This window comes from Dryobates pubescens, chromosome 9 (assembly GCF_014839835.1).
Source record: "Dryobates pubescens isolate bDryPub1 chromosome 9, bDryPub1.pri, whole genome shotgun sequence".
Lineage (NCBI taxonomy): Eukaryota > Metazoa > Chordata > Aves > Piciformes > Picidae > Dryobates > Dryobates pubescens.
This window is the reverse complement of record NC_071620.1, coordinates 1,609,986-1,681,319: the sequence shown is the minus strand read 5'-3', so window position 1 is coordinate 1,681,319 and position 71,334 is coordinate 1,609,986. Positions and strand designations below refer to the sequence as shown.

At 44.5% G+C, this 71,334-nt stretch overlaps 1 protein-coding gene across 4 annotated transcripts; it reads left to right on the top strand.

Annotated features, from left to right (window-relative positions):
• The first annotated feature begins 22,844 nt into the window (after window positions 1-22,844).
• Window positions 22,845-69,747, top strand: RPRD1A (regulation of nuclear pre-mRNA domain containing 1A). 4 transcript variants are annotated; one of them, XM_009897148.2, is made up of 7 exons: window positions 22,846-23,178; window positions 37,678-37,807; window positions 38,679-38,785; window positions 38,863-38,957; window positions 39,778-39,904; window positions 40,004-40,179; window positions 68,999-69,747. In XM_009897148.2, the coding sequence occupies exons 1-7, from the start codon at window positions 23,028-23,030 to the stop codon at window positions 69,146-69,148; spliced, it is 936 nt and encodes a 311-aa protein (XP_009895450.1). In that variant the 5' UTR covers window positions 22,846-23,027; the 3' UTR covers window positions 69,149-69,747. The 4 variants fall into 4 exon arrangements, with proteins under 4 accessions (XP_054020249.1, XP_009895450.1, XP_054020252.1 ...); XM_054164277.1 differs by lacking the exon at window positions 68,999-69,747 and adding an exon at window positions 42,193-42,389; XM_054164276.1 differs by lacking the exon at window positions 68,999-69,747 and adding an exon at window positions 42,181-42,389.
• Window positions 69,748-71,334: the final 1,587 nt, after the last annotated feature.

Below are 71,334 nucleotides of genomic sequence, written 5' to 3'. Positions count from 1 at the left end.
ATTACCCCTCTCCTCCCCCTGGCGGGAGGCAGGGCACCCCTAGTTATGGGGAACATGTCCACAGGTGCAACGAGCACACTGTGCAGTGTTAGAACTGGAGCCACTGTTGGAGCTACTAGAGTTGTCCTGGGGAACTGTAGAAGTAACAGCTACCCTTCTGGTATTGCTACCTCGGGTTCTGCCACTTTGCAGTTCTCTCAGTCTCCTGAAAAGATTAGAAGTTGGTTGACCATCCCACCTGTTCATGTTCTCACCAAACTGATCACGCAGGGTAATCCAAATAGTCCTACGTGACTGCCTTGGTGGTCTGTTTTGGTTTGATCTGTTTTGGAATGACCTCCTTGGAGGATGTCTATTCCTCACAGATGAAACCTGTACCCACCTGGAGGAAGAATTGGAATCATCTCTTTGTGCCAATTGGGAGATGGTGTTTTTAAATTCATCCTTCAGCTCTTTCATGCAATTCTCCAGTTTTCCAGACAGAGTTTCAATGGCTGAAACCAAAGAAACACGTGTCATGCTATCATCCAATTGTCTCAATTGATCAGTGAATTGGCCAACCGTAAGAGGAGCTCCACCATAATTTCTTGCTACAATTCTGCTTGCCAGAATGTTTGCATAATTGGAAGGAGCAAGCTTGATGAGCTTTTTAGTAAGACCATTTCCTACAGGAACATCATCAGGATTCAGAGATTCATGTTCACCATAGAGTACCTCTCTAACAGCAAATTCTCTCAGACGCTTGATTCCCTCATCTATGGTAGTCCAGGGCTTAGGATTCCATGGAAGATCATCTCGGGAAGGGTATCTCATGAGAACCGCCATTAGAAGGCGTATCCACAGATTAACCTTACCGAGAGCCTTGCCTAGATGTCTATCTATTCCATTATCCTTCGAGAGAGTTCCTAGCTGGGCTGCTGACTTGTCTCCAACCATTAGAGCTGGAGCACCTGTATCATAGCATCTACCAAGCCAAGCGAGAACTGGCTCCTTATCTGCTCTGAGATAGTCTTTTCTCACATTTCTAAGCTCCTCACGTGGTGAAGAGCAGTCGGTTATGTCATCTTGTTCTTGCTCCTCTGCCTCCTGTTCCTCAACTTGTGGTCCCAACAACCTCTCAAGGATCCCTTTAAGCTGAGAGGCACCACCACTAGCTGCTGTCCTACCAAGAGATGCATCTCGATCCTCTGATGATCTCAATAACTCAGCTATATTTTTAAGACAGATTTTCTCTTCCTCCCCAGCAGAAGAACCTTGCTGTGCATCCCCGTCAGCTCCTGAATCAGCTTTAGTCTTACCCTTCCTTGTTGTTAAAACTGCTACTTGCTTTACTGGAGCTGTGTTTGGGTTTCCAGCTGCCTTATTATCAGAAGCTGATAAGCTTTGAGACAGATTAGTTGCTTTGGAGGACGCTTCCGCTCCTGCCATGGAAGAAGGAGGAAATGACTTTGCCTCGTTAATGGTGGCTGCCTGGGACACAGGAGCCGCCATGTTTGGGGCTACTGTAGCCCCTGGCTGCTTGCCAGAATCATTAGCAGTGCTATTCAGAGCTGCCTTGCCGATTGACTTTTTAGCTTTATCTTTAACTGACACAGATTCTCCATTATCATCCTCACTGGATGTTCCTGAAACAGAGCTAGGGTGGCGTTTTCGTCTCTTAACCCTCCGTTTTATAACAAAACATGCCTTGGACACTTTTTTCTCCCGGTACAGTGCTACCAACAAATACACATTAATTATCATCATCAGCAGGACTACACACATCAAGAAAATCAGCTTTGGATCCCAGCCATCACTTAAAATTACCCTTTCACCGAGCGGAATCTTAAACTCTTTTATCTCAATAGGGAGTGTGCTAGATGTAACATTCCTGTACTTTTTAACATAAAAGAATTCCAGGCACTGATCATACAGAAGCCGAATCTTGTACTTAAACCACAAATATAATTTTTGCATTATATATTTACCTATCTTATCGATAATCATACCCAGGCAATACTTGTAGATCAATACACCAAAGACCGAGAAGAACAGACGCTCAAAAAGCCAAAACACCTTCATGTTTGCTCGTTCGACTTAAGCCAGCAATAAATCAAACTAATTTGTCAGCAAGCCCCGAGTTGGGCAGCCAATTAAATGTGGTAGGTTGAGAGAGGGCTTAGCTCTCCCTCCTCCACAGAGTAAGAAACCACAGCTAACTCAGTCGAAGAGCAAAAGCTATATATTTACAAGCATATATGGAAAGCAGGTTATATATAACACAATATATACAGGTATTTACAATATATACACAGAAATACACAGCAAAGACAAATAACACAACAAAAATCCCTCCCTCAGGGAGGGATCCCCTCTTTGGAACCCCCTCTCTCCCCCCCTTACCTCCCTTTTTCCCCAAAAAGGGGTTAGAGAGAGAGAAAGGCAAGTTACTAAGGAAAAGAGTTGTTAGCAAGCTTCAAAAGCCCATGCAGGATTAGTGTTTGCTTATCTGAAGGCCAAGTCCAGCAGTTCGCAGAAGAAGCAGGCAGGGAGAACAGGCTGAAACACCAAACTCCCCCAACTCCCAAACCGAACTGAACTGAGGAAAAAATTTTCCAACCGCTTCACAATCTAAAGCTGAATTTTTGTTTATCAACCAATGAAATTCGTTTAGAATATCAGAATGTTTTGGTTCTAGTACCAAAAACATTAGCCAGTGTGTTCCAGCAGTGTTTGTTCTTAAAGGCACAGCCTCAAACGACCACACCAGTGCAGAGTCCAGGGGCACAATGACTTCCCTGCTCCTGCTGGCCACACCATTCCCAATGCAGGCCAGGATGCCATTGGCCTTCTCGGCCACCTGGGCGCACTGCTGCCTCATGTCTAGGCGGCTGATTTACCCCTTGGTAAATCCATGCTGGCTATTCCTGATAACCTTCTTCTCTTCCATGTACCTAGAGGTGACCTCCAGATGACCTGGTCCATCATTTTTCCAGGGATGGAAGTGAGGATGACTGGTTGATAGTTTCCTGTAGCCTCTTTCTTGCCCTCTTTGAAGCCTGGAGTGACACTGGCTCTCCTCCAGCCCTCAGCACCTCTCCTGTCTGCCAGCATTTTGCAGAAATTATGGAGACATTCTCAGGCAGGAAACCAGACTGTAGAAACCTCATTTCTCCTTGAATATTATTGCATCTTTTAGGTAAAGATATCCAAAACAACACAACAACAACAACAAAAACCAAAAGGCCATTCTGACACAAAGATAGATATGGCCTACTCTGATGCAAAAGCTGGTTTCAGCTCTAATCCCACACGTCTGATGAGCAATGTTTAGTAAACCAGTACACCAGCATACACATAGATTGATTTACTGCTCTATGCAATGGTGTAAAATAAGGGTTACTAAACCATTCTAGTGAAGTACAGAATATTACTGAGAATAAATAAATCATCTAGTTACATCTCTGGATTTCAAGAGAAAACTGCTTCTGAAGTTCACAGCTGTTTGGGGGAGTACCAGACTGTAGAGCCCTGGAACAGACAAAGTTAAAATTGACTTTAAGCCATGCAATGAGATATGCAGGCTCAGGGAACAGCAAAGCAGTCAGGTGGTGTGTATTTTTAACGTGGTCTGTATCTCTTGGGTTTGGTAGGTATGGTGATGGTCTAGAGCAACAGCAGCCAATGCACGCAGAAGTACGTGACTGCTGCAGTACAGACAAGAGCCACTTTTACTGAGGCTTTGCCCACTGTGCCTGTCTGGGCCCTCTGCTAACCAGCACAAACTGCCACCTTTGCCACTCCTTTAGCCCTCTCTTAAGGATGGAACATAAGCCCTATGAGGAGAGGCTGAGGGAGCTGGGGTTGCTTAGCCTGGAGAAGAGGAGACTCAGGGGTGACCTTATTACTCTCTACAACTACCTGAAGGGAGGTTGTAGACAGACGGATGTTGGTCTCTTATCCCAGGCAAGCAGTACCAGAACAAGAGGACACAGTCTCAGGCTGCACCAGGGGAGGTTCAGGCTTGATGTTAGGAAAAAGTTCTATACAGAGAGAGTGATTGCCCATTGGAATGGGCTGTCTAGGGAGGTGGTGGAGTCGCCATCACTGGAGGTTTTCAGGAGGAGACTTGATGGGGTGCTTGGTGCCATGGGTTAGTTGTTTGGGTGGTGTTGGATTGGTTGATGGGTTGGACGCAATGATCTTGAAGGTCTCTTCCAACCTGGTTTATTCTATGTATTCTATGTATTCTATGATAGAGACTCTGTATGGACCACCTGCCTTGTCTATCTTAATGCTGATCTCATATTAAATTTTGACTTTTACTTCCAGTGTCAGAGAAAATATTTATATTGTATTCTCTTTTATTATTTTACCATTAAAATGCTCAGTGGTAAACAAATCACGCTCCGGTCTTGTGGTAGTTCCATTTTGGTCATGCCTCCAAGAGTACCAGGTGCTAAGCCCAGCTAGATGTGCTGAAGGGTAGCACAAGAAACAGAGTTGGATGTTCTGATGACAGCTGAAGTGGTTCAGGCTGAGAAGGAGCACACATAGAGGTTTCTGGCTTGGAATAATTGCTTGCAAGAATTTGCTACAGTAGAGTCAAAATGTTGTGTGACCCCAGCAGCTGAGCAGAAGCAAGGACATTTATTTATGTACTACAGAGCCATCCAGATCTGAGCTAAAAACCCTAGTTAGAGAGGGCTGCTGAGATTTCTGCTCTTGTGCCATCAATCTCTGCTGTGATGACCATGGAAACACACTGCAGGGAAACACTGCAGTGTTCTATAATATTAAATATTGATTCCTGAAATCTACAAGTTGTTTCCCCCCTCAGCCCTGTTCTGTGATGTATCTATTTGCTTACATCTGCTGTGGAAAGGACTTGACAGCAGTGCTTCAGATGCTCTATCAAAAACTATTACCAAAAGAAACCCTTAAAAAAAAAAAAAAAGGAGACCATTACCTGTTATCAATTCCTTTAGAACACTTCTTGAAGCTCATGAATTAGGGCTTGCTTTTAAAGAAGGAGTCAGTGAGCCCAGCAGCACCTTACCAATCCATCAGTAAGTCATCCTTCTCTCCTCATTCATAAAGACCTCTGTGGTTTTGGGATCATAGGATGTTAGGGGTTGGAAAGGACCCCTGGAGATCCTCCAGTGCAACCCCCTGCCAGAGCAGGACCACAGAATCCAGCACAGGTCACACAGGAACACATCCAGACAGGGATGCAAAGGCTCCAGAGAGGGAGACTCCACAACCTCTCTGGGCCTTCTCTTTGAATTAAGACTGGATAATAGAAATGATCAGATATTCAGGAGGGGAAAAAAATAAGTATGTGGACTAATGTGTTCTCTTTTTTTTAACCTTTCCCGTGCTGCACCATAAGCCTTGCTATTTTAGACACAGATGAGCCCTTCTAGTGCTTAAACAATTCCTAGGATTCCCTCAAAATAACAGAACTTAAAACTTCCAATTGTTAAAAGGGTTACATTACCCTCTTGTGAAAGGATTTATGTGGATATCCATAGGTAGAAGAAAAGAGAAATGAAACATCTGTGACCAGAACATGAAGTCTAAGAACGCTGCACGGCCTCTTGGCGACTGCAGTTTGAAATGTAATTATACCTTTGAACCGCACTACCTACAGCTTCCCAGCTCCATGTTCCACAAAAACACCAAGTTATTTACTCAGTCACTGTCTTACACTTGCATGGGGCTCCCTTCACCAAAGCTTGAGAAGATAGTGAACTACCACGAACCCTTTACAGTAAGACACAAGAGAAGCAGTGCAGAATTTTGTTCTTACCAAATCAGAGGAAAGATGTTACCATGGTTTGAATAAAGGAATGAGTGGAAGAAAATCTGCTGTTAGCAACTGCTGCTGTGAATATGGGTGACATTTTTAAAGGCAGATGAAATGCATGAATGTTTCTGAATGAAAGATGAGGTTTCCAAAGCTCTCCCCAAAATGATTCCCTCCACTGTGCATGCTTCCTCTGAGAGTCACTTCACTTTGAGTAAGACTCGTGGTAAATTTCCATTAACTGACTGAATAAACACAGCTTTTACAATTAGATTGCTGATGCAAACATTAAGATTACAAACTTTAAATGTGCTATAAAGATCCATAGGGAAAGCAAAATCTTTCTTTTGCTCTATATCACATTATACAGTATATTAAACATAAGAAATCACTCAGTATTTAAATGCATTTATTTTTGCAACAAACATCTAGCAGATGACTTAGTCTTGTTTGGAAAGCATTCTGTTGATCTGGGACAAATAAAATGTATGTTTTTATGTGGCTTTTATTGAATATTTTCTGGCAGTGCTATCTTCAAACATCACCATAACTTATTTACAAAGTGTATTTACAGGTTCTGTTATTTGGTTGTGAGTGATACATTCCACAGGAAAGACAGTTAAATGAGCTAAGCATAGGTCAAAGAATTTTCAATACAGTGATTCAGAATGGAAATAAAGGTGCATCAATCTGTGGTTTCCCACAAATGGGATTCTGTGGCAGATAGAATAGAATAGAATAGAATAGAATAGAATAGAATAGCATAGCATAGCATAGCATAGCATAGCATAGCATAGCATAGAATAGAATAGAATAGAATAGACCAGGTTGGAAGAGACCTTCAAGATCATCGCATCCAACCTATCATCCAACACCACCTAATCAACTAAACCATGCAACCAAGCACCCTATCAAATCTCCTCCTGAACACCTCCAGTGATTGTGACTCCACCACCTCTTCGGGCAGCACATCCCAATGGGCAATGACTCTCTCGGTGTAGAACTTCCTCCTAACCTCCAGCCTAAACCTCCCCTGGCACAGCTTGAGACTGTGTCCTCTTGTTCTGGTGCTGCTTGCCTGGGAGAAGAGACCAACCTCTGCCTCACTACAACCTCCCTTCAGGTAGTTGTACAGAGCAATAAGGTCATCCCTGAGTCTCCTCTTCTCCAGGCTAAGCAACCCCAGCTCCCTCAGCCTCTCCTCACAGGGCTGTGTTCCAAGCCCCTCACCAACTTTGTTGCCCTTCTCTGGACTCGTTCCAGCAAGTCAAAATCCTTCCTAAACTGAGGGGCCCAGAACTGGACACAGGACTCAAGGTGTGGCCTAACCAGTGCAATGTACAGGGGCAGAATGACCTCCCTGCTCCTGCTGGCCACACTGTTCCTGATGCAGGCCAGGATGCCATTGGCCCTACTGGCTTCCTAGGCACACTGCAGGCTCATGTTCAGCCTACCATCAACCAGCACCCCTAGGTCCCTCTCTGCCTGGCTGCTCTCCAGCCACTCTGACCCCAGATTAGCCAGGGACTCATGGCTTGCTCCTTTGTGTGGTATTGTGGGTTGAAGTTTCCCCCCAAGCTTAACTTTGCCAGACCAACTCAGTTAGAAGCAAATGTAGCTGTATTTACAAGTGAAATCTACACTCTACAATGGAATGCAATGAAAATGTGCCAAATATCCAGGAGTTACAATATTATACAGGTATTTACAATTAGTAAACAGCACAAGGACCTCCTTGGCCAAGGACCAGGGGAAGCTACTAGCTTCTCCTCCCTACCGCCTTTACCCCCCCGTACAAAAGAGACAAGAGAAAGAAGCAGAGAAGTTAGACTTAGCCAAGACCAGCCAAAAGCATGCAGGTTATCTCTCCTGAGTGAAACAAAACAGCCAGAGATCAGAAGAGAAGAGAAAAGGGAAGAATTGTTGTGGTACAGCTCCTCTTATTCCAGATATTTACCCAATGAATTTGTTTAGGATAATCTTCTGTTTTCCTTTTCACACCCAATAGTGATTTGTTTATATTTTTCTACTTTTCTGCTTGAAATCTGTAACTGAATTTTAAAGGCATAGCCTAAACCCACCACAGGTATCTTCTCAGAGGCTGTGATTACAACTCGAATAGCCTTTGGCTTGGAGAGGTCCAGTGGCCTTTCTCGTCTTGTGCCCAATTCATGGTCTGGAGCTTGCCCTTGGCTCAGAGAGGGCTAGCGGCCTCTCTCTCTCGTGTGCTCTGTCACTGGGCTGCAGCCTTCCTGTGGTTTTTCTGGGATTCAATTCTCTTGGAGCTTTTCCCCTTTCTGCTTTGGTGTAGGAGCAAGGCCTGGGTGTAGTTGTTGCCTACAAGTTGTTAGGACAAGTTCTTCAGCTGCTACTCAGGCAGCATTTGGCTCTTGTCCGTTTAGTGGTAAGGTAAGACCTTGACTGGCTGGACAGATGGGCAGAGCCCAACAGGATGACATTCAGTAAGTCCAAGTGCCAGGTGCTGCACTTTGTCATGGCTCAGGAACGGTGTGGCCAGCAGGAGCAGGGAAGTCATTGTGCCCCTGTACTCAGCACTGGTTAGGCCACACCTTGAGTCCTTGAATTGAATTAATTCAAAAAACAAGGCTCCTAACGCTTGATCAGCGGGATAATCAATTAACAGAGGGGATTCATTTAGTAATAACAATTTTCCACGCCAAACGCTAATAAACTCATTTACAGTGTGTTTAGGTTCGGGTATCCGGTGGGGGATCACTTACACACAATGTTGGTAGTTCTAATGGTGTGAACACTTTAGTTGGAGGAAGGATTCGATCTAGAGTAACGACACTCCTGATAGCAAACTCACAGTCGAAGGGAGAGCGAGGAGCCGCAATTCTTGATTCAGTAGCAAATTTGGTCTCCTTTGCTCCCTGGTGGAGCAAAGGCAGAGGGTAAGAGGGAAATTAATGTCCACTATGCTTTATGAATTCAATAATCAGAATCACTTACGAAGCAATATCCAGTCCAGAGATTCCGAATCAGTCCAAGATGCGGTGTTGAGAGCAGCGGTTAGAGAAGTTTGTAATCCAGAACTCTGTTCTCGGTATAATTTTGTAAAGCCAAGGAACAGCAAAAAGATAGGATCCAAGCACGTTGCCCAACACTGCAAGCGAAACTGGAGTACAGGTGGTGGATGCTGGTGGAGGGGGATGGGCGAGCAGCACACACCTCGCCGGCAGGAGAAGAGCCAGAGCCAAAGGAAAAAAGGGGGGCCCGGGTTACTGAAGAACCCCTCTGTTTAACTGCTGTTTGGAAACAAAACTGACCACTGGCAGAAAAGTGATTTGAAACTTCGCCAAGCACCTTCTGGGCACCAGCACAGCGGTGAGTGGTCAGGATACCTGCCAAGCAGGTTTGGCTGGCCTTTTATTGGTACATGTTTTCCTTTGTCTATCTCCCCCAGCTCCTAGTCATGTCCAACCAGGACAGTCCTGTTTCCAGTTCTGGGCCCCTCAGTTTCAGAAGGACATTGAGACTCTTGAGCATGTCCAGAGAAGGGCAACGAAGCTGGGGAGAGGCCTCAAGCACAAACCCTGTGAGGAGAGGCTGAGGGAGCTGGGGTTGCTTAGCCTGAAGAAGAGGAGGCTCAGGGGAGACCTTCTTGCCATCTACAACTCCCTGAAGGGAGGTTGTAGCCAGGTGGGGGTTGGGCTCTTCAGCCAGGCCCCCAGCAGCAGAACAAGAGGACACAGTCTCAAGCTGTGCCAGGGGAAGTTTAGGCTGGAGGTGAGGAGAAAGTTCTTCCCAGAAAGAGTAATTGGCCATTGGAATGTGCTGCCCAGGGAGGTGGTGGAGTCACCATCCCTGGAGGTGTTCAAGAGGAGATTGGATGTGGCACTTGGAGCCATGGTTTAGTAGTCAGGAGGTCCTGGGTGACAGATTGGACTTGATGATCTTTGAGGTCTTTTCCAACCTTTTTGATTCTATGACTATGAATATTGTGTTACTTATATGTGAGAGATATGATATGTGAGAGAGATTCCACAGATGCCCACAAGTTTCTCTTGCTAACATGCTTTCAGAAGATGGTATTTGAATGTTAGTTACGATATTACCATTCATATTTTTCTAATGCCTGTATCTGTCTTAGTTCTGTTGTAATTTTACACCACTGTCCAGTTCTACTTAATACTGGAGTGTCCTCTGCTGTGCATAGCAAAAATAGCAATATATTACAGAGTCTTTCATTTATGATGATAAATATGCAGTGAATTGATAGAACAAGAGACTCTGTAGGGCTCTGTGCAGCTTCAAACTTAATTTTCTTTGTCAGAAGTGTTTTTGCAAAATCCATTCTAGCTCCCCCCAAAACATCATGCTACAGATGACTTTGTACATAGAATTCACACTAAAACCTACCACCTCTCCCACCTCACCTGTACCCATCTTTATGTTTAAAAGGACCATTTCACTAGGAATTAGTATTAGGAAGATTGTCTGAAAACAATCCTCTGGGACATCTTCTCTGAGCATCAGACACAAATCAGGGAGAAAGCCTTGTAGCTTCAAAAGTGCACGCTTTTTGGTCACAATTATTTGTTGTAATATTGCTAAGCCATATGGAATATGAAGAGGAGGTGATTGGTGGCAACCAGCATGGCTTCACCGAAGGCAAATCATGCCTGACAAATCTGGTAGCTTTTTATGATGGAATTATAGCATCAGTGGATATGGGAAGAACAACTGATGTTATCAAACTCCTTAGGTAAGGAGTTTGACACTGTCCCACATGACACCAAAGTGGAAAAGCATGGACTTTGGGGGTGAACCACTTGACAGAGAAGGAAGTGGCTGGATGGCTTCACTCAAGAGAGTTGCAGTCAATGGCTCAGTCCAAATGGAGATGATTGATGAGTGGCATCCCTCAGGGGCCACTGCTGGGACTAATGAGTGTTGTTTGACATCTTGGTTGATGATATGGATGGTGGACTTGAGTGCACTTTCAGCAAGTTTCTGGATGACACCAATATGCATGGTCTGGCTAACACACTGGAGGGAAAGGATGACACCCAGAGGGACTTGGACAGGCTTAAGAGGTGGGTCCAAGACAACCTCATGAAATTCAGCAAAGCCAAGTGCAAGGTGCTACCTGGATCTGGGCAATCCTAAGCACAAATATAGGCTGGGTGAGGAGTGGCTCAAGAGCAGGCTTGAGGAGAAGGACGTGGGGGTGTCAGCTGACAAAATCTCAACATGAGCCAATTATGTACATTTACAGCCTAGAAGGCAATCCATATCCTGGGCTGCATCAAAAGGAGTGTGACCAGCAAGACAAGAGAGATAATTCTCACCCTCTACTCTGCTCTTGTGAGACTCCACCTGGAGTACTGTGTCCAGCTTCAGAGTCCCCAGAATAAGAAGGTCACTGAACTGCTGGAGGAGGTCCAGAGGAGGGCTATGAAGATGATCAGAGGGATGGAGCACTTCTATGGGGACAGGCTATGAGAGCTGGGGCTGTTCAGCATGGAGAAAGGAAGGCTCCTGGGAGACCTTATAGCAGTCTTCTAGGACCTGATGGAGGCCTACAAGAAAGCTGGAAAGGGGCTTTTACAAGGGCTTTTTGTAATAAAACAAGAGGGAATGGAGGTAGATTTAGACTAAATATTAGAAAGAAATTCTTTAGAGTAAGGGCAGTGAAGCAATGGAACAGGTTGCCCAGGAAGGTCATGAATGCTCCTCCTCTGGAAGTGTTCAAGGCCAGGCTGGATGAGGCTTTGAGCAGCCTGGTCTAGTGGAAGGTGTCCCTGCCCATGGCAGGGGCACTAGAACTAGATGACCTTTAAAGTCTCTTCCAACCCAAATCATTCTATGAATTATCTTTCTGCTATTTAGTGAGGACAAACTCTGTGCATGAAAGTTTATAGGAATATTTTAAGTGTGGATACTTAATCATTGCCAGGATGTCCCAAGCATGATGCAGATGCATATTTTTCTAATTAATGAAAAAATGTTATAGAAAGACATTAATTAACTGTATTTATAATTATTAACTACAGAAAGAGGATTTATGAAAGATGTTTAAGAGTTAAGGTATATAGTGGTGTGGATCCAGCCAGTCCCACCATGGTGAGCTAAGATCCAAACTGACAGACCACAGGACCACAGGATGTCAGGGGTTGGAAGGGACCCAAAGAGATCATTAAGTCTAACCCCACCCTGCCTGAGCAGGGCCATATGATCTAGCTCAGGTCACAAAGGAACACATCCAAATGGGCCTTGAAAGTCTCCAGAGAAGGAGACTCCATAACCTCTCTGGGCAGCCTGCTCCAGTGCTCTGTGACCCTTACAGGAAAGAAGTTCCCCCTTGTGTTGAGGCAGAACCTCCTGCGCTGCAGCTTACATCCATTGCTCCTTGTCCTGTCACAGGGAGCAAGTCAGCCGAGACTGCCCCCTCCCTCCTGCCCCCCAGCCCTCAGAGAGTTATAAACATTTATTAAATTCCCTCTAAGTCTTCTCTTTGCCAGACTAAAAAGCCCCAGGTCCCTCAGCCTCTCCTCATCAGGCAGTGCTCCAGTCCCCTAATCATCCTCGTCTGTGAAGAGGTGACTGCGGCCACAGGGTGGGACAAATGGCCCCAATGCCCTGAGCAGGTGGTTACCTACTGAGGAGTTTGTGCATGGTATAATTCACACTCCCACAGCCTACCACACTTAAGCCCACTGTTTTATCTTTAGCAGGTGGCTTTCTCCTCAATTGTCTTTCCCACCTGATACAAAGCTACAGCATTTCATTACCTTTACTTCCATCCTTGCTCACAGGATTCAAGGTACAACATCACTTAGCACACTCCAGGCTCCCACATAGACTTGAAGGCCAGCTAAACATCCCATTATTACTCCCTTGGGTTCCCACTTACAGTTCTCTGGAAATCCTAGTTAGTTGGTAGTGTCTAAACCACAAGTGATGTCAGGTGTTTTTTAATAAGTATCAGAGAGACTAGGCATGCTCACACAGGGGATGTTTAGCAGCCTAGATCACTTTCCATGTAAACTTGAATCTTTCAGCTTGAAAAATGACTGAACATCCCAGCATCACAGCATATTAGAGGTTGGAAGAGACCTCAAGAGATCATAGGGTCCAAGCCCCCTGCCAAAGCAGGATCACTTAGGGTAGTCTGCACAGGAATTCATCCAGATGGGCCTTGAAAGTCTCCAGAGAAGGAGACTCCACAACCTCCCAGGGCAGCCTGTTCCAGTGCTCTGTCACCCTCACTGTAAAGAAGTTTCTCCTCATGTTGAGGTGAAATCTTCTATGTTCAAGTTTGTATCTATTGTTCCTTGTCTTATTCCTGTGCACCACCAAAGAGAGCTTGGCCCCCTCCACTTGACACCCACCCCTCAGATATTTATACACATTATCAGATCCCCTCTGTGTCTTCTCAAGACTGAACAGCCCCAGGGATCTCAGTCTCTCTTCATAGGGGAGATGCTCAAGTCCCCCAGTCATCCTTGTGGCTCTCCATTGGATTCTTTCCAGCAGTTCTGTCTTTCTTGAACTGGGGAGCCCAAGACTGGACACAGTATTCCAGGTGTGGTCTCACCAGGGCAGAGTAGAGGGGGAGAAGAACTTCCCTAGACCCTGCTGGACAAACTTTTCTTGATGCACCCCAGGACCCCATTGCCTCTCTTGGTCACAAAGACACATAGAATACATACATAGAATACATAGAATACACCAGGTTGGAAGAGACCTTCAAGATCATCGCGTCCAACCCATCAACCAATCTAACACCGCCCAAACAACTAACCCATGGCACCAAGCACCCCATCAAGTCTTCTCCTGAAAACCTCCAGTGATGGCGACTCCACCACCTCCCCAGGCAGCCCATTCCAATGGGCAATCACTCTTTCTGTATAGAACTTTTTCCTAACATCCAGCCTGAACCTCCCCTGGCGCAGCCTGAGACTGTGTCCTCTTGTTCTGGTACTGGCTGCCTGGGAGAAGAGACCAACATCCGTCTGTCTACAACCTCCCTTCAGGTAGTTGTAGAGAGTAATAAGGTCACCCCTGAGTCTCCTCTTCTCCAGGCTAAGCAACCCCAGCTCCCTCAGCCTCTCCTCGTAGGGCTTATGTTCCAAACCCCTCACCAACTTTGTTGCTCTTCTCTAGACTCGTTCCATTGTTGTCCCATGGAGAACTTGCTGCCCACAAGCACTCCAAGGTCTTTCTCCATGGAGCTGCTTTCCAGCAGGGCAGTCCCTAACCTGTCCTGGTGCATGTTGTTATTCCTCCCCAGATGCAGGACCCTGCATGTGTCCTTATGAGGTCTCTTCCAACCTTAGTGATACTGAATATACTGAATACTTATTGAACTTCATGAGGTTTGCCTGCACCAGCTCTCAGCCTGTCCAGCTCTCATTGGATAGCAGCACAGCCTGAGGGGTGTCAGCCAGGCACTAGTGGTGTGCCCCAAGGATCAGTGCTGGGCCCCATGCTCTAACATCTTTATTGATGACCTTGCCCTGGAGTGCAGCAGGCACAGACACAAACCCAAACGACTGGTTGTTGTTGTTGTTGTTTATTGGTCTTTCACCTTTGCTTTTTTGTGGCCAAGCTCTTTTTTGCTCCTCTGGGCAGCTCCGCTTCGCTGTGACCATCCCAGGAGTCTGCCCACTCTAATGGCAAAGCTATGCAGGTGTCAGTTCCACCTCCATCTCTGGGGCTGTTGTCTGCTCCATGTCCATCTCTGGGGCTGTTGTCTGTTCCATTTCAGTCTCTGGGGGAGTTGTCTGCTCCACCTCTGTCTCTGAGGCAGTTGCCTGCTCCACCTTCATCTCTGGGGCTGCTGCCTGATCCACATCCATTTGGGGGCCAAGCTCTGCAGATGCAGCCTCCTCCCTCCCTGGTGGCACAGAAGTGAGAGGCTCTTCCTCCAGGGCTGCCCCCTCACAACCTGTGGCACTTGCAGGGATGTCTCTCCTACCCTCAATCAGGGCCAGTTCTGCCTCCTGTAGGGAAAGGGAGAGTCTCTAAAGGTCCCCTGGGTCCCTCCAGCAAGTTCATGCCTGCAGAACCTGATGATGATAGCTGCTTCTGGGACAGGAAAGGGGCAGGGAGGATGGGGATGATGAAGCAGCTCATGGCAGGCATATGACGTGGGCTGGGAGCAGAAGGGTTAACCCCAAGAGCAGGTCAGGCAAGAGGCAGAGAGGGAGAAAACCTATATCAAGGAATTGTTTCCTTTTCAGTTTTACTGGAGACAAACACTTAAGCCCTGGCTGGGCTTAACCCAGCACAGAAACTTAGCTCCTGGATACCAAATGGGGCTTGGGTGAAGTCTGTTTGCCATTATGGCTTGTGTTACAGCTTGGATGATGATTGTGTAGTGTAATGAGCTTGAACTTTAAATGATTGTGTAGTGTAATGAACATGAACATTAAATGTGGGTATGGAGACCTTGGATTTGGAAACCCAAAGCCTCAGGGAAATGGGGAAGGTGATGCATGAAGTTCTGGTTGGACCTTTCCAGGTGGATTAAAGCTGATGTAGAAAGTTCTGGGTTTAGGGTTGGGTTTGTGTGTGAGTGGAATAAAGGCTGCCTGCTCCCCAAGGGCTTCCAAGCAGAGTCTCAGAGAGTTTTCTTCCATAACCAAAGGGCAGGTCCCAGGCCAGCAGCCCCAGCATTCAACTCCCCTGACAACGGCCATCTTCTCCCCTCATCTCCTGAGACAAACCAGGCACAAGCTGGAGGAAGGCTGTCAGTTTTATTTTCACATCCTTCTTTGTGCATCTGTGTAGCACTTTGAGCTAGTCCCTAGCTCCAGTAGGGATTAGGAAAATTCCAGAGACATTTGAGTACAAGATAAATAAAAAGAGATGGGATATAAAAGGATACATAGGTGAAAATCACTCCATTGGGGTACTGAAAACCTCCTATCCAGCGGCAGAGGTTGGTTGCTCTCTTCTTTTTCCCTGCTGGCTGTGGGAAGCTCACTCGGCTTTGATGCTCTGGATGAGGGGATTGAGTCCATCATCAATAAATTTGCAGATGACACCAAGCTGGGGGCAGTTGATCTGTTAGAGGGTAGGAGAGCTCTGCAGAGGGACCTTGCCAGGCTGGACAGATGGGCAGAGTCCAACAGGATGGCATTCAACAAATCCAAGTGCCAGGGGCTGCACTTTGGCTAGAAGAACCCCATGCAGTGCTATAGGCTGGGGTCAGAGTGGCTGGAGATCAGCCAGGCAGAAAGGGATCTGGGGGTACTGGTTGATAGTAGACTGAACATGAGCCAGCAGTGTGCCCAGGTGGCCAAGAAGGCCAATGGCATCCTGGCCTGCATCAGGAAGAGTGTGGCCAGCAGGAGCAGGGAAGTCCTTCTGCGCTGTACTCAGCACTGGTTAGGCCACACCTGGAGTACTGAGTCCAGTTCTGGGCTCCTCAATTTAATAAGGACATTGAGACTCTTGAACATGTCCAGAGAAGGGCAACAAAGCTGGGGAGGGGTTTGGAGCACAGCTCTGTGAGGAGAGGCTGAGGGAGCTGGGGTTGCTTAGCCTGGAGGAGGTTCAGGGGAGACCTTCTTGCTGTCTACAACTCCCTGAAAGGAGGTTGTAGCCAGGAGGAGGTTGGTCTCTTCTCCCAGGCAACCAGCACCAGAACAAGAGGACACAGTCTCAAGCTGTGCCAGGGGAGGTCTGGGCTGGGTGTTAGGAAGAAATTCAAAGACAGAGTGACTGGCCCTTGGGATGGGCTGCCAGAGGAGGTGGTGGAGCCACCATCCCTGGAAGCCTCTAAAACAGTCTGGGTGAGGCACTCAGTGCCAGGGTTTATCTGCTCAGATGGTGTTGGCTGATAGGTTGCACTTGATGGGATTAAAAGTAATCAGTGTCTTCACAAAGGAATAGTTGTCAGAAAGGGGTTGGAAGAAGGGTAGGAGGAACCAGCCAGCTCCCCTTATCTATGTGCATAATCAACAAAGCAGCAGCTGGGAAGTACCTTTATCTTAAATTCAAGATAGATCAGCGGGTGTCTGTCAGAGGATGGCAAGACACTGAACACAGCCTACACTTCTGAACTTTCAGACCAGAGCACAGCCTTAACAGACTACTAAATAATAACTTCTCCACCCAGAGTCCTGAGGAACCTAATTTAAATGAGCACAGGATGTATGCAGCAGGGGTTGCATGTGAAGGGGGATGTGTAGAAGGCGTTCCGGGAGAGACTAAATCCTGAGTACCGGAGCCAATGGGAAAGGGAGAGGGAAGTTTGCCTCTGGAATTTAGGATGAAAGAGGAGCTGTGTCTCCCAGCAATTTGAGAGACCCCACCAGGAACTGTCCTGTGGAGTCTCCCTTTATGTGAATAAAGTTTTACTAAACTCCTCTGTCTCTGCTGTGAGCAGAAACTTCTAAGCAGAGAGAATTTTTCCTTACACACCTGACCATCTCGAAGGTCTTTTCCAACCTGGCTGATTCTGGGATTGATTCTGTGGCTTTCAGGCTCTGCTCTCCTCCCTATGACCTTGGGGCTCCCTCCTTTACTTCTCTAAAGGTAGAGGGGGGGGGGAAAGGGAGCCTGTGGCCAGTGCCCAAGAGGGGACAGAGAGCTGAACCAAAGGTGCAGGGGGTCCTGTGCTGTTGCTGTGCTATCTGTGTCTCTAGGGAAATGCACTCTGAGCACCTTGATTGCCTTTTAGAATCTTCTCTTCAGTGTCCTTTGTAAACCCAGGTCCATTTCTTTTCACTTCCTAGCTGTGACTGTGGTTCTGCTATGCAGTCTGCCCCAGAGAGCAAATCTGGGTTGAAGAGGAGCCAGCAGTGTGCCCAGGTGGCCAGGAAAGCCTGGTCCTCCCCAGGCACCTAAGCTCTGCCTGACCCTGCTGGAGTTCCTGCTGGCACATTGCTGCAGTCCACCCACACCTGCCCACACACCAACACACTCCCTGGGGGCTGCTGCCAGCTGTGCCCAGGGGCCAGCCTGTCCTCACTGAGGGTGGGCACCGAGTGGGTCTCAGCCACAGGCAAGAGCTGGGTGGCTGAAGAGTCCCAGCCCCAGGGAAAGAGGAAACCATCAAGGTCTGAACATTTCAGATGAACTTCCCCAGCATGAGGCCTCCCTGGCTGCTCCTCAGCCCCTTGGCTGCTGTCTTGCCTGATGCTCCCCCTCTGGGCACTGGGCTCAGAGCCAGCTGCCATGTCTAAGCCAGGTGCCACCTAAGGGGCCCGGTCTGACCCTGCCACCAGGGCACGGTGCTACTCTTGCTGTGGCCCTCACATGCCAGGCACAGAGGCAGCCCCTGCAGGCCCTGCTCAGCCCCTTAACCATCCTCCCGAGTAAGCCTGACCTGAATCAGCGGGGATGGGGACTGGGTGGGGGCAGCTCTGCTCTGCCCTCTTGCCCTGAAGTGCAGCAAAGCTGCTGCCCCAGAGCCTTTTATGGGCCCCAGATGCTCACAGAACTCCTTTAGATGTCCTCAGAACCACTTAAGATTCCCCACACACTGCTTCAGATGCCTCCTAGACCTCCTCAGATGGCCCCAGACCCCTTTAGATGTCCCCAAAAGCCCTTTTAATAGGCCCAGGCCCATTTTGTATGTCCTCCAGAACATTGTAAATGGCCCCAGAGCCCCTTGGTCACCCTCAAATCCCCCTTTCAATGCCCCCACATTGCCTGCAGATGCTGGGAGGGATGTGGCTGGGCTGCCCAGGCCTGCAGGGACACTGAAAACCAGAGTGAGACCTCCCCATAGCCTGTGGCACCCCAATCCCTGAGACAGCACAACTCCAGAGATGACCCCAGAGATGCTGGGGACAGCACAGAGACCCCTACCCCTCACTGAGAGCCCCTCCAGCTCCTCTGGGACCCTCCAGAGATCCCCTGGGAGCTCCCAAGGCAAAAGCCAGAGGCCCCAGGAGTGCCTTAGGCACTCAGAACCCCCCTTTTGATGCCCCCAGATCCACTTTAGGCATCCACAAAGCCTCTGCAGAGGGCCCCAGATCCTCTCTGCCTGCTCACAGACCTCCTTTGGATGTCCCCACACCCACTTTAGATGCCCACTCTCTGCTTTGGATGGCCCCTAGAACCCCTTAGGTGTCCCCAGAAACCCTTCTGATATACCCAGACCCATTTCAGATGCACACAGACCCTTTAGGATGCCCCCAAGCCTCTTTTGCTCCCCCCAGACTCACTTTAGATGCCTGCATACCCCCTTAAGAGGGCCCCAGGTCCTATGTACCTGCTCACAGACCTCCTTTGGATGTCCCCAGACTCACCTGAGATGCCTCCAGACCCCCTTTGTTACCCTCCAACCCCCTCTAGATGCCCCTGAGACTCCCTTCCCATGCTGGGGGCAGCATGGCTGGGGGTCCTGGGCATGCAGGTGTGAGAAATGAGCTCACTGCTAAATTTTAAGTACAACCAGTTTATCATAAAATAAAGGCAAAACAGCGCTGGGTGCAGAGCAGGTTTGCTAGAGGCACCATAACAACAGAGTTGAACTTATATAGATGTCAAACATACATATTCATACCTTTCCCCAGTACATTCCCACTCTTCTCCATCAGGGCTGGGACCAAACCTGCACTTTTGACCTGGCCAGTCTTCAGACATGTCTGCACCTCACCTTTCTCTCCCAATACACAAGGATCGAGCCCCACATAATAAAGACCACGACCAACCAATCAGCCCAAAGATCGAACCTCACAGTCCCCAGCAATTCCCCTGGCCAATTTCTCACACATTGTCCACAAAAGACCACATACAGTATCACAGTATCACAGTATCACAGTATAACTAAGGTTGGAAGAGACCTTGAGGATCATCGAGTCCAACCTGGCACCACAGACCTCATGACTAGACCATGGCACCAAGTGCCACATCCAATCCCCTCTTGAACACCTCCAGGGACGGTGACTCCACCACCTCCCTGGGCAGCACATCCCAATGGTGAACGACTCGCTCGGTGAAGAACTTTCTCCTCACCTCGAGTCTAAACCTCCCCTGGCACAGCTCGAGACTGTGTCCCCTTGTTCTGGTGCTGGTTGCCTGGGAGAAGAGACCAACCCCTTCCTGGCTACAACCACCTTTCAGAGGGCAATGAGGTCACCCCTGAGCCTCCTCTTCTCCAGGCTAAACAACCCCAGCTCTTTCAGTCTCCCGTCACAGGGCTGTGCTCAAGGCCTCTCCCCAGCCTTGTTGCCCTTCTCTGGACACGGGTGTACCCTCAGGTGGGAATGGGATGCCTCTGGGTTTGATTTGGGATCTTTCTTTGTCACTGCGCTTTGGGTTTTCTGTAACATTCACTGCTTTCTATTTAAACTTTCATCACTTTTGCAATCCGTTTGTCTGAGTGTTTTATTCCTGCCCGTGGTGGGGAGAGAGGGGGCTGCCTCAACCCAGCACACCTGGGCACACTGCTGGCTCATGTTTAGGCGGCTGTCAATCAGCACCCCCAGGTCCCTCTCTGTCTGGCAGCTCTCAGCCACTCTGACCCCAGCCTGTAGCTCTGCATGGGGTTGCCGTGGCCAAAGTGCAGCACCTGGCACTTGGACTTGTTAAATGCCATCCTGTTGGCCTCTGCCCATCTGTCCAGTCGGTCGACGTCCCTCTGCAGAGCCTTTCCACCCTCTAACTGGCCAACATCTGCTCCTAACTTGGTGTCATCTGCAAATTTGCTGAAGACTGACTCAACCCCCTCATCCATATCATCAGTGAAGATGTTACCCTACCAGACATGCACCAAAGGGAACTAAAGGTATTGCATGAGCCAATGCGGGGTGGGGTTTTGAATATGTAAAGAGACCTCTGGGAAAACATGAACATGTAATTAGCCAGTGTTATAAAACCCCCTTAGTTGGGATGTAGGGTGTGCATGTGGGTTTATTAGGCGTGCACCCAGCACCGTAAATAAACTCTTTGCTCTACTGTAGTAGTTGATTGTTAATAGTTGGGACAAATTAATCATTTATTTGTTAGATTATATAGGAGAATGAGGAGGTTAAAAGTTGTTAGTTGATGAGTGACTATATAGCGGAACAATGTTGAAAACCACAACATTCTGTTTTGCAAAGTGCTGTGCTAGGTCACAGTATTCTGTTCCTTATAAGATTGCTCAACGTATCGTGGGTAAACGGCTCAGCAACAAGAACTGGTCTCAGAGGGGAGAATTTGTGCATGTGCACAACTAAGGTCAAGAAAAGGACAAATGAGGAAGACCTAGGAGCCTTCATCGGACAGACCTCCAACTCAAATGACGACCCTTGCCCGAACCTGCAGGCACGCACACTGGTAGAAGGACCTGAGAAGGATGCGGACCTGGAAACATCTCGGAGCATGACGCTGTGCAGCCTAAAGACTATACAAGGACAAGACAGAGTTGGTAGAGTCTGCGGGCCGTCGGTAGGGCAGGAGACTCCCCAGCCGCCCAGCGCTGCTTTTGGTCATTTGCTCTCAATAAAATTTTGATTTGCCATTGACTTAGAGAAAGACACAAGAGACTCAGTAAGCTTCTTGTATTATGCTTCTATTTAGGTGCCGGACACAGGTAGAATCATTTCCAAAGACCTGTGTACCTGCAGAGAGCTTGGGGCAAACTTTTATACAAAGAGTTATCTGGCTATAATGACAGAGGGATGTTAATATTTCACAGACAAGGTCCAGATGCTTCCTATCTATACAAAGGTTACCTATCTAAAAATAGCAGAAGTATACATATTATCCAGATGTCTTCTATCTAAAAATAACAGAAGTATCCATATTATCCAGGTGTCCTTCATCTTATACAAAAGATTATCTTGTCTAAGACTAACAGAAGTAAATCACTGAAAAACCCTGTTATTCCTGATCTATGCAAAGGCTATCTGCCAACTCCTCTCCCCCTCCCTGCATTCCAGCATTTCAGCTAACGAGGAAAATTCTTACCAACTCTGTTATTCTGTAAGAATTTTCTGTTCATCACCATAATTTTGTCATACATTTATTACACTACCAGTTCTGTCCCTCACAAAATTCTTTACAAGAGTGTGTGTGTTTCACAAAGATGAACAGGGAACCATTTTTATTCACTATTTCCAAAACAGAAGTGGCAAAGTTGTTCTCTACAACTCCCTGAAGGGAGGTTGTAGCCAAGTGGGGGTTTGGTCTCTTCTCCCAGGCACCCAGCACCAGAACAAGAGGACACAGTCTCAAGCCACACCAGGGGAAGTTTAGGGTGGAGGTGAGGAGAAAGTTCTTCCCAGAAAGAGGAATTGGCCATTGGAATGTACTGCCCAGGGAGGTGGTGGAGTCACGGTCCCTGGAGGTGTTCAAGAGGAGACTGGATGTGACACTTGGAGCCAGGGTTTAGTAGTCAGGAGGTCCTGGGTGACAGGTTGGACTTGATGATCTCTGAGGTCTTTTCCAACCTTACAGATTCTATGATTCTAAGATTCAACACAGCTTAAAGGGAACCAGTTTGAAACAACCAAGAGGAAACACTTTTGGAATTCTACCACGAGACTGTTAATACCAAGGAAGAAGAAAGGAATGGAGGAAGGGAGGGGTGAAGGGAGGGATGAAGGGAGAGAAGGCTCTTTAAAGATGAGGCCAGGCACATCTGCAAAACACAAAATGCCATGCTATTTGTAACACATGCCATCGGGACATTAAGCTCCTTAACCTGCTAGGCCAAAGATACTGTTAGGCTTGGGTTGCTTCGGGGGCCTAGCTTTTTAAGTTATTTGCCAGGTTAAAAGGTTTATGTATCCAGACTGTTGTTGTAACTGTCCTTAACTGTGCTTCTGCTTGCCCTGTCCTACAGCCTCCCGAGGCTCATTAGGAATTCCCTCTGGAGTAAAACAAGGTTGCTGTGCACACACTTTCAGGTGCTCGGCCACTTAGAGGGAGGTCGGCTGGCGACCGCGGGCCTACGACAATCCTCAGGCAGGCCGCGGCCGCCCCCGCGCCATAACCCTCCCGTGCTGGCTGCCGCGCGGGGGCTGCTGGGAACACAACGCAGACTGAGGGGCAGGAACCTCCCCGCTGCCTCCCCGCCCGGTCCTTGTTGTGGGCCTCTGCCGGAAGTGAGGAAATGGGAAGGGGGCGAGTCCGAGCGGCGCTCTAAGAGATTCGGCTACCGCCATTTTGCTAGCGCCAGCCTGCCGAGCACACGAAAGCGGCGGCCGGCGAAGCGGAAAGGGACAGGGTTCGCCTAGCTCCTCCCTCGCTGAAGCAGAGAGGCGGGGACAAAGCGCCACCAAGCCGGGCCGGTGGGGGCGGCGAGCTCGAGTGCGGCCCGGCTATGTCGGCGTTCTCGGAGGCAGCGCTGGAGCGGAAACTGTCGGAGCTGAGCAACTCGCAGCAGAGCGTGCAGACCCTGAGCCTCTGGCTCATCCACCACCGCAAGCACTCGGCGCTTATTGTCAGCGTGTGGGAGCGGGAGCTACGAAAAGGTGAGGCTGGCAGGGCCTCTGTGACGCCGTCACCGCCAGCAGGCCTTTTCCCGCCCTCGGGGGCCGAGTGCGGCTCTCTTCGGGGGCGGTGTGTATTGGGGAGGTGCCGCCTGGCGCGGCCGCTGTAGCAGGGGGCCGCCCTCAGGAGCCTGTGTGGCTGTAGAGGAGGGAAAAGCAGGGCTCGGCCTGTCAGGCAGGGAGAAGGAAGAAGGGAGGGAGACAGGGAGATCCGCCCTCCCGGCCCGCGGTGCCTTTGGGAAAACGGAGTTACTGGGACAACTGTTAAACCCCGCGTCTCGGGATTTCGATGACGAGGGTGTGCGAAGTGTTTCTTCCTCATCTGGTGGTTGGGGTGTTTTTTTTGGTGTTTCCCCCACCACCCTCACCCCCGTGTGTGGGTTTTTTGTTGTTATTGTGAGGTTGTGGGGTTTGTTTGTGTTTTTTCCTGTTGTCTGTTTGGGTTTTATGTTTGTTTTTCCTCTCCTTCACATTCCCTTCTCTCCCTCATTGAACTGCCTGTAAGGACGCTAATTCTCAGGCTTTGCCCTCTTTTTTTTGTGTGTGGAAGGACATAGGAAAGTGAGGAAAGGGAAGCAGGGTGGTGAGCACGGGATTAAGGTTTTTCGTTTCAATACTGGTAGCTATGGCTTTTCCAAGACCATTCTCTTTAGGCTGGGCCTTTCATAATCTGTAATGAGGGTTAGCTGCAATACTATTTTGAGTCTCCTGACATGGTGGCTTTGTCCGCTCATGCCAGCAACTATTCCTGTAGGGTAGATGAGTGGATACTCGGGCGGAAGAGAAGTAAAAAACCGTTTTGGATACATGAAATTATTTGACAGATGGTGGCTAATATCGATGTTAATAAAAATGTGTTGCCTCTTCAGCTGTATTGGGTATTTCATGTGGAGTGTCCTTGCCCATGGCAGGGGGGTTGGAACTAGGTGATTCTTGATGTCCCTTCAAGCCCAACGATTCTATGACTTACGATTCTTATGTGAAGGAACTTGCAGCTATAGGCAGTGGTTTAGGGTCTGACAGGCAGAAATGGTACGTGAAGGCTTGTTTGGCCTGACTGGGAAGTAATTTGATGTTAAGTTGACTTATTTAAGAAAAAGAAAAATTACTACTTGCTAGAGCTCTAACTTACACAAGGAAGTGATACTTTCTTCCAAAAGCTTCCTTTGGAGCCTCATTAATACATGGTTCTTTATGAGGGAAAGGAGAAGGCTACGTTTTCAAATGGAGAGGAAAAATAGCACTAAAGTATTACAGGACTTATGAAACTGGAACTGCTACCTTAATTTCATGCAGTACAGAGGAATAGCAGACTTGCAGGTGTGATGTGTAATAGAATACAGTGGAATACAAAATGTGCATGGCTGCCTCACAACTACTTCTTGGTTAGGGGGCATGAAGCAGGCGAATTGTTCTACTAAAAGCAAAATCTTGAGTAATGAAATAATACTGAACTTTACAGTGTAGTATGGAAATACAGTCCTATAAACTAGATTTTTCACATGACTACTGTGTTTTTGTTTCAAATGTGCCTTTTCTGTGAAATGCTGTCTTGGGATTTCTGAAGCATATGTTAAATACTTTTTTCTGTTGCCTAAAGACAGACATACCTCGTGGTATATTTAAGCTTATGAAAATGCTTATGCATTTTCACTGTTTTTTTTGCAAGCATTTTTTCCTGTTCTGAGAACAAAGGAACAGATCTCCCATCTGCATTTGAATCCTGGCCTGCATCAGGAATAATGTAGCCAGCAGGAGCAGGGAAGTCCTCCTGCCCCTGTACTCAGCACTGGTTAGGCAACACCTTGAGTCCTGTGTCCAGTTCTGGGCCCCTCAATTTAAGAAGGCTATTGAGGCTCTTGAACGTGTCCAGAGAAGGGTAACGAGGCTGGGGAGAGGCCTCAAGCACAGCCCTGTGAGGAGAGGCTGAGGGAGCTGAGGTTGTTTAGCCTGGAAAAGAGGAAGCTCATGGGAGACCTTGCTCTCTACAAGTCCCTGAAGGGCGGTTGTAGCCAGGTGGGGGTTGGTCTCTTCTCCCAGGCTACCAGCACCAGAGCAAGAGGACACAGTCTCAAACTGTGCCAGGGGAAGTTTAGGCTGGAGGTGAGGAGAAAGTTCTTCCCAGGAGGAGTAATTGGCCATTGGAATGTGCTGCCCAGGGAGGTGGTGCAGTCTCCATCCCTGGAGGTATTCCAGAGGGGATTGGATGTGGCACTTGGAGCCATGGTTTAGTAGTCAGGAGGTGTTGGCTGACAGGTTGGACTTGATGATCTCTGAGGTCTTTTCCAACCTTATTGATTCTATGAATCGTACTTCTGAGCTTTCAAAACAAACAACTCAAATGTTTGGGCTTCTGAATTATACCAGAAAGGTATCTGCCATGTTTTGGTTGCCCATCTTAACGTGTGCTAGTTCATAAGAATCCATAATATTAATGGCCAGTTCTTAGCATTAGTATTAGCATAATTTTCCTGTTCTGCTGTTTGACTAAATGGCAAAATTGCTTGTGGCATGGGCTACATGCTTGAAGGTGGCTTTGAGAGGCAAGGATAACAATCTTCTTTAAATATGGGAATAGTTTGCTTTTTTCCAGAATTCAATGTTTGTCCTGTTTTGAGCTTCAGATGAGCAGAGCTGCTGTGACTGGGTTCATGCTCAGTTTGTTGTTGTCCAGCTTTTGCTGCTTTAAAGTAAGATTTTTCTGGTAACTTCTTTTTGGAAAACAACCTTCAAGGGTCTGTGGAAAGCATGTGGTAGTCTTCTGGTTGGAGTAACTTAGTTGCTTTCAGGGTCTAGCACCTTTTGTTTCTGGGCTTTTAGGCCTCATGTGCAAGTGCTTCTTTCCTGTGTTCCTCTGCCACTTCATTTGAAGCTGGCATAGTTGGTATGCATGAAATGTATTTTATTTGCCAGCTCTGACAACAGTACCTGAGCCTCCTAAATGTGAACTTGCATTTGCCTGGTCCTAGCTTATTGTTAATTGCAGCACAGTGTTTTAAGATGGTCAGTAATCCCCCGAGAGTGGATTTGGTGGTCTAAGCTGACAGCATGTGGAAAATGAGAAGGAGGACCTGTATCTTGTGGTGAAGTGACTTTCATAAAACATCACAAAGTAGAACACTGGCATTGAAGCAGTAAATAGTTAAAGGCTCCCAGCTTGCCCACCATCCAAACCATAGAAACATCATTTAAATTATCTCTATTTGGGGAGTATGGATACAAAAATTACTGTCATTACTGCTCTTGCTAGCCAGTGGTGCTGTGGAACTGAGAATTTAGCCTAAATTATTTCCTTTCCTTGTATTCTTTCCGTATTTTCACCCTCATCTCCATATCTTCCTTCCAGCCTACTCTTCTAGACTCATGGAACATCGATTGTACAACTAGCTGAGCTGAGCACAACACAGCATTCCACTACATTTTATTATTTTCTTTCTTTCCTGGAGTCTTTTCAGTTTGGGTAAAAGATGGAGTGTGTTGGTTTGGCTTACATAAATACGTTTCGAATAGAATAGATTTAACCAGGTTGGAAAAGACCTCAGAGATCATCAAGTCCAACCTGTCACCCAAACCCTAGCACAGCTTGAGACTGTGTCCTCTTGTTCTGTTGGTGGTTGCCTGGGAGAAGAGCCCAGCCCCCACCTGTCCACTGTGACCATTTGAGGCTGTGCCTTTGAGAAAGGGACAGTACTGGGACTCTGGCTGAATGTTTTTGTATCAAAATGAAAACATGATATTCTAAATGATTCTCATTGGTAGATGGGCAGAATGCAGCTTCAAGTTTTAGGGCAGTTGGAATTTTTCGGAGTTTCGGCCTGTTCTGCCGTTCCAGCCTGTTCTGCTTCTCTGCCTGCCTGCTTCTCAGCAAACTAGCCAGAATGACCTTGAGATAAGCAAAACTAATTCCTGCATGTGCTTTTGAAGCCTAATAACATCTCTTTTTCTTAATAACTGCTTTTCTTTCTCTCTCTAACCCCTTTTTGGGAAAAAAGGGAGGTAGTGGGGGAGAGAGGGGGTTACAGGGAGGGAAACCCTCCCTGAGGAGGGAATTTTGTTGTGTTATTTTTCTTTGCTGTATATTTCTGTATATATTTTGTAAATACTGTATATATACTGTGTTATATATAACCTTCATTCCATATATGCTTGTAAATATAGCTTTGCTTCTCCGACTGAGTTTAGCTGTGGTTTCTTACTCTGTGGGGAAGGGAGAGCTAGGCCCTCTCTCAACCTACCACATCCATAACCTCCCTCCAGGTAGTTGTAGAGAGCAGTAAGGTCTCCCCTGAGCCGCCTCTTCTCCAGGCTAAGCTCCCTCAGCCTCTCCTCGTAGGGCTTGTGCTCCATACCCCTCAGCAGCTTTGTTGCCCTTCTCTGGACACGTTCCAGCAGCTCAACATCTTTCCTAAACTGAGCGGCCCAAAACTGGACACAGTACTCGAGGTGCTGAGTACAGGGGGAGACACTGGATCAGTGCTAAAGTGAAGCAAAAAGATGCCACCATTTACTGTACGGCTTGCTTTTTTCCAAGCCATGCATTAGTGGTACCATTAAACCCAGAGACAAATGGCCTACTGTTGAAGATGCCTTTAATACGAACACTGGACTCACAGGTCGTCTGTTCTTAGCTGTTGGGTTCCAATTCTGATTTATTAAAATGGTCAATATCTTTGTTGGAGTAGAGGTGAAGAGGCAGCTTTTCAAATGGCAGCACAACATCTTAGTGCCTTCGTTTATTTGAATGAATTGGTAGTGTACGGTTCTCATTTTAGGGCATCTCTATAGATAATTGGTTCCACACACTTTCATCTCCAGGTTTTCTACAGTTGGACTTTCATTTGTTTTCTTGGAGAATTCTTGCAGTTTGATAGTAATTTGAAGAATGGGCAAAACTAACATGTTTTTGTCATAACTTGGAGCAGATGCCTAACACTAGATATGTTTTGCTGAACTCCAGTGTTGCTAAACAGCCAAATTTATCAAGACAGTTAATGTAACTCAGATTACTGAAGGGTTATGCATATATGCTTTTTTCCTAATACTATCACAACTTTTATATGGAATTCTTAAAATACTAGCATGTGGAATTCACAGGGGTATTCTTAGACATAATAGAACGCTGGAGGAAAGCTTGTACAATGTATTCTAGAATTGACTGTGTTGTGAAAGTGATGATAACTCTGAAATGTCCAGACACTCATAGTAACTGTCACAGGTATTTAGGGAAAATATTTATGTTGTCCTAGACAACCAGTAGTCTGATGAAATTATGATAAGAAATTGCATGTTACATGCTTCAAGAGACTTGAGACATGCTGCTTAATGACTGTCCTCAAACATGTGCTAATGAGAAATGTATGGATGAACATGCACCATCTCTGCTGAGATGGGGCTCTGGCAAAGCTGACACTGTCTGTGGTACTGAGTGTACCTGAGTCTGCGTCAGTGCAAAACTAATCAGGTGTCACTTGAGGTACTCCACATTTTGGTGTATTCAGTGTTTTTTTGGGGCTATCTTTTACTATGATTAGTGGAGAACAAATTCTGTAGTTCATTGACCTTTTGTTGATGGGTAAAATGGAGAGAGAAAATGTATAGAATGGCTTAAATGCCAACTGTAATGCAATAACAGTTTTCTCCTGTTTTGACAGATAAGCAGAGGTCTGCAATGACAACAGATCAGTTCCTTTTCTATTCCACTGTTGCTTAAATATGTCTTTAAATATTTCTGATGTTGTGATATTTGTTGTTTGTTTGGTTGTTTTGTCCTGACAGTATCTTGTGCTGCTGATCAAAATCCAGCAAAACCAATAATAAGTTTTGAAATAGATGAGCTCCCTGATGGATTGGCTGGTAGTGGCCCACAGGATACTGTGAGGGTGGTGGTATTCCTTTAGAACGCAGCCTGTGTTAGCACTGGATTATGCTATCATGAGTGCATTGTTTTGAATTTCATAGTTGATTTATGGAATGAGTAATTGGGTGGGAAGGCTACTCTTTCAGTACCTTATTGTAAGTGTATTACTGGCATGTGAAACTCATACAACTTGCATTTTTATTTTAGAAAAGGGTTTTTTTCCTTTGGTACACACAATATGGTAACTTCATGATTGCTTACAAGAACTAGTGTAGATTAACTTTTGTGATGTAACATAACCTAATTATTTTACAGAGACCTTTTGAGTGGTTAGAATTCTATAAAGGCTTGAACAGTAGGCACTGAGGAAAATGATCATGCTTCACCTGTATCTCAGGTGCAGGACATGTAACAGTTATAGTATATAAACAATAATCATAAGCTTTACTCAGTAGTTAAGTAGTAGTAATTAACTGTAATGTGACTACATCAGTCATGTCCAAAATGCAACTTGTGGGCCTGTTCAATCTTAATTTTGTGTACTCATAAAGGGATTGATTTAACTTTTTTTCAAATGAAGCAGAGGCACTACACATACACAGTTTCATTTTTCAAGCCTGTAGCCACTGAGTTGCTGCTGGAAAAACTCTTAGGAACCCTCATGAAGAGGTTTTTCTGAGATGGAGGCTGTTGAGACTATTTGCAAATCAGGTTACGTTCTCCTGCATACATCTCCTCCTCTCTGGTTTCAGAATTCTCTGCAACTGCAGGCCTGTGTTGTATGTGTGTTTTGTTTTGTTTTAAAATTAAAATCTTAAATTCCGCAATTTAAAGCATCAGCCTTCAAGAGTGAATAGTAAATGCTTGTTCAGTAGGCTTCATGTAATCTTTGCTGTAGTGGGTTAAAATGTGTTCTATTTAACAGGAAAAAAAACAAAACACAAACCCTTAACTGCTAAATGCTTGAATTTGATAATGTGGCACTTTTTATTTCGAGCTCCAGTTATGTCTGTAATACCGTATTTTCCTGTGAACTAATTTTCCATTAGCGTTTTCAGGTCCAGCACTGTCACTTGTTAAGTGTTTGTGTCTTAGTGGTATTTTAATAGTTGTGATGTTGTATCTTTAGACCTGATTTTGGATTCAGATTTGCTCATATCCGGACATGGCACCTCATAGATTAGTCAGTCTCAGAAAAAGATGCTGAACACCTTTGACTGCCTTATCTTAATCACTTGACTTTGTTTTGCCTGGCATTTGTCAGCTCACCTGTGTCACATTGATACTGTCTTGACTGCAAAGTTACCCAGCTGAGTAAGGCATTGCATGTTGTCTTTAAGACAGATACAGTTGTGCAAGTACATCTCAACTGCTACAGAGGGATGTATTTTTAGCACTCAATTGTCAGTTTACCTGCTGTTCCAATTTGTTATACTTGAATTTTGTTGTTTGTTTTGGAATGTTGAAGTCGTTCAGTAGTATAAGTGACATTTTTGTATGGCTATTTCTGCTGCTGAGCATATGCTGATGTTTGGGTCCTCCTTCATGATAGCTGTTGACATTGCATTACGTTTTTCTTAAGCTGGTAGTTGTGGCAGTGGTAGTGGTTGCTGCTGAAAATTGGAAAATAGAGGATCTGAGAAGGCCTAGTGCAATTGAAACCAGATTTAAAAATCATACTATATCAGAGTAACTTTGATGTTCAGTTAACTGGTTTGGAGCACAACCATAGCCAAAAGTGGCTGGGAATGTATTGCCTTACAGATGTGAGGTGGATTTCAGGAATCATTCCTGATTTAAAGCAATTATTTCCTGTACTATGTAGTGTTGTTTTTCTGCTAAGAAAAGGAATCTTTCTGTACTGGGAACTGAAAGATTCTTTGACTTAATGATGGCATAGTGCCATTAGCCAATGGGATACACTTAACAGAATGAATAGGTTTTTCTTTTATTTAAAAGAAACAGATGTGGTTTACTGCTTTCAGTGTTGTAGGTGTTCTCGAGAAGGCTTAAGATGGAGGTGCTTGTGTTGTATGTACCTTCCTGCTTATCCATATGAATCTTCTAATCTGTGCATGAAGGTTTGAAATCTAACAGCAAGCAAATCTAGAGGTGAATGTGAGTTAAGTCTCAGAAACTTGCTACATATCTGATTTACAAAGTTACCTACAGTCAAGAGAAATAGATGAGCACTGTTGTCACATTTGGTTTGTGTATTCCAGCCTGACTAGTTGACTCCCTATTATTCTTGAAAGAATGCAGTGTATACAAATCTATATTGATTTATTGCTGTACCACCCCTGCCCTCGTACCTTACTTGTACCTGCCTGTCTTTCATCATTCTGATTCTGAATGTGTGTTTAGTGTCATTTTCCTGTCCTAACACTGTTGTTGCTGTCAATTTATACTCAGCTTAGCATTATACCAGCCAGGCAAAGCAATGAAAAAAATGGTTTGTTTCACATTTGGGTAATTGTATTGAAGACTTTCCTTGGTTTATGACCATGGTAATTTGATGCTGATGGCCTCTTTCCCAGCAGTGGCTGTATACTGTGTTCCCTTTGTCTGCTAGACTCCAAATTCAAAGTCAAGATTTTTGGGCCCTCAGATTTTTTTGAATGCACATTCTGCTGGCAGTTACATCATCCTCTTTGAAAGGCAAACCTAACAATTCACAAACCCTGGTAAAATCTACCAAGAAAATCAAACACCTGTGCAATGTTAAACACTTAGTTAACCTTCTGTTATGAAAAAGTTAATGAATTTAAAGTGCTTGTTGTACCTTTGTGCCTTCTATCAATTATGTCATCTTTGAAGTGTCCTTTCTAGTGGTAGCCTCTTGGGTAAGGGCAGCACCTTCGATAATGCTAGAATATCTGTACAAAGCTAATCAGTTTTCATAGAAACTCCACTTAGCTCTCAGTTTGAAGGGTCAGTGATCTTGCAGCTGCTTTACTTAAAGATTAGTTTAGTCTTGTAATAAAAAGCTTGAAAGCTTGTCAGCTGCCTACAAAGATGCCCTGTAATTTCTCTTGCAAAGTTATGAATCATGCTATGACACAGGAACTCTCCCAGGGATTGTGCTGCATGTATGTAGACTAATGTGCATCAAAAGCAATTGAGCCAAGTTCCATTAGGGAACTTCAGTGAAGAAGAAACTCTGTAGTGCTGACAGTGGTAGTAGAATTTCACTTATTGGTGCTTGTTTTCTCAAAAACTCTTGTTAAATGATATTTTCTGTCAAGGTCAGTTGGCATAGCAGCCTGTAAAAGGTTGAAGCCTGAGGTATCATTTTCAGATAGATCAATAGTCTATGCACATGTAACAGGATGTAAGCAAAGTCTGTTATTGCTTGTGTGTTTCTCTGTAGTTTCTCCATCTATATGCAAGACAGAAAATCTCTCACACATCTAGAAAGAGGTGTAGAACAGCATGAAAATAATGGATGTGTATCCAGCAATTTTCTTGGGAGCTTAATTTCCAATACCAGAAGGTAAACCTGCAGAAGACAAATGCAGATGATTATGCTGATTTTAACTACCAGAGTTAACCTTAGTGAAAATAACACACTCACTGCGTTCTGTGGTAAAACACTGTTTCTTGCACCAAATTCTTGGCTCATCAGTGTTAGAGTTCTCTGGTGCATGCTCAAATGTACAATGTCAGTGTGTCTGTATTGGACTGATAGAGAACGAGGGCTATGTTGTTCTTAGGTACATATTGCCAAAAGCTAAGATCTGATAATGCTATCTGCAGTTTTTGTTGGCATTTAAATGTGTCAGACAACATTTTTGAGATAGACCTTGTTTTAGTTGCAATTAATTTAATTGTGGATGCTTTGGGAGTAATCTACTTAATATGGTCCAGTGCTTTAGGGAGCTGCTTTGTTGACTGCTTTGGTGATTAAATGGTCACTCGGAAACAAGCAGAAACTGCTCTGCTGCTGAAAAGGTAGTTCAGTCCAACATGGATATATTCTTAGGAATGCAGACTGTATTGTTAAGTGTACCAGGTGTACCGTGGTCTAGCTATTTCTAACAATATGCACTGGCAGTATGTGCCTTTCAAATCCCCCTTTAACCCCAGATCTTAGCTTTCATCTTTCATTTTCTTCTGACAATAAGACTGCTTTTGCTAATAGCCTTGTCATGTGTAGAGGGCGCTTTAAAAAATAGTCGAACTGTTCTTTCATCCATTTTTGTGTCCTAAGATATATCAAAGCCCAGGGCTGAAAAGTTGGTGTTACTGTCTGTAAAGAGAGATGCTTTCAACAGATTTTTTTTTTTTTTCCTTCCACCCCAGAACAGATCTATCTGGTCTGGATTTTAATCTTCTATTTCAGACTTCAGTAGTTAATTTATAGTCATAGAAGCACTGGAACACTGGCTAGGTTTTTTTTGGCTGAGAGTTGTCTCAGTTGCTAAGGGTTACATTGCTCTTCAGTCTTTTGTATAAGGCAGAATGGGGTAAGGCCAGTATGTAACTCCTGAAGATTTGTGAAGTAGAAGGGAACAAGTCTTGCAGCAGGCATAATTTTTTAGTACTGGAATTTTATGTGGAGCATTCTTAAAGCATGAACAATTAAATTTTGCTTCCCACTATTACTTGTGAACGTAAGGGTAGAATTAGTTGAATTTCCAACTAAAATCACAGATAGCTTAATAGTGTTTTTGAGAATTTTTCTTTATTATATGCAGCTTTGTGTCTGTTGAATTGTAGTAGAAAGCCAAAGAGGCAGTACTAGAAGAAATAATCTTGAAAGCGACTTTCTGGGCTGTGGCATGCTTCTTCCAATCATAGATCTGTTTGTTGTGAATAGATTAAGCCAAGGCTGTGAGAATCAACATACCTAACTTCATTGCACTGCATACATCTCTTGCTTTAGCAGCTCAGTTAATTTGGTTACTTGTTGGAAACAAGGAACTTGAGGTCTGTTGAGTTGCAACACTGAGTATTAAAACATGATTTATTGTTTTTCCTCTGTGAAATGGATGGACAAGGACTGCAGGGGAACAGTCTGCTTCATCAGACATTGAGTCCAGTCCTGGACTCAGTTAAGCTTTGGTAAACACGATCTAATTTTGATGTACTTGTGAGACAAAACATTTTCTAAGATTCTCTTTTTCAATAATTTAAAGCTTTAATGTGTCAGAACTACCATTTACCTAAAACAGAAGTAGGAGATGTGCTCCCGTATTGTCAGTTTTTAATTCAGAAAGTAGGTAGTGTAAGTTTAAGACCTACACTTAAATTCATTTGGGTCAAAATATGTCAGAACTTATTTAGAATAGAATTAACCAGGTTGGAAAAGACCTTTGAGATCATCAAGTCCAACCTATCACCCAACACCATCTAATCAACTAAACCATGGCACCAAGTGCCACATGGAATCCCCTCTTGAACATCTCCAGGGATGGTGACTCCACCTCCCTGGGCAGCACATTCCAATGGCCAATCTCTCTTTCTGGGAAGAACTTCTTCCTAACATCCACCCTGAACCTCCCCTGGTGCCGCCTGAGACTGTGTCCTCTTGTTCTGGTGCTGGTTGGCTGGAAGAAGAGACCAAACCCCACCTGGCTACAACCTCCCTTCATGGAGTTGTAGAGAGCAATAAGGTCTCCCCTGAGCCTCCTCTTCTCCAGGCTAAGCAACCCAGGCTCCCTCAGCCTCTCCTCACAGGGCTGTGCTCCAGACCCCTCCCCACCTTGTTGCCCTTCTCTGGACACCTTCCAGAAGCTCAACATCTTTCCTGAACTGAGGGCCCCAGAACTGGACTCAGTACTCCAAATGTGGCCTAACCAGTGCTGAGTACAGGGCAGAAGGACTTCCCTGCTTCTGCTGGCCACACTGTTCCTGATGCAGGCCAGGATGCCATTGGCCTTCTTGGCCACCTGGGCACACTGCTGCCTCATGTTCAGCTGCTGTCAACCAGGTTCCTTTCTGCCTGACACTGCATGTGGTTGTTGTGGCCAATGTGTAGGACCTCGCACTTGGATGTGTTACATCTCATGCCCATCTGTCCAGCCTGGCAAGGTCCCTCTGCAGAGCTGTCCTACCCTCTACGGATCAACTCAGCTTGGCCAGCAGTTTGCTGTGGGGGATGGTGTCAAAGGCCTTGCTGAAGTCCAGGCAGACTACATCCACAGCCTGCCCCATATCCACCTGGCAGTCACCTGGGCATAGAAGTAGATCAGGTTGATGAGGCAGGACCTGCCCTTCCTAAATCCATGCTGGCTGGGATTCCCTTGTATTTGCATGTGCTGACTTCACTGTTCAGAGCAGACTTTAAACAGATCTACCTTGTGTCCAGTACTTCCATACTAATCAGTTTTTGCCATTTTTTGTTTGACTTGATTCTAAGAGATGAGGTAAATTCTTACTTTTAATACAGGTTTGGGAAGTTGCTTTACTCCCTTAATCCAGAATTTTCCTAACTTGTTGGATATGTCTTTTAAAGAGTATGGGAAAAATCTAATACTTTAAAGGAGAAGTTTTTCAGGGGAATCTTTCTGTAATGCAAAATCTCTTCTCCAAACCATTTCTTCAGAATGCAAATGTATCGACATTGAATTTTCTGTTTGTATATTAGTGTGGTGGTTCTGTGTGTTGGAGTGGAAATTAATAATCATAGTATCAGTCGGGGTTGGAAGGGACCAGAAGGATCATTGAGTTCCAACCTCCCTGCCATGGGCAGGGACACACCCCACACTAAATCAGGCTGCCCAGAGCCTCATCCAGCCTGGGCTTAAACACCTCCAGGGATGGGGCCTCAACCACCTCCCTGGACAACCCATTCCAGGGCTTCACCACTCTCATGGGGAAGAACTTCTCCTCACCTCCAGCCTGAATCTCCCCACCTCCAGCTCATTCCATTCCCCCTAGTCCTATCACTGCCTGAGAGCCTGAGCAGTCCCTCCCCAGCCTTCTTGTAAGGCCCCCCTCAGATCCTGGAAGGCCATAATGAGGTCACCTCAGAGCCTTCTCTTCTCCAGACTCAACAGCCCCAACTCCTTCAGTCTGTCCTCATAGGAGAGGTGCTCCAGCCCTCTGCTCATCCTCGTGGCCCTTCTCTGGACACCTTCCAGCGCGTCCACATCCCTCTTGCTCCAGAACTGGACACAGTACTCTAGGTGTGGCCTCACCAGAGCTGAGTAGAGGGGGAGAATCACCTCCCTTGCCCTGCTGGCCACACTTCTCTTGCTGCAGCCCAGGATCTGATTGGCTTTCTGGGCTGCAAGTGCACACTGAGAGCTCCTGGTGAGCTTCTTGTCCCCCAGCAGCCGCAAGTCTCTCTCCTCAGGGCTGCTTTCCAGCCAGTCCCTGCCCAGCCTGGATTTGTGCCTGGGATTGCCTTGACCAGCTGCAGGACCCTGCCCTTGGTCTTGTTGAACCTCCTGAGGTTGGCTTGTGCCCACCTCTCCAGCCTGTCCAGGTCCCTCTGGATGGATCCCTTCCCTCCAGCCTGTCTACTGCACCACACAGCTTGGTGTCATCAGCAAACTTGCTGAGGGTGCACTCAATGCCACTGTCCATGGCACCCACAAAGATGTTGAACAAGACTGGTCCCAGTCAGTTTTAGGAGCTAAGCATGGATTTTTAAGAAATCCTAGACCAGATTTATCACAGTGCTGCTTTCCTCAAGAGGGCTGGAAAGAAATTATTTCGTCTTTCAAGAGAAGCCTTTGTGTTTTTTAAATGGCAGAGCATGTTTACTGAGACTCTGGTGGCAATGAAGTTTTTCTAATGTTAACACAAGGTTAAAATATTACCATACAGAAAAATTTGCAGTTCTGGGAAGCTTGTAGACTAATGAAGATCAAGTGTGATGTTAAATGAAAATACTGGAGTAGGAACAACTAGAAAACACAAAGTTAGGTTGTCAAAAGCAACTTAGAAACCTGTGATCTGATGGGAATAGGGTAGAATTCTGTAAGATGCTTGGAGGAGAGATACCTTGCAACAGTCTGAAAGTGACTGTTTGAAAATGGTTTCTTGCTATTTCAGCTGTAGGCACATGGGTGTTTTAATAATTAGGAGATGAGGGAGGGGAGTATTCCAGAGATGTGGAGAGATTGATTAGGGATTGACTGTTCAATTTGCACAAATACAAGCAAGGGGGATAATTATATAAGGCTGTATGAAATTCATACCAAAGGGAGGAGGTTCCCCATTTGAATGGCTGTGAATCCATGAAGCTTCTTGTCATGAGTATGAGATATCTATGCAGGGTGAAAGGAAACCTGAAGTATTTGGAAGAAATCCATGAAGGCTACCAAACAGATAAATCGTGTAAGGCCCAGGTGAATACCTGAAAATAGTTTTGGGCCAAAGTATGTTTCAGAATACATTTTTTTTTCCCATTTATTTATGGACATGGTGCTATTATGGAGGAGGAATACTATGAACAAAGATAGATAGCAAAAGGGGAGGGAAAAGCCACTGTGTGACTAAAATATTTTCACATTTTTTAATTCAAAATTGGAGTGTAATGTTGTAAGCAGTAACAAGAATAGGGGGAAAACCACATTTGGTTTATTTATTTATGTATTATGAATGTGGCTAATGGCTCTTAGTTGGGGGAACCAAAATTTCTAATTACTGTTGTTTATCCCTCTTTTTATTAGCAAAACCAAATAGGAAACTGACATTCCTGTACTTGGCCAATGATGTCATACAGAACAGCAAAAGGAAAGGACCAGAATTTACAAAAGACTTTGCTCCAGTAATAGTGGAAGCTTTTAAGCATGTTTCAAGGTACAGTAAACTGTTGTGCAGCGTCCTTCATACTGTCTTTGAGGAGTATTAAGAAAAGTCCTGAGTTATCTCTTCTGACCCAGCCAGTCTTTTTTGTGTCGGGGTTATTTAGTCTGGAGAAAAGAAGGCTTTGAGGAGTTCTTATTGTGGCCTTCCAGTATCTGAAAGGGGCCTACACGAAAGCTGGGGAGGGACGTCTTAGGATGTCAGGTAGTAATAGGAATGGGGAGAATGGAGCAGAACTGGAAGTGGGTAAATACAGATTCCATGTTGGGAAAAAGCTCTTCCCCCATGAGGGTGGTGAGACACTGGAACAGGTTGCCCAGGGAGGTGGTGGAAGACCCAGCTCTGGAGATTAAGGCCAGGCTGCACGTGGCTGTGAGCAACCTGATCTAGTGTGAGATGTCCCTGCACATGGCAGGGGGTTGGAACTGGATGATCTTTGAGGCCCCTTCCAACCCTAACATTCTGTGATCTCTGTTCTCAAACTCTGGTTTATTCAGTTTTCTTGGCTAGTCTGCTGTTGGAGGAGCAAATCATCTGCATTTGGACCTTTTTGCCTTATAAGGCTGTTGACTATGCCTTAAGACTGGCAGGAAGAGCTAGAGTCTTGATGGAGTTTTTTTCCCATGGTATACAGCTGTTGAATCATCTCAAGCTTACCTGCAGTGTTTGTGTAGTAATAGAGATCTACAGATCTATGGGTTGAACAAGCAAAGAGAGAGGGAATTGGGCATTGGCCTTCTTTATTTGCTTAAGATGTCTTGAACATGTCTTTGCTTTCCTTTCTTTAAAACATGATTTTATTTTGTGAGATTATTTGACTTCTGGTGCTTAGTGCTGACTTTTGCTTTTTTCCCCCTTGTAACAGCGAGTCTGACGAGAGTTGTAAGAAACACCTTGGCCGAGTGCTCTCTATCTGGGAAGAAAGGTCTGTTTATGAAAATGATGTATTAGAACAACTTAGGCAAGCTTTGTGTAAGTATTTTTGTGTGTGAGGATTCAATCCCTTGTTTGAAATGTCCTTTCCCTGACTCTTTTTTTCTGTTGTTTAGATGGAGACAGAAAGGTGAGGAAGCGCACATATGAACAGATAAAAGTTGATGAGAATAACTGTTCACCTCGAAGTTCTCCCACTGAACCTCCACAGGTAAAAGCACGGGACTTGCACTTGAAACTTCATGTCACAGTACTTCAGGTTACAAGGGGAGTGTGCTGTAATTTTAGTCCAGTTTGGCACTAAAGCTGGAATGTGTGAGCTCTTAAGTCCAGCTTTGTCCGTGTTAGGATTTCAGCATTTGTTTCTACAGTTTTTTAGGTTCTTGTCTGATTTCTGTGCTGGTAATGAGTAATACATGCACTAAAATAAGGTTGTTATCAGTTTATCAATAAAGTGTTTCTCACTGTTGCAATCAGGATGGCTGGGAAGAGTTCTCGTCTACCTCGCATTGTTGTGGCTTTCATAATTCTTGTGGGGTTTTTGCTATGCTACTGCCCTGTCTCAAAAGGCTTTTCATTCCAGCAAGGAAGGACTGTCCCCAAATAATCAGAGTTTCCTATGCTTCTCTGTAACATGCTTCTGTGAACATCAGCCCTACTTTCAAAAGAAGTGCACTGATCTAGTCTGATGCAATAGTGGGGGGGAAAAAACCTGCAATGATTGTTTCATCATGTACTGTACAATAAGCACTGCTGTCAAAAGTAAAAAAAGTTCAAGTAGTTCTATACCAGGAATTTAAATGAAAAATCCCCTTTAGGAGGGTGATCCTTTAAAACCAGTAATGTTGCAATGTTTATAGGACTAACAGTTTTGTTTTCGGTCTGACAGGGCATGGACTGTTGCTATATGATGCTGATATCATAAATGCTGTTGAAGTTACTATCAGATTGATTCCATAAGCTTATTGTGAAATACTATTTTGTACTAAGATTTAAATAAACAGGTTCTCCATCTTGCATGCTTTTTTCAGACCACAGATCTCATTAGAGCATTACAAGAACTAGAAAACGCTGCCTCTGGGGATGCAGCAGTTCATCAGAGAATAGCTTCTTTGCCTATAGAGGTCCAAGATGTGTCACTGTTAGACAGAATAACAGGTGAGGGTTGGGGTATCCTGTAACTGAAAAGCTGTTCTGAGAACTTAACAGTATATAATGAAGTCATGCTTTGCTTGTTTCTCTCTGCTTGCTTTTTAGATAAGGAATCTGGAGAGCAGCTTTCCAAAATGGTAGATGATGCATGTATGTTGCTGGCGGATTACAATGGCAGGTTGGCAGCTGAAATAGATGATAGAAAACAGCTAACTCGAATGTTGTCAGACTTTCTCCGATGTCAAAAAGAATTCCTTGCAGAGAAGGAACATAAGCTGGAAGTGCGTAACGTTTTGTTTCAGTCCATTCTTCACTCAAGCTTGTTCTTGCAAATGTTTTTAGTTTGCCTAAACGACTTCTCTCTCCGAAGGTATATATTGAAATTGTTACTGTTAAGTCTTTGCTTCCAGCACGTTAACGAGATTTCTTTAGCTTCTACTCTTCTAAATCTGTTAAACCAGATCAACATTTGGTAATCGCTTCATCTGTAACCAGTGTTTGCCATTCTGCTTTTTAGCCTGGTCAGTCTTCGTGATATGTACTGACTTAGTTTTAGTCATGTGGCTACAAGGTCTTATCCTCAATAGTACTAAATTAATTCTTCACAGTGTAATTTTTTTCTTTCTTGTTCTTTTCATTATTTTAAGTCTCAGGTATGTGTTTCAGTATTTAGAATGGCCTTTCTGGTAGGTAGAGGTTTGTAAAGCTGCTTTAAGAACAAGAATTGAATTACTGGTTTCAGCCCTTTTAACCTTGACAAACGCATCCATTAAACCCAGTAAAATGGGGAGTTTGCTTCTACAGCCTCTTCCACCGCTAGTTAGCAGCACTTGTACTGCCAGGTGAACAGAATGACAGAATGTTAGAGGTTAGAGGTTGGAAGGGACCTTGAGAGAGGCTGTCATTCCCAGGCTGCCACAGTCTGTTTTGAAAGCTCAGAAGTATGATTCATAGAATCAATAAGGTTGGAAATTACCTCAGAGATCCTTAAAACCAGATTTCTTGGCTGAATTACTTAAACTGTTAAAGAATCTCATTCTAATAGAGCACACATGCTGTTCTGGACTGGTTATAGGGTGGGATTTTTTTCTTTAGAAAGCAGGAGACAGTCTTCAGTATCTGAAGCAGTGTGCTTTAAACGGATGAAGTCCTGGGATGTTGAGGTATGCTGTAACGATGTCTTCAGGCTGATCAGTGTGGCATAAATGCAGGTTACTAATAAAGAACTGTGAGCCAAGGTGGTGTCAACTTGGAGTACTAATAAAGAGCTATGAGCCAAGAGACGATAAAGAACAAGAGCCTTAAAATTCATTTTCTCTAAACTGAAGTGAAGTGACTGTATGCTCACCACCAGTACTGCCTTTTGGTTTGGGAAGTGCAAACAGAAACTTAGGAGGCCTACATTATATTGTTTATAGGGCCAAGTGATTTAGTTTCTTTCTATTATTTTTTTTAAGAAATGGCTATCTTCTGATGTAAATACCTGGAGCATTTGTTTTCTGAAGCAAGGACTCTGCTTTTGCTGTCTTAAGAAATACTGTATTTCATATTGAGCCTTGCTTCTTGGCTTCTGATTTGATAAAGCACTGGGAGATGGCTTGTCACCTAACTCTCTGTGAATGTATTTCCTGAACTGCCTGTCCTTAGGTTTTGCCTTGGTTTAGGCAAGTTTGTTTCCTTTGTTAGACTTCTGGCTATTGACCTTTTCTTGAATATAACATGGTCTTTGGGTTGTAATGTAGTAAAGTCTTTCTTTCTGAACTGGTGTTGCCAGTCTGTTAGGATATAGCTGAGATCCTGCCTTACTAATTTGGCATTCACTCAAGTATGGTAAGAAACCAATTGTTGTATTCTTAGTGGAATCTAAAAATGTTGCCTGCTGTTGGTCTGGTTTAACAGTATTAGAATTTGAATTTCCAGAGAATTCTTCCTAACTTTGAACTTAGATGTGAGGCTTAGACCTAGATTTTAAGGCATCTTATGTTTTGAAGAAAATTTTCAGGTAAGTAACTTTGAAGGAATGACCAGTCTTTATAGAGTAGCTTTTGAAGGATAAGAGTTTCTCTAGTAGTTATTTCTAAACAGGAGTGCATGACTCCCATCAAAATCAAGGTAATGTTTGCACTGGATCTTGGCAGCAAATTTTGGCAGCAGATAACTATAAGCTATCATGTCTGCATCAAAAGCTATCTGTACTGCTTAGTAGGTGCTTTTCATAAGTCTGCTCTGGGTAAGTAGTGTCATCTTTAACCCTTAAATTGTTTTCTTTAACATCTGTCTAGCTTCTGTTGCAGGTGGTGGACATGGACCTATCTTCTAGTGATGTCACCATCCATTAGTACACACATCCTGCTAAAAATAAATTTAAGAATGAAAATCTTGTATTGTCTGTTGTTTTTGAAAACTGAAGAAGAGGAATTCTGTAACTACTTAGACCAAACCTCTACTGTTTATACCTATATCTTCACAAACATTACTGAGTTTCTTCTTCTTCAAGATGAAAACTTTCACACTGTTGTTCCTAAAAACTCCCAGGTCATTTTGGTCTAATTCTTTCAAATTCTAAATGCAGAAAATTGGATGTCACTTGCATTGAAGCTGCCAGAAAGAGTGAGCTGTGAAAACAAGACTTTTTGTGTCTTTCCTTTTTTGACTTGCACCCTAGATATTGATTTACATGAACATGAGAAATGGTGGATATAGAACTTGTCTTTCACAAGCACAATAAAGAACTTCCACTTTATTAATGCATCTGTAGTTTACATTTCATGTAGATAACAGAGATTGTGTTTTACATTTGCAACCGTGACCCTTTAGAGCTCCCCTCAAATTTAGGATTGTCCTGAAGAGTATTTTCCCTTCATTAAAAACAAACAAACCCAAACTGTAAATGCTTACACTGAACTTTATCTGGAACCTTGCATAGGATTTAGAGAGAAAATGCAATTTTTTTTGCAGAAAGATTATCATATGATCCTTCCCTCCCCCCCAAACTTCTAGGATTAATATAATTTCCTGTGTTCTACTAGTTCTGGGAACTCTTCTATCTACTTTCTTCTTGTATCCCTCTCTTATCTCCCCGTGTGTCCTCTAGAGTTTTTAACAGAAGTGAGAAGTGTTAATTGAACTGTTGATCTCTCTGAAGGCTGTTAAAAGTTGTGGGGTTTGTTTTGCTGGTGTTAGGCAGGAACAGTGAATTAGGTACACTAAACTTAACATCCAGGTGTGCTCGTTTCCTTTTGATCAAGACTCTTCTCTAGATATTTTAGAATTAAAATAGCCTTAAATACAGGGATTACTGGGGAAAGAAATACTGGATTTACTGGTGTGTTTTTTCTTTCATTTCTTCCAAAAGCTTGGCACAATCTCCTTACAGAGTGAATAGCCTCTTACTAAATTTCAAATAAAGGTTTTGATGGTTTGAAATCTTACACGACTAAGTGAGTGCAGGTGGACAGGGTATCATGGGACCTTTATCTATATTCTTGCTGTCATTTTGATGTTCCAGAAAAACATAGTATTGCTACACTTGGCATATACTGGGTGATCACATTCTCACACAGTGTTTCTGCAGACTTACCACCTGAAATTGGGGAATGTCTTATCACTAAACCTAAAGTTTTTATGAAGGAAATGCTGCTCTGAGAGTCCTGTTGTGTTTTAGCAACTTGCATTTGAGACACTGATGATGCCATTCCTTACATTCTATGGCTTTATATCCCTACACTCTCACATCTGGTTATAATGGTGGTTTCTTACCGTGTTGAGATAATAGTGCATGTTCAGTGAACTTTATTTTATGATTGAGCTTTATAGCTTGACTTGTCTTCCTGAAGGGTGTAATTTTACCATGGGCTAACAAGCAGTTAGCCATCCTAGTCTGTAGCTCTGGAGGAAAAGGGGTTTTTGGGTGTTGGTTGGGGATGTGTGTGTTTTGTTGATGGGTTTTTGTTGGGTTTTTAACTTTGTTTCAGCTTAGTATTTCTCCCTGCGTTTGAAACCATAAGCAAAGAAATGAAGGATGGCAGTGGTATAACAGGCCTTTGTGTTTAGGTTTCATCAGATACTATTGTTTACTGTTTCCCTTCATCATGGTTTTCACGTTATTGCAAGGTGTGGTGCTTTCCTTGTTTATTCTTTTCTTCAGACCCCTTATAATCACCTGGTATCTTTGCCAACATCTTTTAGTGCTAGCTGAACTTCAGGCAATACATTCAGCTGTGCTTCATACTTTTCAAGCACACTTAAAACTCACTGGGATTCATTCCTTTGTAACCTTGCAGCTGAGCAGCTGCATTTTGCTGAGCTTTGGTTGAAGTTGAGGAAGATTGATTTGTAGCATGAATTGTACACTGCTTTTTGTCATGGGGTGAAGTTTACAGCATTCTAGGTGATCTACAACTCCCTAAATATGGCAGCACCACAGTAACTCATTAATTCAGTAATTTGAATGAGAGCATTACTGCTAACAGTGCAATTATTACAGAACTAGTAGCTGAGAATTAGCAGGAAGTGGGTAATGAAGGTTCATCCATTCCCATCAGGACTATTTGGAATATTTAAGCTCTTCTGAAACATGCTTGGCAGCAGAAGACTCCTTGTAAGTACTGGTAGCAGGGAGACCATGTTGTGTGGTCTCTTAAGGCATTATGAACTGTCCCCTTGATTTCTGTTCGGGATTACAGCTTCAGAAACTGAAGCTGTGTTGACAGTGCTTCCAGTTCAGGGGAGTATGTGATCTCTATTGAAAGAAGATTATTTATTTGTTTTTAATTGATCTGGCTATCCTTAGACTGAAGGGATTGTGACTGTGGACCTTTGTGTAACAAAAAAGGGAGAAGAACCTTTGCCAGAATGATTTGTGTGACAATTTCAAGTAACTTTCAGTGTGGTTCAGAGAAATGTATGTAGCTCTTAATCATCGAGAAGGAAGTACAGGCTAAGGATCTCAAGTGGATTGTCTTCATTCTAGTTTTCTCCATCCTACCCTGTACAAAATGGAATATGATTCAGAAACAGGTCTGTGCTTAGAAATGTGTCGATCAGTTCAAAGTCCTTGCTCATAGTGACCATTTGAGATGCTTTCTGTAGTGTTGAATGCTCTGGATTTTAAAGTTGAGTTGCACAGTGCGAGTTCTTTAGTCCATATAGTCAATAGGAGGTTTATGTTTCCTTAAAAAAGCAGAAAAAAAAATACAGAACCACCCCTGTTGTAGTGTGATGGTTTAACCCACTGACATCAACAAAAAAACCCTTGTCTGAGCGCAGAGAAGCAACTGAAGCTGTATTTTACAAGCACTAATGGAATGAATATGCACAAAATATACAGTATTTACAATATACGAGAGTTTACAAAAAGGAAACAACACAGAAATCCACCTTGGAGGAGGATTCCACCTGGGGCTCCCCCCAACCTCTTTCCCTCCCCTTTCCCTCTAGTTAATGAAGAGAAAAGGAGAAAAATATTAGGGTAATTTCAGTGAGTTCAAAGCTTCGTTAAGTTAGTTTTTCTTATCTGAGGGTTTGCTAGATAAAGAGGCCTCCTCCTCTGTACAAGGGTGACAGGCATGCTAAGAGAAAGACAGAAGCCGGAGTGAGTGACAGAAAGGAATGTGAGTGATACTTGCTATGGTACATCTCACATCTGACCAATAAAATTCATTTAGAATGAATCTTTGTTTTCCTTTTTGCACCCAAATGTTCAGCTAGAGAATTCTGCAGCTATCTTTCTCTTAAAGGCACAGCTTAAACTGTCACCACTCCCCCACCCCCCCAAAAAAAAACCAAAACACCAACCCAAAAAGAAACAACAAAAAAACAAAACACAAACCACTCACCTGCACACAAAAAAACCCCCAAAGAACCCAAGCAAAACCAGCCAACCCAAAACTAAATCCCCAAACCAACCACAAGTGACAAAACACCACAACCCAGCAAACAAAACAACAAGGAACTAAACTGTGGTAAGCTCAGTAGTTCAGATTACCTGCCTGAAGATGAGTGTTAAGGAATTACTCCTCTCTCCTTAAAGGTTTATTGGGTTAAGTTGCAGAATGGAAGGGGATGCTTAAAATGAAACACAGGTAGCATATCTTACCTGCAACAGACAGGCTTGCCAAGTATGTTTTCGGCATGCTAACCTGTCTTTTTAAATGTGGTTATTTTGTTTCTGTGAGCATCTCTTTCAGTGACAGGAGCTACAGTTGTAAAGGATGTTTTATGTAAGTAATCTGCTGGACTAGAGTGGAGAAGAAGTAGCCCTTGGGTCAAACACAGCAAAGCAAAGTCATATAGTCTCTGCACTTTGTTCTCTGCACTGTACCAATCTTGAGAATGCTTATTAACCTTATTTCTTAAATTTTATCTGTATTTGACCAATAAAAACATATTTTCCTACATTGTGATGGCCTCAGATAGCTCGGTACATAGTTTGTCAATTTCTTCCTGAAAGTGCTAGACTGCAGAGCTCTGTGTTGTCATCTGGAACAACAGAAATTCTTGAACACTTCCCCTTTCCAAATTACATTACCACAAAGTTGATTCCTGCCTTTTCTACCAGAGGGGGCAGGTTGTAGGTTGGCTTTGCTCATCCTTGTGAAGTAAGGGTAACCTGCTGTAGTTCATCATGTTTCCAGGCATTACTTGTCACTTTGAAGATGCTCTTTTTTCAAAATGCAATGCAGCTTTTGTATTTATAAAGCTTTTTACCAATTTTACCTTTACTGTTTGTGAAGGCTGAAATTCTTTTGCCTTCACACTCTCCTTTCAAAATTTTGAGTGTAATAATACCTGTGGTGGTGAGAGAAGGCCCAGCTCTCCCCCACAAAGAAAGAAACCACTGCTGACTCAGTCAGAGAAGTAAAGGGTAGAGCTGTATTCACAAGCAACATGGAATGCAGGTTGTATATACACAATATATACAGAAACATACAGCAAAGAAAGTAATGCAGAACAAAACCCTCCTCTGTCCAGAGGAGGGTTCTCCCCCCTGCACCCCTCCTCTCTCCCCCTACCTCCCTTTTTTCCCAAAAAGGGTTAGAAAGAGAGAGAAAGGTAATAATTAAGGAATAAATTCTGTTAGGCTCCAAGTGCATGCAAGGATTAGTTCTCATCTGGTATTCAAGGTCAGCTCCAGCTAGTTGCTCAGAAGCAGACAGGCTGGAAAGGCAGAACAGAGTGGAACAGAGAGAGACTCAAATTGAACTAAAACTTAAAAGTTGCATTCTACCAATGAAATTCATTTAGAATATTGATGTTTTCATTGTCTTTTCCAAACCATTCAGCCAGAGTGTTCCAGCACTGTCCCTTTCTTTAAGGCACAGCCTAAAACGGTCACAATACCAAGGAAAGATACTAGACTTAAGTATGGCTTGCCATTGTGATGCTTATAGACAAGAATGTTTGTGGCTGCTGCAAGCCAAAAGCTTGATACTGTTAACCAAAATAAATGGATCTATTTGTGTCATCTGCAGAAGAAAAGTTTTGCAGGTATGTAATGGACTTGGGGGTTTGTGTAAACAAACATCTGAGGTGATGGGAAATGGAAAACTACTAATTGGTGCTTCTATCCAGAACTTCTGAAGGACAGCTCTAGATTAGCAAATGACTTCACGTGGTGCTTTCCTCAGTAGATGCTCTCTTTGATGACGTGTGTGCTGGAGGAAAAAACACTACTGTATATGAGGAATGAATGTAAGAAGAGGGCTAATGAAATACTGAAACTGGTCTTTGTATTTCAGTAGTACGAATGTAGTTGTTTTAAGTTAAGACTATGCCTTTTCTATAAGCCTTGATTTCCCACAGGAGTACTGTTGCTGTTGAGATATTTTAAAATTCTACTGTGTCACTAGGCATCTTAAATTGTAAGATGTATTTTTTTTTTTTTGTTATTTAAACCTGTATTCCTCCTGTAACTGGAAACTTGGTTGATGAACCGTTGGGTTTTGAAGCAACCATAAAGTCGAAGTAGAAACATGCACCTCCATTAGAATGACAGCTGGTACTGCCTAGGCTGAATACTTGGCTGCCTCACTCGGTTTGCAAGTTACAAAGGAAATGGTTGTAACCTAATTTCAACATGGAACATTGTGGATGGAAAGGAAACACTGATGCTGTGGAAAGGGAAGGGAGGCTATCAGAAAAACCCTCTGCTTCACAATTAGAGATTCATAGATTCATGGAATACCAGGTTGGAAGGGGCCTCAAGGATCACCTTACTGTGAAAGGTTGGACTGGAATATAGTTTCAGTGGGATGGCCCAGCACCCTGTCGAGCTGGGCCTTGAAACTGAAATAGAAGGGAATCCACCACCTCCCTTGGGAGTCTATTCCAATCTTCAGTTGTGTGAGTGGTGATTTCTTTTTTCATTTTTTTTTTTTCCTGGCATCCAGTCTGAATCTCCCCAGTAGCAACTTGTACCTATTATGCCTTGTCTTTACCACGTCACTCTTCGTAAAAAGGGAGTCTTTCTCCTCCTGATAGCTGCCCTTTATCTACTTGTACATGGTTATGAGGTCTTCCATAAGCCTTCGTTTCTCAAGGCTGAACAAAGAGGGGACTTGTATAAACTGAATGGGAATCTGTGACTTCAGCTCCTGTTTTCTGGTAGTTTCATTTAGAAGAAGCAGCTGTGCAAAGATCCCGTGCTTGAGTCTAATGCTGTGCTCCTCAGTGTCTTTTGAAAATGGTGTCCTAATTAAAGCCTGTGTTGTTAGGCCGTTGCTCAAAAGTTAGCACTTGGGATTGGAATTTTTCCACCCCCATCATTAAGATATGGAAACTTTATTACCCTTTTTTGTGGATAGAATATGCTTCTATATGAAGTTAAAAGGTGGGGGTTGGTCTCTTCTTCCAGGCAACCAGCACCAGAACAAGAGGACACAGTCTCAAGCTGTGCCAAGAGAGGTTTAGGCTGGATGTTAAGAAGCAGTTCTTCCCAGAAAGAGAGATTGGCCATTGGAATGTGCTGCCCAGGGAGGTGGTGGAGTCACTATCCCTGGAGGTGTTCAAGAGGGGATTGGATGGGGCGCTTGGTGCCATGGTTTAGCTGATCAGATGGTGTTGGCTGATAGGTTGGACTTGATGATCTCAAAGGTCTCTTCCAACCTGGTTAATTGTATTCTAAAAAGGGAACACCACACTGAAGGTACTCTTTACTATGACCTGTACTGGTAGTTAGATTTTTCTTGTGTTTCTGATAGTGATTTGGCTGTTGGTTGGAAGGGCTACTGAGAAGTGGTTCTAGGGATCTCTGGCTGAAGAGAGAAGGGAAATAGTTAGAACATCAGCTTGCTTTTTCGCTCCACCTTGCTGAATTAATACAACGGCAACTTCATTCTATCAGTTACAAACTCCAGGGACTGCTGTTTAAAACTAGTGTAGTGTTAGAAGGGATGTGGGTAAAATCTGATGCAGAACACAGTAATGCTCATGGACTTGTGGACTGAGCTGATATATTTTCTTTTGAAGAATGTGGTAACAGCATACAAGTGGACAGCTACCTGTTTGAGATGCTATTCAAAAACAATTTGCATCTAGTGTAGTTACTGCAGCTCTTTGGCAGAGCACTCATATTTAGCTGTGCCCTACAAATACAGGGGAAAATAATTCATTAACTTCTGTAATAGTCTGAGGCAAAAATATTTTAGTCTGTTAATAAAGTCTTTGTTTTGTTGTTGTATTTTATTGGCAGTATAAGGGAAAGTAAAGTTCTTAATGGAAGAAATGTTAACTGGCACAAACTGATTAGTAAAGTATAGGTGCTTACTAAGCATAGGTGCTATCTTTATGACAAAAACCTGGTTGCACTAAGAAAAGCATTGGGAGTGAAATATTCTTGGTTTAGAATATGTCCACATATTGTGGTAGGTAAGGTTATTGCCCTTCCCATGTAGTGCTTTTGGTGGCTTGGTTGTGTTTGTGCTTCATTTACTAAGTCCCTCGGTTGCAGGTAGAATATCACTGCAAATAAAAACATTGACGAATTCATAGGAATCTTGCATGACCAAGATAAGGATCATTTTCAGTTTTAATCATCCTCTTGTCAGATCAAAACCAGGTTGATATAAATCAAAATGAAGGAGTTCATAGTTGAGCTTCTTTAATCAGGCACAAAAGCTCTTTTGTTCCCCTGGCTGAAATTCATCACGATGCTACATAGAGGTGCTACTAAACTAGTCACACAGTTACTGTGACCATTTCAGACACACTTTTTGGTCTGTACGCTCTTTTCAAAGCTACTCATGATCTGCTTCAGATTTTCTGTAAATTACATATTCTCCATCTGCAGTTCTTAATAAAGGTAGAAGCAAGTAGAGAAGCACTAGCCAACATACAAGAGTGTTAACAGGTCATGGTAGTGAGGTCTTTGACTTCCATGTGTGCTTTTTTTAGGTAACCTCTAATGATTGCTCGAGAGGCAGGTCAGGGAAGTTAGTAATTTAACTTTTCAGCTGGGGCTAAATGTAGAAGACAGAAATACTGTTCAGTAGGACTCAAAAGTGCAACTGACTTCTATAGGTCAAAGACGTCAGACACCAGTCCTTAAGTCACTACAGTAAACCTGGAGAATTTTACTTCAAGAAATCCAGATTTTGAGTTGTTAAAATATGCAGGTGTTTTCCCACACATGATCTTTTGGGGTTTTTTTTAAGCAAACAGGTGATATTTTAAGGAGCATAGATAGGAGAGAAGCATACTGTGACTTTTTAGGCTGAAAATGTGGCAAATGTCAGAGACAGATATGTTTGACATTTTTGTTAGTGGCCAAAATAAGGACTCTACGATGATAAATTACTGTTAATAGCATTATCTGCTCCCAGGCTTAAATCCCTGAATCAGACTGGCTTCTTGGTGAGAAAGAGATCAGTTCTCTCTCTCCATAGCTGGGTTTCTTTGCCATTTGTAAGTGGGGATGAGGGAGGAAGCTGAGAAGTAGGGACAATACTACATGCTTTTAAAAATTACGGAAGTTAGAGTAGATGGACACCAGAGGGCTGAAATAGCTAATGAGTTTCACAGAAATCAGCACAGGTCCTGAAGTATCAGCAGGAGCAGGGAGGTCATTCTGCCCCTGTACACTGCACTGGTTAGGCTGCACCTCGAGTCCTGTGTCCAGTTCTGGGCCCCTCAGTTTAGGAAGGAGGTTGACTTGCTGGAACGAGTCCAGAGAAGGGCAACAAAGTTGGTGAGGGGCTTGGAACACAGCCCTGTGAGGAGAGGCTGAGGGAGCTGGGGTTGCTTAGCCTGGAGAAGAGGAGACTCAGGGGTGACCTTACTGCTCTCTACAACTACCTGAAGGGAGGTTGTAGGCAGGCGGATGTTGGTCTCTTCTCCCAGGCAGCCAGTACCAGAACAAGAGGACACAGTCTCAGGCTGCGCCAGGGGAGGTTCAGGTTGGATGTTAGGAAAAAGTTCTATACAGAGAGAGTGCCCATTGGAATGGGCTGCCTGGGGAGGTGGTGGAGTCGCCGTCATTGGAGGTGTTCAGGAGGAGACTTGATGGGGTGCTTGGTGCCATGGGTTAGTTGTTTGGGTGGTGTTTGATTGGTTGATGGGTTGGACGCGACGATCTTGAAGGTCTCTTCCAACCTGGTCTATTCTATGTATTCTATGTATTTGAAACTATTCAGTGAATCTTTAAGTGTAGGCCACTGTTAACTAAGAGAAATCACTGTAAAATCAAGCCTTTGATCCTGCTGCAAGTTAAGTGATTCCCTGTGCCGTGTTGTGGTTTGGTTTTTGATCCTCCTCCCCAAGCATCCAAACCAGGCTTTTGTATGCTGCTACAGGTTGGACACCCTGTCAACCAGATGTGGAGATTCTGTTTTACAGTTGGCACATACACACATACAGTGCTTTTTGAGTTCTGCTGCATGCAGATGGGGGCTAGGAAAAGTGTAGTGGCTGCTGTGTTAGTTACCGCTTTGTACGAGGGAGAGAGGTATATTTTGAAAGACAGAAGTTCGAGGTGAACATTTGAGCTTTTGAGTTCCACCATGCAAAAGTACCTTTGTTTTGAAGTAACTTCTGGAAACAGCACATTCATGATGTCAAAAAATAGCAATAAAACAATGTGAAGAAGGCTGGAGAAGCAAGATTTACATCTGACAGCAGTCCTGGAGGTCAAGTAGACTCAACTTCGCTAGAGTTCCTCAGCTGTTAGGTTCTTGTTCTCCATTCCATTCCTGCTGATGTGTTTCTTTTCATTCTTAGTTTCTCTTCAGTTTTCAGGCAAGGTTGATTTTGCTTCAGACCAAATACTTCATCAGATAGGAAAGAGGTAGGACAACATCATTCATTCATTCCTGAGTTGTGCCTGTAAACAAGTTCTTGGATTTTATGTGGAGCACTGAGCAACTTGTGACTTCTTTAAAAACAAATCTCAGAGCTGTCCTGATCTCAATAAATGTGAGCCCTTTGATCATGAGCACTGTAGCTGGCAGAAGGCTGAGCAGATGGTATAGCTCCCCCAAGTGTTACACTTGGCAGTCTTTCAAACTAAGTTATGTCATTTGTTTCTAGGTTTCTAATAACTACCAGAGCAGGAGGAATGCTTCTACAAGGCAGTAGATGGGAAATCAGTTGTTTCCTGCATCACATCACAATTCACTAACTCTAACCTGACCCATCACTTTGTTCTTTTCTGTGGTTAACTCTGGAACATATCCAGAGAAGGGCAACAAAGCTGGGGAGACATCTGGAGCACAGCCCTGTGAGGAGAGTCTGAGGGAGCTGGGGTTGCTTAGCCTGGAGAAGAGGAGGCTCAGGGGAGGCCTTATTGCTGTCTACAACTCCCTGAAGGGAGGTTGCAGCTGGGTGGGGGTTGATAGGTAGTACTGGGTGATAGTTTGGACTCGATGATCTCAAAGGTCTTTTCCAACCTGGCTAACTATTCTGTTTTGTCATGTCCATCCCCCCCCACTCCAGTCCTTGTGAAAACATTGGGAATGTTGCATTTGTGTAGAATCTTCTCTCCATTTCCTTGCATTAGCCTCATCTTTGCTGTCCTGTATAGCAAGACTCAACGGTGAAGCTGAATCTGATGCTTAAGAAACCTCATTAAATCTCCTATCTTACCTGTTTGATGGAGATAACTAACATCTATGAGCCATAGCAAACCATGGTCAAAGGTGGTTATAGCCAGGTGTGGGTTGGTCTCTTCTTCCAGGCAACCAGCAGAACAAGAGGACACAGTCTCAAGCTGTGCCAGGGGAAGTTTAGGCTTGAGGCAAGGGGAAAGTTCTTCCCAGAAATAGAGACTGGCCATTGGAATGTGCTGCTCAGGGAGGTGGTGGAGTCCCCATCCCTGGAGCTGTTCAAGAGGGGATTGGATGTGGCACTTGGGGCCATGGTTTAGTAGTCATGAGGTGTTGGGTGATAGGTTGGACTTGATGATCTTTGAGATCTTTTCCATCCTTAGTGATTCTATGATTCTATAAATTGAGCTAGCTGTACCACTGTACCAACTTTGTTCTGGAGTATTTGACCTCCCATATACTGATGATAATTTGGCATCCAGGACAAATCAGGAATTTAGCCAAACTGACATTTTATGGGTAGCTTCCTGCCATATCTTTTCAGTCTTTCACTCCTCTATGATTCTGTAGTAACCAATGTGAGAGGCACTGCATGAATTCCAGTAAATCATGTTTTCTTTTTCCCCATTTTCTGCATTTTTTCCTCTAAAAAAATGTGTTGTTGGTGGTGATTTTTGTTGATCTTTGTGTTGGTTGGTTGTTTTTTAGAACCTTTGGTTTCAAATTATTCAGATCTGGAAGTTGTACTGCTGTAACCAGTGTTGCATACATTATTTAGCAAAACATTTTAGCACACCATCTTGAGTGCTTGCTGTCACAGGTAATTTAGTGACTTGAGTGCCATTGTCAGGATAGAAACCCATCACCTGGCATAGGATGAGAGAGATGCAACCTCTACAGAGAATTACGTTGTGTGTATACCTACTGATTTGCTCTCTCAGTTGTAACGCCATGCTTTTGGAGTTATCTGTAAGTATTTATTGTCTTTTGGTGTCTGAATAGTCAACATCCAGCTAAGCAATAAGTAAAAGAGCAAGAGAGTTTACAGAAGGTAGTCTTAAAAATACCAGAAGTAATAAAGACCAAGATGTGTGGGGTGTGAGGGGTGTCCAAGAAGGCTGGAAAGGACTGTTTACGAAGTCTGTAGTGATAGGATGAGGGGTAATGGTTTTAAAGTAGAGAAGAGCAGGTTTAGATTGGATCTTAGGAACAAGCTCTTTACTGTGAGGGTGGTGGAGCACTGGAACAGGTTGCACGGGGAAGTAGTTCCTCCAGACATTCAAGATCAGGCTTCACAAAGCTCTGAGCAACCTGATGTAGTGGAGTATGTCCGTGTTCACTTCAGGAGGGTTGGACTAGATGACCTTTGGAGGTCCTTTCCAACCCAACCCAACCCATTCTATGATTCTGTGTACAACCTAGGTCAGTTAAAAAATGCTGAGCCCAAACTCCAGGTTTGCCTCTTTCCATGTAATTGATAAAGGCTTAGCATTTAAACATACATCTGTGATTTTAAGCAATTGTATTAGGTGGTTAATGATTTTGAGCACATTTTCTGCATCTGAGTCAGTGCCCCAAGTTTCAGTAGGAGAAAGTTGCTGGGAAATACTGAGTTTCATTAGAACTCCAACAAAACCAAAGCTATCAGTGAAAAACGTATGTATGCACAGAGCACCTGTTGTAAGGAGCAGCAGGCAGGCTCTCCATGCTCTAGTGTAAGGAGGGATACAGTGTACATCTCTGAGAGCCTGTGTGGTCCAGGCTTGTATTAAAACAGAGACCCACAAAGTGTTTAATAGCAGAAAAGCTTTCTCTTGTGCTGCTGCATGCAGTGTGAAAGTGTGTTGCCCAGTTTTGTCGTGGTGCATCTGTGTTCAGCAATACTTCCAGTATTTGGGTACCCAACATGCTTTCATGCTGCCTTGCACAGCTTTTGCCGTATTGCACAAGGAGTTTTCTCCTCCACAGTTCAGTTGATGTGGAAATGTCATGGATTATGCCCTGCACAGCTGTAGATCTCAAGCTGTGTATGAATTGGAGGTGAGGAAGAGATTTTTGCTGGTTTCATTTGGCTTGACTCTTTTTGATAATGCAGCTGCAAGAGAGTTTCTCTCCCAGAACAGCAGCAAAAGCATACTTTTGTAGTGTGTTCTTTTTAGCTGTGAAAGGTGAGGGACAGTAGTGCTCCCTCTGTACCTCTTGCCTCAGTTCAAGAACATCGTAGTCACACATCTGAGTCGCTGAGGGACTCATTTGGGCTTCAGCTTGCAGTGCCTGGCCAGCTTGCCTTTTTTCCCCTTCTCCCCTCCCTCTCTCCCCCCTTCTCCCCTCCCTCTCTCCCCCCTTCTCCCCTCCCTCTCTCCCCCCTTCTCCCCTCCCTCTCTCCCCCCTTCTCCCCTCCCTCTCTCCCCCCCTTCTCCCCTCCCTCTCTCCCCCCTTCTCCCCTCCCTCTCTCCCCCCTTCTCCCCTCCCTCTCTCCCCCCTTCTCCCCTCCCTCTCTCCCCCCTTCTCCCCTCCCTCTCTCCCCCCTTCTCCCCTCCCTCTCTCCCCCCTTCTCCCCTCCCTCTCTCCCCCCTTCTCCCCTCCCTCTCTCCCCCCTTCTCCCCTCCCTCTCTCCCCCCTTCTCCCCTCCCTCTCTCCCCCCTTCTCCCCTCCCTCTCTCCCCCCTTCTCCCCTCCCTCTCTCCCCCCCTCTCCCCTCCCTCTCTCCCCCCTTCTCCCCTCCCTCTCTCCCCCCTTCTCCCCTCCCTCTCTCCCCCCTTCTCCCCTCTCGTTTGCAGGGTGCTTTTGCTATACAACCAAAGCACAGGTGTATATATATAAAATGAAATCTATATAATGAAGTGCATCTTGATTTTCATGGTCAGTGTTTAAGACAGTATCTTAAATTTGGATGCAGGTCTTTATATTTCATTATAAGTAATTTTTGCATCATAAACTGTTTACCATAAGTGTGCCTTGGATTTAGTGTTGTTTCATCTCATACATGGGGGAAATGTTTACCCTTTTGCATGACAGTTGCACACCAAAGTGCAAAAAAAGTGCCATAACCAGGGGTAAAACTTGAGGCCTCTACCTCACAGCAGATTGGAAAGATACATCCAGAGAACATTTATGTTCTTCTTCACTTAACTCTCCTCTGCAATTTATGATTTCCAGCAGACTAGAAATCTTAACACTTGTCCTGCCAGGCTGGTTTTACTTTGCCAGCCAGTCAATCCAGTTCTTGCCTGAACTTGCTGCAAGTTCAGACCTGCTTTGTTTTGTTTCCCTTGATGGTATGCTGAACATGAGCCTGCAGTGTGCCCAGGCAGCCAAGAGGGCCAATGGCATCCTGGCCTGCATCAGGAACAGTGTGGCCAGCAGGAGCAGGGAGGTCATTCTGCCCCTGTACACTGCACTGGTTAGGCCACACCTCGAATACTGTGTCCAGTTCTGGGCCCCTCAGTTTAGGAAGGAGGTTGACTTGCTGGAGCGTGTCCAGAGAAGGGCAACAAAGCTGGTGAGGGGTTTGGAACACAGCCCTGTGAGGAGAGGCTGAGGGAGCTGGGGTTGCTTAGCCTGGAGAGGAGGAGACTCAGGGGAGACCTTATTGCTCTCTACAACTACCTGAAAGGAGGTTGTAGACAGGCAGATGTTGATCTCTTCTCCCAGGCAGCCAGCACCAGAACAAGAGGAAACAGTCTCAGGCTGCGCCAGGGGATGTTTAGGCTGGAGGTTAGGAAGTTCTATACAGAGAGAGTGATTGCCCATTGGAATGGGCTGCCTGGGGAGGTGGTGGAGTGACCATCATTGGAGGAGTTCAGGAGGAGACTTGATGGGGTGCTTGGTGCCATGGGTTAGTTGTTTAGGTGGTGTTGGATTGGTTGATGGGTTGGATGTGATGATCTTGAAGGTCTCTTCCAACCTGGTTTATTCTATCCTATTCTAAATCATCAGATGCCAGGCAGAGGCATCCCTCAAACTTCATGTTTGTAAGAGGTCTGGAAGCATGAGCTTACGAACAGGTTTACTGAGCAAGTGTGGAAGAGGTGGACAAAAGTGGTTTTTAAATTCCCAAAGCGCCCTGCTCGCCATCTGTATTCAATTTATATACAACTACATTCGCTGCAATGCTAAGCCCTCTTCTGCAGCAAGACTACTACTGCTCTCTACAGCTACCTGAAGGGAGGCTGCGGCCAGGTGGGGGTTGGTCTCTTCTCCCAGGCAACCAGCACCAGAACAAGAGGACACAGTCTCAAGCTGTGCCAGGGTTAGGGTGACAGGTTGGACTTGATGATCTCTGAGGTCTTTTCCAACCTTGTTGGTTCTATGATTCAGTCTCCATTGTTCCTTCAGGTCTTGTTTTCTGAGGGAATTTGAAGCAGCTGTCCAGCAAATTGAGATGCAGTTAGTTTTAATGTGGACGCCGGATGTGACAAACCCCACGTGCTCCCCTGCTCTCCGGAGGGACTGGAAAGAGAGCAGCTTTGAAAAATATCTTAGGTTCTCACTTGAGCCTGTGTGAGTGGAAGCAAAGCCTGAGGTCTTTCCTCTGGAACTTCTGACACAAATTTAAAATGGCACCAAGTTTGTGAGAGTGGATTTTATGTGAGTCAGGGTGAAACTATGAGTGTCACACAGATCCCCAGGGTAATGCAGCTACACCAAAGTGATTCGCACATAGACGTACGAGAGGCGTGTTGCAAAGCAGGGAATGGAAGTGGTTTTAAGTGACTTTGTACAATGCCATTGTTTCATCAATGGAAACCCAAATAACTAGCTCAGAACCCATGGAGGAGATGATGATGGGCAGAGTCCAAGGGCAGGAGATTGAACACATCCAAGTGCTGGGTTCTGCACAGTGGCCACAGCAACCCCATGCAGAGATACAGGCTGGGGTCAGAGTGGCTGGAGAGCAGCCAGGCAGAGAGGGACCTAGGGGTGCTGGTCGATGGTAGGCTGAACATGAGCCTGCAGTGTGCCCAGGCAGCCAGGAGGGCCAATGGCATCCTGGCCTGCATCAGGAACAGTGTGGCCAGCAGGAGCAGGGAGGTCATTCTGCCCCTGTACACTGCACTGGTTAGGCCACACCTTGAGTCCTGTGTCCAGTTCTGGGCCCCTCAGTTTAGGAAGGAGGTTGACTTGCTGGAACGAGTCCAGAGAAGAGCAACAAAGTTGGTGAGGGGTTTGGGACACAGCCCTGTGAGGAGAGACTGAGGGAGCTGGGGTTGCTTAACCTGGAGAAGAGGAGACTCAGGGGTGACCTTATTGCTCTCTACAACTACCTGAAGGGAGGTTGTAGACAGGCGGAGGTTGGTCTCTTCTCCCAGGCAGCCAGTACCAGAACAAGAGGACACAGTCTCAGGCTGCGCCAGGGGAGGTTTAGGTTGGATGTGAGGAAGAAGTTCTATACAGAGAGAGTGATTGCCCATTGGAATGGGCTGCCTGGGGAGGTGGTGGAGTCACCATCATTGGAGGTGTTCAGGAGGAGACTTGCTGGGGTGCTTGGTGCCATGGGTTAGTTGTTTAGGTGGTGTTGGATTGGTTGATGGGTTGGACACGATGATCTTGAAGGTCTCTTCCAACCTGGTTTATTCTATGTATGTATAACTTTCTATGTAAGAGTCACTGCATCAGCTGGGATATTTGAGCACAATGCCGCAGAATGGTTCTGAAGTGTCTGCTTTTCATCAGAGGTTCTCCAAACCTTCATTCTCTTAGCCAAGACTGGAAACCTAAGAAGTCAGTGTAATTTAAGCATCTCTTGGAAGTGTGTAGCTTTGAATTTATTACCATGAGTACATTTTCAAACAGATAAAGGTGCTGTGTCAGATAATAAAATGCAAGGACACCAAAGTTAACCTCAAGTAGGTGTCTTTCATTCAAGCTGCTACTTATCTGCAATCCTGAAATGCTTTAAGTTAAATTATCCCTTAGAGTGTCTTGTAATTAAGCTTATAATCTTTTATTTGGTTGTTAGGGTCTCCCCTCCTCCCTCTCCCCTCCTCCCTCTCCCCTCCTCCCTCTCCCCTCCTCCCTCTCCCCTCCTCCCTCTCCCCTCCTCCCTCTCCCCTCCTCCCTCTCCCCTCCTCCCTCTCCCCTCCTCCCTCTCCCCTCCTCCCTCTCCCCTCCTCCCTCTCCCCTCCTCCCTCTCCCCTCCTCCCTCTCCCCTCCTCCCTCTCCCCTCCTCCCTCTCCCCTCCTCCCTCTCCCCTCCTCCCTCTCCCCTCCTCCCTCTCCCCTCCTCCCTCTCCCCTCCTCCCTCTCCCCTCCTCCCTCTCCCCTCCTCCCTCTCCCCTCCTCCCTCTCCCCTCCTCCCTCTCCCCTCCTCCCTCTCCCCTCCTCCCTCTCCCCTCCTCCCTCTCCCCTCCTCCCTCTCCCCTCCTCCCTCTCCCCTCCTCCCTCTCCCCTCCTCCCTCTCCCCTCCTCCCTCTCCCCTCCTTTTGATACTGAAATTCAACCTTAACTCAGTAACAGGCAGGTGAAAGCCAATGGGTTTGAATGGAGTTCTTGTGGAAGTTGGCACCAGAGGCTGCAGAGATTAAGAAGGGATCCAGCACTAGGCATTAGAGTAAAGAATGGAATCAGGGATCAGCTGGCTGAGAAGCAAGGAAGTGAGTCCCCAGACAAGTATGATGTCATGTAGGTCTGAAATTTCAGGAACTGGAATTCCTTTGAACTAAGAGAAGAGAAACCAAAACTTTTATGAGGTGATAGATCTAATGCTGTTGTTACCCAGGCAGAGAACAGGGTCAGGCAGAGTATAGAACTGGGGAGAAATGAGTGGAACTGGAACTCCAGACATAGCCAAAATTATATATGAAGTGTTAAGTGCAGGCCAGGATTGGAAAAGGAGGAATCCAGATATGGAGCCAGAAAGGAAGGCAATAGCAACAGGTGAAAAACAGCTTTGGGTGTTTGTACTGTATGTGAGCACAGGCATGAGAGCAGTCTGGGAGGCATTGAACAGCTTGTCTGGGCAGAGCTTGGTTCTAGGAACAATGTTCAAGGCATTAAGATGGATAGCAGGAGTCAGGACTGGGGTGAATGAGACTTGAGGTTTTTGGCTGTAAGGAATCGGACTATGAAACTGCATATTGAAGAAAAGGGAAGAACAGGTCGTGACCACTCTGTAGGACTTCACATTCTGGATCATTTCAGAGCCAAAATACACTGGTAAAATGCTTTGTTCCTCTTTATTACTACTGCATGCAGAAACTTACTATTTGAAGATCTGCACTGTATTCCACATAACGACAGGTGGTAGACAAAGTGGTCACTAATTTAGTTTGTGGGTTTCAGACTTCTGATTATATTTGTCAGGGGAAATGTAGGCTGGAGGTGAGGAGAAAGTTCTTCCCAGAAAGAGGAAGTGGTCATTGGAATGTGCTGCCCAGGGAGGTGGTGGAGTCACCATCCTTGGAGGTGTTCAAAACAGGATTGGACGTGGCACTTGAAGCCATGGTTTAGTTAGTCATGAGGTTTGGGGTGACAGGTTGGACTTGATGATCTCTGTGGTATTTCCCAACCTTATTGATTCTATGATTCTTATGCTTCCTCCATTTGCTGACAATTCTTTCATGTTTTAATTTAATTTAGAAACTTGGCTTTGAAGCATTAGGTTGTTGATAATTGTTAAGTACTAATAAAACTAATCAGGATTAGAGGACACATGATTTTGATCAGTCAGCTCAAATCATTTTTCAGAAGAATACATTTTTTAATGGCAAAGTGAGAATATTAGTTAATCTGCATGCAGAGTAAGTAATGCATAGGATGATTACAGAACAATAAGTAATAAAGCAGTCACTGGGTAGGTGCTCATTACTTCAGTGTTACTTACTATGATGTAAACGTGGTAAGACCTATGGGACACTGATAGATACTCACATAGTGGGGAGTTGAAGCTTTCTTCCAAGTATCTGTTTTCTAGTAAACAGGCAAAATAGATTACACCTTTGATCACATTGGTGAAAAACATGAGCTATGCTGAATTTTTAAAGGCAGCATAGGCTTACCTGGCCCCTTCAAATCTTCCCTTCAGTCTTCCCTGCAGAAAGATAGCCTGATTGTGTGAAGCATTAGATTTTAACAAGGTGGAGTCTGTAAACAAATAGCATGTTCATGAGCTTTAAAATCTAGGTGTGAGGCTCTCATGTGCCATTTTCCTTTGTCTGAGCCTTTGAAGATTTCTAGTGCTTTCTGTGGTGTTTGACACGGTGTGGGAGAGGACTTTGCTCTGTGACACGGATTCAACATCTGCATCTGAAACTGGCAGGTTGGAACACACCTGGGAAGTCCTATCTCAGTTTTTAATACAATGGTCCATAAGCTGTGGATGCTGGTGCACACACATGCCCCCAACACCTTAAAAGCCTTTCAGGGTTGTTTTTTTCTGTATTGAGAATACTGATTTCCACCTTACTGGTTTTTCTGCAGCTGAGAAGGGCAAACCTTTTCTTCTTGCTTCAGAACCAGCCTTTCCTGTTTCTTTTGCATTGCTCTGTATTTTCTGCCACACAGGATTTGGATGCATGTCATAGCCCTTGGTGACTGGAGTAGGGTTCAAAGTCACAGTCATGTTGTAGATGGAAAGCATGCCCATGAAGTCCAAAGTTTGAGCTGCAGCAGCTCTCTGCAGTGATTGCAGAAACACTATCCACAGTGCTACTTCAGCATGTTTCAACTGGAAGGGCAAATACTCTCTGCAGTGCACAGCCTGTCTCGTCTGCCACTATTGTTATTTTTCATGATGGCTGCAGTGTCTAACAAAAAAATACTTGGCTTTTTTGGCAGAGAATTACTATTAATCTGGGTGAGGAATCCATATGTTGTTAGCATTGCTTTCACCAAATGTCTATATTCTACTCTGCTGACTAGTGGAAACTGTAGTAATCAGTGGGATCCTAATGAGCAAAATAAGTTGTTCCAACTAGTTCATAAGACTGCTTGTATGACTGGAACTACAAAAACCCCATTGCTTTAAAGTAGTGCCATCTTAGAGCACTGAAGAAATTGAAGAGTTTAATCCTATACATCAGCCTGCCCATTAAGGTTCTCTATAGGTAGCAAGCAATGCAAATTATACTCAGTGTAGCAAAACCAACCACACAAACCCCCAAAACTAAACACTCTGCCCACCCTGTCCCCACACACATGTGCTTTCTGCCTGTTCTTGACTGTTTGAAGTAAACAGCTTTTAATTTTGCCTCATTTACACAATTTGCAGCATATGAGAAAATCAACAAATGAAAATGAAGTTTCAGTTCTCTGGGGGGATTTTTGCAGTGAGAAGTGTCAGCCATGCAGTTAGATTGTTACCTGGTTGTATAGTATACAACATTTCTCGCTCTGGGGCAGCTCTAGCAGAAATACCATCTAGATTGAGTAATGCTATCAATGTATACACTGAGGAAGGAGGTGGTAGATACATTTGGTGTGCTATCATGGTAAAATAATAAAGGGTATATATATCATGAGTATTACTAATAATGATTACTTGATACTAGTATTCCAGTAGTCCAGGGCTGCTTAGGTAATGCCAGGACGCTTGGAGCACAAGCCCTATGAGGAGAGATTGAGGGAGCTGGGGTTGCTTAGCCTGGAGAGGAGGAGACTCAGGGGTGACCTTATTGCTCTCTACAACTACCTGAAGTGGGGTTGTAGTGAGGCGGAGGTTGGTCTCTTCTCCCAGGCAACCAGTACCAGAACAAGAGGGCACAGTCTCAGGCTGCGTCAGGGGAGGTTTAGGCTGGAGGTTAGGAGGAAGTTTTACACAGAGAGAGTGATTGCCCATTGGAATGGGCTGCCCGAGGAGGTGGTGGGGTCGCCATCGCTGGGGGTGTTCAGGGCAAGTCTTGACAGGATGCTTGGTTGCATGGTTTAGTTGATTGGGTAGTGTTGGATGATAGGTTGGACATGATGATCTCGAAGGTCTCTTCCAACCTGGTTTATTCTATTCTAAAAACATCCAAGAAAACCCTTTTCAGAAGCAGCTAGTGACTTTAAATATAACCAAACCGAAAAACAGCCCCTTTGAAAGTACCTCAGAACTGCTAAGTCCCTGTGCTTGAACATTAGCCCTCTTTTGAACCTGCTCATGAAAGCTGTGATGAAAACTGGACGTGTCTGGTGATGTCTGGTTTGAGGGTGTTGCGGAAAATGAAGTGTTCTGGATAAGGTGAATGATTCTATTAGCAGAGGAGGGTTTTCATGGATATCTAACCTGTAGTTGCAGACCTTACACATGCTTTGGATTACCAAATTGTGTTAAAATTGCGTTCTGTACCTTCTGCTGCATTAATAACGTAGATTCATACAGTGGTTTGGAAGGAACCTTAAAGATCATGTGTGTCCAGCCACCCTCCCTCGGGCATAATGAACAATGAAAGCCTGTGTCACTTTTATTCACTCCAGTTTTGCAGTAGAAGCCCTGAGCAGATTTTCTCAGTGGTCTTTTATTTCTGAGAAGGCATGAGGAACAAGTTTGGACTCCCTGAGAGTGTGCATTATGCTAAAGGTGTAGGCAGGAGGAATAAGACTGTGTTATATGGGAGGACATATTTATGAGGACATTTTCCTTAGTGAGAAAACCTACTGTAATTTTGGTCAAGCTGATACTCCTTGGCAACAAATCCCTGGCAAAATCTACACTGAAAATGCTGGCTGATGTTACTGTGGAAGTGATCTGTTATCAGCTAAAGGGAATTTTAATGGAGTCAAGCAACTGTCAACCTAATTTAAGACATGTTTCAGGTTCTAGAGTAAAGTCTTGGGGAATATAGCTGCTCAATGTGATCTCTAAGTATTTGTCCTATCATCACACTTTGAGCTTATTGATTTTTCTGCCTATTATTCATTGACTGAGAGAACGAGCAGTCGAGACTCAGCCCATTCAAACACCATCTACAAGAATCAACTTCTAAAATAATTTTATAATTACCTTCTCTTACTGCTTTTGGGCCTTCAGAGTGTTTTGATTCTGCTTACCGTTCTCTTCATCCTCTTCTGTACAGTGGAACATCTTTCACAACAGGCCTAGCTTCAAGCTCGCTCGAAGACCTCACTGCGCATTGCTTAGAATCACAGAATCATCCAGGTTGGGAGAGACCCCTGAGGGGTCACATCCAGCCGTTGACTCTACTAAGTTCACCCCTAAACCATATCCCCAAGCACCACCTCCCAACCACCTTTAAGCACATCCAGGGATGGTGACTGGCAGCACATTCCAATGTCTAATAATGCCCAGACTTCCTGCTTCTGAAAGTCGTGATCCTGGTTAGCTGGTATTCTGTCTATCACCAAATTGTTTATTTTAGTAAACAATGAACCCTCTCTATTCCTTGGACACTAAAATCCATTCCCTAAAACAATAGTCAGGAGTATATGTCTGTGATCTGAACTAAAATAGATTATTAAAGGGCAGGCAGTATTCTGTTACTGATTTTGTGCATGCTGGTAAAGGACCATGACTCTTGTGCAGAATCTGCTCACTGAGACCTCTGGCTGCTGCTGTAATACTAGATATGAAACAGGAAAGTGGTTATGGTCTTTGGGCATTACTGTAAGGATACACTAGCAGGATACTGCCCCTCACTTGTGCCAGAGACAGTCTTTTGGGCAAGTATGAGCAAGTGACAGTTTTCCTATGATCGAGGGACCTGCAGCTGCCAGATGTGCATCTGTGCCACAAAATGAATACTGCTTTGCCCTATCTGCTGTCACCAAGTGTTTCCAGTTGTGCTGACTAGGCAGCTGCAGGATTTTCACCCTTCAGTATTTATTAAGATTCTGAACTGTAATATTTAATGTTTAAATTATATCAAAGAATTGATGATCCTAATTCAGGGACACCTTATTGCTCACTACAGCTCCCTGAAGGGAGGTTGTAGCCAGGTGGGGGTTGGTCTCTTCTCCCAGGCAACCAGCACCAGAACGAGAGGACACAGTCTCAAGCTGCGCCAGGGGAGGTTTAAGCTGGATATTTGGAAGAAGTTCTTTCCAGAAAGAGAGATTGACCATTGGGATGTGCTGCCCAGGGAGGTGGTGGAGTCACCATCCCTGGAGGTATTTAGGAAGAGCCTGGATGAGGCACTTGGTGCCATGGTTTAGTTGATTCAATAGTGTTGAATGATGTTGGACTTGATGATCTCGAAGGTCTTTTCCAACCTGGTCCTGTCCTGTCCTATCCTATCCCTATCCTATTCCTATTCTATTCTTTCTCTGTAACACTTTGTATTTTTTTTTTAGCTAGGTATCACCTTTTCATAAACAATATTTCTTGTGATCTCTTACTGCCCATGGTAAGAAGGCCACCCTGCTGCTTATAGTTTCAAACTTTGGTTTTATGTGTGTTGGACCATGTGCAACAATATTAATAATGCCCCATTTGCACTCCTGTATTGTGTTCTACTACCAAAAGGTCTCTTCACTGGCCCTCCTTCTTACTCCATGCTACTAATGGTATAGAAAAACGTTTAAAATCGTGTTTAGATCTTGTCAATAGCACAATTGTTGTCTTTCACAGATGCTTGCACAATGTTTTGTATTTGCTAGAGCTTTTAGGTGTTTCAAGTGTTTGTATTCTACCCACTGGTTGGCAGTGTTAAATCTTTTATCTTGTTTCATGTGAAAGATGCCTCATAATTATCAGATGTATGAATTATGAGTGTTTTAACCTATTGTGGTGGGTTGAAATTTCCCCCCTCCCCCAACATTAACTTTGCCAGACGAACTCAGTTGGAAGCAACTGAAGCTGTATTTACTGGCACAACTACCCTCCACAATGGAATGCAATGAGTATGTACAAAAGAGCCAAGTTTTACAATATTTACCAGTATTTAGAATTAACAAACAACAGGAGAAACCCCCTGGTCAAGAACAGCAGGGAAGCTGTCTCTCTGCCCTCCCACCCTCTGTCCAAAAGGGAGAAAGGAGCAGAGAAAAAGTATCTGTTAGACTTCACCAAAACACTGCAGCTAAGGACAAGCAGAAGCAGATTAGTATGCCTTCAGAGCAACAAAGTGAGCAGAGAAGAGAAGCCCCCAGAATGTTTTGGCACAAGCAGGCTTATGGTAGATATCTCTCCAATGGAATAGTTTAGAATTATCTTTATTTTCCTTTTTTGCACCCCATAGTGTTTTTTTTCCATCTTTCTACTTTTCTCTCAAAATCTGTAAATTTCAAAGTCATAGCCTAAAACCACCACACCTGTGCTCCAACACAACATGAAATCCAAAGTCCCTATTACACAGGTTTGTGAAACCTCAGGATTAGGTCCACAAATGCATGGATGCAATATGGGTTTTGTTATAAAAATGAGTACAAAATACTTCTGGTTGGTCACCTTGGTGGGGTTGATCAGCAGGCCTGATTAGGTGGTGTTTGGTGGGGTTTTCTTTCATTATTATGAGCTGAAAATGACATCTTCAACATCAGCAAGTTTATCCTCACATACTCTGTGAGCAATGGTCGACCGTTTCTACGAATACTCCCATTCTACTCGTTGCATGGAGAAATGTGGGGGGTGAACCGAGGCTGTTTAACATTTATGTACCTACAGTTCAAGGCACAATAATCCCACAGCTATGCTCCCAAAGTCAGATGCTGAGAAAGTAACTGTTAGAGCTCTTGACTCGGCCTCCAAAATACACAATTTCAGTCTCACAGTATCACCAAGGTTGGAAGAGACCCCAAGGATCATCGAGTCCAACCTGTCACCACAGACCTCATGACTTAGACCATGGCACCAAGTGCTACGTCCAAACCCCTCTTGAACACCTCCAGGTCTTGTCTATTTGTGGCAGTTTTAGGCTATGCCTTTAAAATTTAGTTACAGATTTTGAGCAGAAAAGTAGAAAAAGGTAAATAAATCACTATTGGGTGTAAATAGGAGAACCACAGACAATTCTAAACAATTTCATTGGAGGGATATCTGCTGTAAGACTGCTTGTAAGTCATGCTCTTTAACATCTTTATGGATGATCTGGATGAGGGCATTGAGTCCATCATCAGTAAATTTGTGCATGACATCAAGCTGGGGGCAGGAGTTGATCTGCTGGAGGGTACGGAGGCTTTGCAGAGGGACCTCGACAGGCTGGACAGAGGGACAGAGTCCAAGAGCATGAGATTGAACACATCCAAGTGCCAGGTTCTGCACATTGGCCACAGCAAGTTCATGCAGTGCTGCAGGCTGGGGTCAGAGTGGCTGGAGAGCGGCCAGGCAGAGAGGGACCTGGGGGTGCTGGTCAATGGTAGGCTGAACATGAGCCTGCAGTGTGCCCATGCAGCCAGGAGGGCCAATGGCATCCTGGCCTGCATCAGGAACAGTGTGGCCAGCAGGAGCAGGGAGGTCATTCTGCCCCTGTACACTGCACTGGTTAGGCCGCACCTCGAGTCCTGTGTCCAGTTCTGGGCCCCTCAGTTTAGGAAGGAGGTTGACTTGCTGGAGCATGTCCAGAGAAGGGCAACGAAATTGGTGAGGGGTTTGGAACACAGCCCTGTGAGGAGAGGCTGAGGGAGTTGGGGTTGCTTAGCCTGGAGAAGAGGAGACTCAGGGGTGACCTTATTGCTCTCTACAACTCCCTGCAGGGAGGTTGTAGACAGGCAGAGGTTGGTCTCTTCTCCCAGACAACCAGTACCAGAACAAGAGGACACAGTCTCAGGCTGCGCCCAGGGAGGTTTAGGCTGGAGGTTAGGAGGAACTTCTACACAGAGAGAGTGATTGCCCATTGGAATGGGCTGTCTGAAGAGGTGGCGGAGTCACCATCACTGGAGGTGTTCAGGAGGAGACTTGATGGGGTGCTTGGTGCCATGGGTTAGTTGATTAGGTGGTGTTGGATGATAGGTTGGACATGATGATCCTGAAGGTCTCTTCCAGCCTGGTTTGGTCTGGTCTATTCCATTCCATTCCATTCTATTCTATTCTATTCTATTCTATTCTATTCTATTCTATTCTATTCTATTCTATTCTATTCTATTCTGTAACAACTTTCCCTCTTCTCTGCTCACTTTGTTTCTCTGAAGGGATACTAATCTGCTTGTCCTTAGCTGCATTGTTTTGGTGAAGTCTAACAGATACTTTTTCTCTGCTCCTTTCTCCCTTTTGGACTGCGCGTGGGGGTGCAGAGAGACAGCTTCCCTGCTGTTCTTGACCAGGGAGGTTCTGCTGTTGTTTGTTAATTCTAAATACTGGTAAATATTGTAAAACTTGGCTCTTTTGTACATACTCATTGCATTCCATTGTAGAGGGTAGTTGTGCCAGTAAATACAGCTTCAGTTGCTTCCAACTGAGTTCATCTGGCAAAGTTAATGTTGGGGGAGGGGGGAAATTTCAACCTACCACATGACACTGTGAGAGGATGTTTAGTCATTGTGGTAGGTTGAGAGAGGGCTTAGCTCTCCCTCCTCCACAGAGTAAGAAACCACAACTAGCCCAGTTGAAGAGCAAGCTATATATTTACAAGCATATATGGAAAGCAGGTTATATATGACACAATATATACAGGTATTTACAATATATACACAGAAATATACAGCAAAGAGAAATAACACAACAAAAATCCCTCCCTGAGGGAGGGATCCCCTCCTTGGAACCCCCTCTCTCCCCCCCTACCTCCCTTTTTCCCCAAAAAGAGGTTAGAGAGAGAGAAAGGCAAGTTACTAAGGAAGAGAGTTGTTAGCAAGCTTCACAAGCCCATGCAGGATTAGTGTTTGCTTATCTGAAGGCCAACTCCAGCAGTTCGCAGAGAAGCAGGCAGGGAGAACAGGCTGAAACTCCACACTCCCCCAACTCCCAAACCAAACTGAACTAAGGAAAAAACCATTCCAACTGCTTCACAATCTAAAGCTGCATTTTTGTCTATCCACCAGTGAAATTTGTTTAGAATATCAGAATGTTTTGGTTCTAGTACCGAAAACATTTTGCCAGTGTCTCAGCACTGCTTGTTCTTAAAGGCACAGTGTCAAACGGTCACAGTCATCTACCTTGCAGCAGGAGCACTTTATTTGAAAGGTGTCCAGTGCAGTAAGTAGATGCGGTGGGATTAGCAGGAGAGGCTCACGCTGAGTTGTTGTGCGTTGCAGGAGTACAAACGCAAGCTGGCCAGAGTGTCCCAAGTACGGAAGGAGCTCCGGTCGCGCATCCAGAACCTGCCCGATCTCTCCCGGCTTCCCAACGTCACGGGCAGCCACGTACACCTCCCCTTTGCGGGAGACATCTACAGCGACGATTGATTACAAGAGCACCCTTCCACAACCTCTACTTTTCTGTGAAATGAGGGGTAGGTCAGACTGATTGGTATTCTTGTAGTATTATTTTTGTATATTGTTGGAGACTGTCAGTAAAAGAACTAATAATTTATAAACAAAAAAATGGTTTAAAAAGTTGATTTGTTTACTATTTTATTGGCAAGTGAACACGAGGGTACATTTATAAAAGTGGCATCTATGTCTATTACATTGAAGAATAGATAATTATCTTATCTTTTGTAAAGATTTTAGTTGAGTGCCCTGTAAAACAACACGCTAAGAATTTTTTCTTGTGTGCCCTGTATTTAATGTAGATCAACACAGAACCCGCACATACGTCTAACTTGAAACCTTTCAGTTGCTAGTGAGGGAGTGAAATGTGGAAGTCAGCAGCTCATGTTTGCAAGAAGCTTGATGCAATTTAATGCAAAGGTCAAAGTGATCTTTCTGTCCATTACATTTAAATTACCTCCTCCCCAAAGAAGTCAGGTGGGGTTTTGTTAAGTTAACGTCGGTAGCTGGTTTTTGTATTGGAAAACTCCAAACGTGTTACACTGAGTAGCTCTTTAAATGATTTGGGATACTGCAGTATTTTAGTGTAGAAGCCAGTGTAAGAAACTATACAATTGACCAGTTCAATTATGTTTCCAATTTGTAAATATCTTTCTACAGCTGCTTAGTTTCTAAACCGAGCAACCACTCGTTTACACTCTGCTCCCTTTCTTGAATATTCATCCCCATCCATTAAAGTTAATTTCAGAAACATGAAGCCATCTTACAGCTTTAATTAAACCAAAAGGTCATTCTCTAAAATGTCCCAATGCCTGTTACTAAAATTTGACAGTGCTGTGTACCGTCCATACATGCAGCAGCACAGCGATACAGCCATGCACAGCCGTGGTCTTGGAAGGTAGCTCAGTTTGTGAAGAGTCCTTGTTACCATGCCATGCACCAGCTTTTAAGTTCACTTAAAGACACAGAGAGGCATCTGACAGATTGCCAGGAAGTTTAGCTTTTCAGTGACTTGGAATTGGTTGAAGAATGATTGTTGAGGAGTGATTTTTTTTGTTAAAATGCCTACCTGTACCACTGGCATTTAGATCACCTTCAAAACCTGGGCTGCAAGTGTTCGAGTTGAATCTGTCACTTGAGGATTTAATGATTGCCCTTGGCTCATGGGTTTGCACTTGTCAGCCATTGTTTTGCATTAGTTAAGTTCATGATTAAAAAGTTTAGTCCTCCGTATAGGAAAGCAATTTTTCTTTAGAAAAATACATTCTTTCTTTCTTAAAAAAACCCACAACATTTCAAAGTAGTCCTGGGGTGAAACTGTGGAAGATGGTGAGCTGTCACTTGTTACTGGCTTCTAGAGAGCTAGAATACTTGCTGGATGTGAATGGACAATGAGCAGGTACACTTGGACAGCAGCACCGCGGCCCAATTATATTTCCTCATGGAAGTTGCCACGAATTAGACCTCAGCTAAGTAGGGGAAAAACACCCAAAAGATAAAAATGGGAGCTGTTGACACAGCATTCCATAGCCTGCAATCTGCAATGCTAATTTCAGCCAAAATATTAACTTGCCTGAAAATTGTTCATGGGAGCTCACTATCTGTCCGAGGGCCTGGCAATTTTTCACTTCACAGGAAAGAAAGAGCTAACTGTAATGAATCCAGAGAAGTGTTTCTGTGCTTCAAGTCGAACATGCAAAGTTAAACAACACCTGCAGGCATCTTTTCAGTGGAGACCATTGACAGGAAAATCAATGTTCAAGTACAGTTTTAATACTTTTAAATATTTCTGTTCTAGCACATTGGCTCAAAAATTCCTGTGTCTGTTGCACTGGCAGCAAAAGCTCAATCTTCCTGGAGAACAGCACCAGGTTTATCAGAAATGTTAAAAAAGCTTAAGCTGTTAGGAATTCTAAAGCCAAATCATAAATACTCAAGGAGGATAAATAGTGAGTTCACGGTTGAGTCCCAGCCACTGAACACTGAAGTGGTGGTACCCGGAGGTGTAGCAGCACGGCTACTCAGAACTCCATGGAATTAAGCTGAAGCAGTCTTTTGCTACCTCAATTGAAAAAGAAAGGTGATAATAATAAAGTTGAATGCTGATTTTCTGTGACCTCTCAAAGCTATTCAAGACGACACAGCACTTACTTCACTAG

What these genes read in the sequence shown, in the direction of transcription:
- RPRD1A (XM_054164274.1), top strand. Translation starts at nt 23,028, where the DNA reads ATGTCGGCGTTCTCGGAGGCAGCGCTGGAGCGGAAACTGTCGGAGCTG. An exon ending in GGAGCGGGAGCTACGAAAAG is followed by an intron (nt 23,179 to 37,677) that starts GTGAGGCTGGCA and finishes TCTTTTTATTAG; the next exon opens with CAAAACCAAATAGGAAACTG. An exon ending in GCTTTTAAGCATGTTTCAAG is followed by an intron (nt 37,808 to 38,678) that starts GTACAGTAAACT and finishes CCCTTGTAACAG; the next exon opens with CGAGTCTGACGAGAGTTGTA.